Source organism: Populus euphratica, unplaced genomic scaffold (genome assembly GCF_000495115.2).
Source record: "Populus euphratica unplaced genomic scaffold, PopEup_1.0 scaffold299.1, whole genome shotgun sequence".
NCBI lineage: Eukaryota > Viridiplantae > Streptophyta > Magnoliopsida > Malpighiales > Salicaceae > Populus > Populus euphratica.
The window spans coordinates 846-71,598 of record NW_011500183.1 but is presented as its reverse complement, the minus strand read 5'-3'; the positions used below and the strand labels follow the sequence as shown (position 1 = coordinate 71,598).

At 34.0% G+C, this 70,753-nt stretch overlaps 7 protein-coding genes across 16 annotated transcripts in view; 5 read left to right on the top strand and 2 right to left on the bottom strand.

Moving 5' to 3' along the window:
* LOC105111551 (guanosine nucleotide diphosphate dissociation inhibitor 1-like) overlaps nt 1-2,786 on the top strand; it is a 4,928-nt gene extending 2,142 nt beyond the window's left edge. For both annotated transcript variants that reach the window (XM_011006943.1, XM_011006942.1), the window contains 7 exons: nt 1-46; nt 160-222; nt 367-468; nt 585-709; nt 1,554-1,764; nt 1,873-1,947; nt 2,501-2,786. The exon at nt 1-46 is cut by the window's left edge and continues 35 nt beyond it. In XM_011006943.1, coding sequence (XP_011005245.1) covers nt 1-46; nt 160-222; nt 367-468; nt 585-709; nt 1,554-1,764; nt 1,873-1,947; nt 2,501-2,551 — 673 coding nt within the window. In that variant the 3' untranslated portion in view covers nt 2,552-2,786. The remainder of the gene's footprint in view (nt 47-159; nt 223-366; nt 469-584; nt 710-1,553; nt 1,765-1,872; nt 1,948-2,500) is intronic.
* A 16,419-nt stretch (nt 2,787-19,205) lies between these two features.
* On the top strand, nt 19,206-21,555 carry LOC105111550 (Pentatricopeptide repeat (PPR) superfamily protein). The gene has a single exon (XM_011006941.1). The coding sequence runs from the start codon at nt 19,269-19,271 to the stop codon at nt 21,402-21,404; it is 2,136 nt and encodes a 711-aa protein (XP_011005243.1). The 5' UTR covers nt 19,206-19,268; the 3' UTR covers nt 21,405-21,555.
* A 3,139-nt stretch (nt 21,556-24,694) lies between these two features.
* On the bottom strand, nt 24,695-29,892 carry LOC105111549 (MLO-like protein 1). Its single transcript, XM_011006940.1, has 14 exons — nt 29,528-29,892; nt 29,288-29,345; nt 28,955-29,172; nt 27,872-27,988; nt 27,703-27,763; nt 27,389-27,483; nt 26,799-26,873; nt 26,600-26,688; nt 26,369-26,418; nt 25,935-25,975; nt 25,607-25,816; nt 25,455-25,522; nt 25,299-25,359; nt 24,695-25,185 (listed from the first exon to the last, which is right to left on the bottom strand). Exons 1-14 carry the CDS (start codon nt 29,642-29,644, stop codon nt 25,003-25,005), a joined length of 1,443 nt encoding a protein of 480 aa, XP_011005242.1. The 5' UTR covers nt 29,645-29,892; the 3' UTR covers nt 24,695-25,002.
* A 15,310-nt stretch (nt 29,893-45,202) lies between these two features.
* LOC105111548 (F-box/kelch-repeat protein SKIP20-like) lies at nt 45,203-47,294 on the top strand. The gene has a single exon (XM_011006939.1). It carries the CDS (start codon nt 45,627-45,629, stop codon nt 46,998-47,000), a length of 1,374 nt encoding a protein of 457 aa, XP_011005241.1. The 5' UTR covers nt 45,203-45,626; the 3' UTR covers nt 47,001-47,294.
* Nucleotides 47,295-47,396: 102 nt separating this feature from the next.
* Nucleotides 47,397-53,431, bottom strand: LOC105111547 (cysteine protease ATG4-like). The gene is made up of 9 exons (XM_011006938.1): nt 53,125-53,431; nt 51,768-52,326; nt 51,577-51,662; nt 51,379-51,429; nt 50,874-51,253; nt 49,867-50,005; nt 48,093-48,148; nt 47,931-48,001; nt 47,397-47,832 (listed from the first exon to the last, which is right to left on the bottom strand). The coding sequence occupies exons 2-9, from the start codon at nt 52,231-52,233 to the stop codon at nt 47,636-47,638; spliced, it is 1,446 nt and encodes a 481-aa protein (XP_011005240.1). The 5' UTR covers nt 52,234-52,326; nt 53,125-53,431; the 3' UTR covers nt 47,397-47,635.
* Nucleotides 53,432-53,756: 325 nt separating this feature from the next.
* LOC105111546 (histone-lysine N-methyltransferase ASHH3-like) lies at nt 53,757-59,568 on the top strand. Of its 5 annotated transcripts, XM_011006934.1 has the most exons (15): nt 53,757-53,870; nt 53,969-54,030; nt 54,464-54,532; nt 55,031-55,157; nt 55,398-55,509; nt 56,786-56,885; nt 57,265-57,343; nt 57,457-57,628; nt 57,728-57,808; nt 57,923-58,100; nt 58,255-58,282; nt 58,382-58,472; nt 59,044-59,092; nt 59,176-59,259; nt 59,350-59,568. In XM_011006934.1, the coding sequence occupies exons 3-14, from the start codon at nt 54,500-54,502 to the stop codon at nt 59,245-59,247; spliced, it is 1,122 nt and encodes a 373-aa protein (XP_011005236.1). In that variant the 5' UTR covers nt 53,757-53,870; nt 53,969-54,030; nt 54,464-54,499; the 3' UTR covers nt 59,248-59,259; nt 59,350-59,568. The 5 variants fall into 5 exon arrangements, with proteins under 5 accessions (XP_011005236.1, XP_011005237.1, XP_011005235.1 ...); XM_011006935.1 differs by lacking the exon at nt 53,757-53,870 and having other exon boundaries at nt 53,877-54,030; nt 57,926-58,100; XM_011006933.1 differs by lacking the exon at nt 53,757-53,870 and having other exon boundaries at nt 53,877-54,030.
* A 4,853-nt stretch (nt 59,569-64,421) lies between these two features.
* On the top strand, nt 64,422-70,144 carry LOC105111545 (methylenetetrahydrofolate reductase 2-like). Of its 5 annotated transcripts, XM_011006929.1 has the most exons (13): nt 64,422-64,531; nt 65,195-65,287; nt 65,599-66,206; nt 66,295-66,355; nt 66,519-66,601; nt 66,736-66,909; nt 66,998-67,171; nt 67,263-67,363; nt 67,479-67,590; nt 68,561-68,641; nt 68,781-68,958; nt 69,345-69,679; nt 69,798-70,144. In XM_011006929.1, exons 3-13 carry the CDS (start codon nt 65,763-65,765, stop codon nt 69,879-69,881), a joined length of 1,827 nt encoding a protein of 608 aa, XP_011005231.1. In that variant the 5' UTR covers nt 64,422-64,531; nt 65,195-65,287; nt 65,599-65,762; the 3' UTR covers nt 69,882-70,144. The 5 variants fall into 5 exon arrangements, with proteins under 5 accessions (XP_011005231.1, XP_011005234.1, XP_011005232.1 ...); XM_011006932.1 differs by lacking the exon at nt 65,195-65,287 and having other exon boundaries at nt 65,685-66,206; XM_011006930.1 differs by lacking the exon at nt 65,195-65,287.
* Nucleotides 70,145-70,753: the final 609 nt, after the last annotated feature.

Here is a 70,753-nt window from a genome sequence, read left to right as displayed (position 1 = left end):
ATCACCATATATTTACCCTCTGTATGGTTTGGGAGAGCTCCCACAGGTCTCTTTCTCCCCCTGCCTACCCCTCCTCAATTCTTTCACCGTCTGTCTCAACATACTAGGTTTGTTATAAACTGAAATGACAATGTTATTTGGATATGTTATTCTGTTCAGGCATTTGCACGGCTTAGTGCTGTTTATGGAGGCACATACATGTTAAATAAACCTGAGTGCAAGGTACTTATTTATGTTTCTGAGTTTTGATATGCTATTTTGTGTCCTTGCATCACCTTGTATACTCTTGAGAAAATTCTGTGTGCGTATAATCGTTGTGGTTGAGTGTAAATATAATATGAAAGTGGCATATCACTCTAATTCCAGGTAGAATTTGATGAGGAAGGCAAAGTTGCTGGTGTCACATCAGAAGGGGCAACTGCCAAGTGCAAGAAAGTTGTTTGTGATCCTTCCTACTTACTCAACAAGGTACAGAGGACAAAATAAATAGTCAATGAAGCCTGACTCTCTCTCTGCGCGCGCGCGCGTTGAAGATAAAAACTGAATGTTTCATTATTTACAGAAAGTTGAATGCATTTGAACAGGTTAGGAAGGTTGGTAGGGTTGCAAGGGCAATTGCCATTATGAGCCACCCAATACCAAGCACCGATGAATCTCATTCAGTGCAGGTTATCCTGCCACAGAAGCAGCTGGGTCGCAGATCAGACATGTGAGTTCTAGATATGTTCTTATGTCCAATCCCATATTATTTCTTAAAAAGTCGAAGGATTATAATTGTTAACATATCAACATTACCTGTTTTTACTGTTACCAAATATCAGCCAGCATGAGTTTTGTTTGTTTTATCATGTAAACACAGCACGGTAGTTGGCCATTAATTAAAGGTGGTTCATGTAGGGAGATAGAATTGTTTTAAGAGGACATTATAGTTAAGTCTCTTGTCTGCTGCATTGTTAGTGTTCTTATTTTTTGTAATTGATTGTTTCTGGTTTATGTATTTTTTTCCTTCAATAAATTGGTTATGATTTTTTTCATGGTAAAATTCTAAAAGGGACATGTTCTTTTATGATTTTTTGGCTGTCTTGGAAAGTTTAGTTTCTCTCTAATGGGCAAGGAGATCCATGGGGAGTAGTTGATTCCCTTTGTCAAAGAACCAATTCAATCCAAAAATTTAAGTTGTTAGGTGAAGCTTAAAAAATGATTTTATATTACTTTTTTAACACACCCTCTTAAGAGAAAGCTCTTAGGACTTGAAACTTGCACAAACTCATCATTACCTTATGCATAGTTTTATTAATTTAATTAGTTAGAATGAGGTTCTGAGAATTGAAATCGTGATAATTTGGTTATCAAGACACTGATACTATATCCAAGAACCAATTCAATTAAAAAACTTCCGTTGTTAGGTGAAGCCTCAAGAATGGTTTTATGTTATCCTCTAACACCCTTATCCCAAATTGAATAGTCTATTCAAGGAGGGAGATTTCATTACTGTGACTTTGCTAAAGAAACAATTAAGTGCTAAATTTTTGTGATGCGTCTGTGTTGAGCAGGTACCTTTTCTGTTGTTCTTATACTCACAATGTCGCTCCAAAGGGCAAATTCATTGCATTTGTATCAACGGAGGCAGAGACTGATCATCCTGAGGTTGAATTGAAGCCTGGGATTGACCTCCTAGGTCCTGTTGATGAGATATTCTTTGATATTTATGACAGATACGAACCAGTTAATGAACCTTCATTGGACAACTGCTTTATTTCAACAGTGAGTGTATTTTTTGTTTTCTTAATGCTGATGCTGCTAGTTATGATTTCTATTGCTTCACCATACCTTTGTGGATACTCCCTAATTGAGTTCCTTAATCTTCAACAGAGTTATGATGCCACAACACACTTTGAGTCAACTGTTACAGATGTTCTGAACATGTATACCATGATAACTGGAAAGGTAAGATTGCACTTTCCTGTGCTGGAGAATTTGTTGTAAAAAAACTCTTCTGAAGAAGCTCTACCGTCTATTTGGTATTGTGATACCATTAACAGTGATTCTGTTATTTAGACAACCATGATGTTTATCAGCTGAACCTCACAATGCTATACCACAAGTGAATTTTCAGAAAACAATGGTTGTTGAATACTATATTTTGTTGGTATTTATGTTTTTGCTAATGTGCATTCCATTGAGCTGTGGGAATTAATCTGTCTGGGTTGTGTTGAGGGAAAATATCTAATTAAAGTTTGTCCTTGAGCGTTGGATGAGGGACTAAACTAGCATTTTGAGTTTCTCAGGCCATGGCTCCAAATCTGGATAAGAGCAAAAACTCTATTCACACTTTAAAATTGAACTGCTAACAATATTTGAATCATCCCTAACCAAGCATCAAAGGCGATCATTTTGCTTAGCTGCATTTTAATATTAATTGTAGCATCTTTCTTGTTGTTTGTCTCTTTGTCTGCTCTAGAATCCACTTTGTGATTAGCTCTTGTCTTTCATGTCACAGGTTCTTGACCTGAGTGTGGATTTAAGTGCTGCCAGTGCCGCGGAGGAATGAAGAAGCTACATTTTCATGCACTGATAACGTGCATTGTTCGAAGTTTCTTTGAACACCTTGGATTTGGCACATGAGATCAGACTCGTCTAATTTGTCTTGTCATGGGTTTATGATTCCTTGTTATAAACTATATACCATGTGACCTGTGATAGGATGTTTATGCTTTAAAATGTTGTTATAATTCGAAATGTAAGATTTGCAGCTTTCATCTGATGGTTGTGTTATAGGGTTGGGTCCCGGGTTATAATTTAAAGACAGTGCCACCCAGTTAAACCATTTGCTTTGTCATATTATACACATGAATGAAATGATGCACAAGGAGCGTGCTGCTTTAGAGAGACAACTTGAAGCATGGATGGTGGCTGTTTTTATGTAGGGTTCACACTTGATTTGATTAAAAACAAGGACAAGGCAGCTGCATGGCTTAGGAACCTGCAAGGCTTTGTCTCAAGTTTATTAAGTGCAAAGAGTATCCTCTGAGGGCCACCTCTGAGCTTTGTGGGAGTTTATTAATTACGAGGAATTTGGTAATTGTCAAAGTTTAAGAAAGAAACTTTGAAAAAAGTTCCCTCCAAGGCTACCCTGTGTTTAGCCTTTGATAGCTGACGTCCGCTATATGCTGTCATGACTTTGATCAACCGATTAATATTTATTTGCTTCAGGGTTCAGCCACTGCTCTTAGCTAGTCGTCATTATTATTAATACTACGAAAAACACCCGCGGTAACCGAGGCAGCCCACGTCTGGGCTGAAAGTACATAAAAAAACTTACAGTAGGCAGCCCACGTCTGGGCTGAAAGTACATACCAAACCTCCTTTACTTTTTTTTTAAAAAAAACTTAAAAATTTACCGTCTTGTTTTGGCTTGCTTTCTTCGATTGTCCGCTTGATCACGGAGGAGACTCCTAACCAATCAATCAAATTTGTGTCATTATAAATCCTGTTGTGGAAAGACCTATGGTGTGGCCTGCCGAGAGGACAACAAGGTCCATCAGGTTTAGCTCGTAAGATTGAAGGAAAGCTATGTATCAATAACTCCTGCTTACAAGGAAAGAAAGAATGTGTATTTATGCTCGAAAGCTACAATTTCTACGCATGACACCTCATGCATTGCCATTACAAGCTTGGTTGACAGCTGATTTAATTTGGTCAGCCACTTCAAAGCTCCTGAGTGAATTCAAGCTGGGTAGGGCAGTTTTCTTACTAGTGAAGGTGGCTATGTTATCTAAGAGATTATTTGAGCCATCACAACCCTGCAGCCAATGCAGCAGTTAACATTTAAATCTACAGGTACTGCAAAAAACAATAAGAAAGGCTGAAGAGCATTCGTAGGTATTAAGCTTGAAAACTTGCAGTGAAATCGCAGCACAAGTGCACAACTAGCAGCAAGGTGCAGGTGCTTTTGTAAGCAACCACAAGAGGTTGCATTACCACTCTAATATTTTATTGAGTTTGTCCACACAAAGAGAATCTGCAGTGAATAGCAACTGGACTTGTATTATTGAATAATGTTGGGATCATGCTACTATTCCTGCAGAGAGTGAGTGTAAATTATTAAATCTTGAACTGGTTGAGATAAAATACGAATTTTAGCTACTAACAAAAGCTTAGGTTCTTTCCAGAACGCTTCCGATCAATGCTTGTTCCTGGATTGATTGAATAAACATTTCAGAATTTACAGACTGATCACAGATGGATGGCCACAACGATATTGGCCCGTTAATCTCTTGCAAGGGGCTACCAGTCTTTGAAAATCTACAGAAGTCCATAGTACCAAATTAAGGTCATGACCTTAATTTGGTTTTAGACCCGTGTTGCTTGTCTTGTCTTGCTTTTTTCCCAAGTAACAAAAAAATGTACTACCATTAACGTGGTGTTTGCTAAACATGTTGAACTTGGCCATTATATGGACGCTGAAATCTATTATTGCATGGATCAAAAAAATAACTTTGCAAAATAAGCTGGTGGTATGGATCGTGGAAAATATCTCAAGAATATTATTGTAACAATTACATTTTGATTTTGAGTTCGATATAAATATAAAATATCTCTTAAAAATCCATATTATTGTTGTTAATGCAACCTCATTTTCATTAAGAAAATAAATATATATTGTTTTCACAGCCTCACCCACAGCTCGATCTGCAAGATATAAAGGAAAAACTGGTGAAGAGTATTGGTCCAGTGATGGGCGGTGCTGATCTCATGGAAAACAACCGGCACCTGTGAGATTATTAAATTTAGCCTTATAATTAGAGAATAGATTCCAGCCCCACAATCTAGAAAGAAAGTGCATAAGATTATTTTCTTTTTCTTTTTTAATTTTTAATTTTGAATGTGAATGGAGCTAACATTCATTGCAGGATACACCATCTTCTTAAAACTAACTTGTGTTGGTTACATCCATAGAAGGGAAAGAGGTTTAATGATGTCCATTTATTATTGCTACTGCATAATAAGGCTGCCCAAGCCTTGATATTTTTAAAGTATACTAATAATCATACAAATAATTATGCTTAAATTAAAACAAAATAAAAATATTTATTTATTAAAATACTTTAAAGTAATATCTTTCAACAAGAAAAACTAATTTTTAGGTTTGAAAAAAAAATTAAAGCATTGAAAAAGAAGAAAACTAAAAATACAAGGTGTGAAAAACTAATTTTTAGGTTTGAGTTTCATTAAAATATGTAAACCATAGATTATTTAAGATAAATTTTTTATGCACTCATAATTTGTTTAAATCATTTTAATATTCTATGTTAAATAGCACATGTTGAAAATTAAATTTCAATAAAGTCTTAACTATAAAAGTGAGCGGACTCCGACCCCATTTTTTTTTTTTTTATTTACGTGGGGTGTCTGGGCCAGCTTACGCGCCCCACGACTAATCCCCACGGCCCACTGAACATCCTGCAAGCCCAGTGAGCAGGTAAGGCACCGCGGGGGTGACAGGCGTGCATGGTGAGGTTCGAACCCAGGTGCGGAGAAAGGAGACAAGCCCCTCCCACCGCTAGGCCGACCCCATTTTTAACTTGGCCTCAAACATGCCTATTAACTATGTTCTTTAAATAAATCTCCAACAATCTTTTATATCAATGAAAATTATCTTATCAATTTTAAAATGACTCAGAAATTTATTGAAAGATACTGAATTGATAGATCATTACATTAAGATAGATAAATTTTAGCTTTAAACTTTTTTTAATGAAATACTATCAGATTTACTAGGCTAAATAAGTAATGCCATTTCTTGAACTAATCAACCTTTTATGTAAATCAAGATAATAATACTCACATATTTCTCTTCCTAGATATTTTTTTTAGTTTTCACTGTCATGTTTATTTTGACTCTAAACAACTCTTGGATTCATGAGTGTTTTAGAAAATTCAATCTTTATCAAAATTCTAAAACAAATGATCACATTTCTCATTCATATATGTGATATTTTATTAAAAGTATTATGTTATACTCCACTTAGTAAATCAAAATATAAAAAACATTAAGAGTATAATTCATCATGCATTTATACTCCACTTAGTAAATCAAAATATAAAAAATATTAAGAGTATAATTCACCATGCATTTATCAGGCTGCACCTATCACTTATGCCATTATAGGAATAAACAAAAAATAATAATTTTTTAATACTATCAAGAATGTCATATGATTTAGTTTTCTATTTGAATCTAAATTTTAAGATCTTTAATAAACTAGGTATCATTACTATGATTACAATCTTCATCTTTAAACGATTTAAGCATATTCCTCTTAATAAATTATGTACAAGCTTCTCAATAAACCTTTGAGTACTAAATACATAATATTTTTTTTAGAATTTAATTATATAGTCAATGAAAATAATATCTTTGTTGAACACATAACATTTATAAAAAAATTACTGATAATTTGAATTTACATTGTATTTTTCAGGTTACTTAAAAATATATTTTTAATAACTTTAAATGGAACATTAAAAAAAAACAATAATTCTTGAGTTTACATCATATTTATTTTTTAGATGATGTTAAAAATATATTTTTAACAACTTCAAATATATATAACCTTAAAACAATAATTTTTTAGTGGTGCAAAACAAGAGTAGTACAAAGATCAATATGGGAATATATACTAAGTTGGAAGAAAATGATGAAATTTTTATTTTTTTAAAAAAATTAAAAGGTTCTGCCCTAAACCATTTGTGACCAACCAAATAATATGCTTCGATTTAAATATATTACCTCGGTGATTTAGGAGTTATATTTATTTGATTTTTTTAAATTTAAATTTTATGAAAGGTGAAATTTTATTATTAATGGAGTTCTTCATGTTTAATATTATGTTTTATATTTTATGATTTAAAAAAATAAGAGCTAATTACTTTTCTAAAATATAACAATCTTTCTAACTATTTAAGAAGATTTCTTTCTAAGTAGTTTATATGAATTATTGTTAGGGATTAAAACATCAAATCCATTAGTTATTTGTGACAAAAAAAGGTATTCTAGAAAACTTAATATTTTTTTTTTCAATTTAACACATTTTAATAAGTTTAAGAATTTAAAATCAAATAAAAAGAAACTTTTGAGTGGGATCGATGCTTCACTTGTTGATTTAATCTGAACTTGAATCGAATAATCAGTGGTATGATTTTCTGATTTTTTTAAAGCTCTATCTTATAATATGCTCCAATTAATGTGTTGCGTAAATCCTACTATGACACCTTATCTTTTGTCAAGAGGTGGTGGGCTGAACATGACATTAAATTCTTAAGGGATGCTTTGCATCTTAAACAAGGCACTGAAGAAACCACCACATTTTCATCTTCTTAAATTGTGAGGGGCACTGTCACTAGTGTGCAGCCTTCTCATAGCTTGTCACAACACTGCTCGTTTCTTGCATCCTCTCGATCCTCTTCCTCGCCCAGAACACTACTCCCCTCCCCATTAATTTCTAAATTAGCATATTAACGGCAATGGAACCACCAACTCCTGATGTCCTCGAATGGTTGCAGAACGTAGATGTCCCTACAATTGTTGCAGTGGTGGTGATTGGTCTCCTACTTCGTAGTTGCTGCGGATGTCTTACCAGGAAGAATGGTAAGACAATGAAAGCACCCGGGCGGAACTTCCGCATGCCAAGGAATGATTTTGAAGAAAATCCTTCTGCCTATTTTAGGAACCTGCGCAAGAAGTAGACTTAACATGTATCGATCCCAATCCCCCAATTCGGTTGTTTCACCGGCAGCAGACCCTGCTATGATTTCTTCTTTTCTAGTGGTTTTTCTAAAGCTTAATCTTGATCAACTTGTAAATTAATATTAAGATAAAAAAAAAAAGGCATTTAACCTAAGTAATAATGGATCGAGGAGGAAGTGTGAGGGACGTCTGTTTGTCAGGGGTCTGCCGATCTATAGTATTAAAGCAACGCAAAAACTAGCAGAGGTCTATATGGAGTTCTTTCCGTCCAGTCACAAACAATTTCATTCTTCCTAAAACAGATTTCAATGATTGTATATATAAGATCAACCTTGTATTAATAAAAGTGTGCGTGGAAAATATTCATTGAAATCATTGCAGTGATCATTTCCTGTATGGTATCAGAGCATTTAACCTCCATTAAGCCAACGATCCTAATCTCAATCATCTCCCTCCCCAGACCATTGAACCAGCTAGTGTGAGGCGGGCAGTATCTCATCCTCGTTGGCATGAGTCCATGTCCATTGAGCTCACTCCTCTCATGGAACATGGGACATACTTCCCTCTCTTTTAAATTGCAATTCAGGACGTTATAAGAGGATCTCCAAACGGGAGAGCCAGGTGAAGAGACAAATTTAAAAAATTATAATTATAATTATAATTTTTGTTTTTGTTTTTGTTTTTGTTTTATGTATAGCTAAAATAACTACTCATTCTTTAAAGAGTTATTTCTATATTTTTTTTGTAAAAATGAAAAAAAAATAATAATAGTTGGTGAACAACTTTTTTTATAACTGTTAGCCAATTTTTTTTTTTTTAAAGCAGAATGAAAGAAACTTGTAAGTTTTAAAATCTTGCATGATGCCTCATTTCTCTCTCAAATTTTAAATAAAAATTAATTATTTTCTGATTAATTAATAACATCAGTTGTGTTAATTAGTTAAAATTAAAAGATATACTTATTTAAAAACTTTTTCTATTTTCTCTTTTATATCTCTTAATTTTTTAGATCTTTTGTTATTAATTTGATATTTGTAATGATTTTTATTTCTTTGTTATCTTTTTTTTTTATATAGGTTAAAGAAGATAATTTTTATTTATGTTGTTATCTTTGACAAAATTAAGAGGAAGTAATAATGGTAGCTGATATTGATAAAAATATAAAGTGACACATTTAAAATTTATTTTTGATTGTTTGTTTTAATTTGAGGTAAATTATTTTTTATCTTGTTGAAAATGCAATTAAACCAGTATATCAATCCTCTTTTAGTTCCAAAAAATAGTTAAATTGTAATGTTAGAACAAGTAGGAGGCAATGCTTATTATTAATTCACACGTATGGAAACTATAAAATTACTAGATAATGTGAGCTTTTTTTACACTCTCTTATAAAGTTTTAACTTGATTTTTTTTTTTTAATGTAGATGGATTCAAATTTTCCAAGTTCTTTTACCAATTTTTCTATGAATGAGTCAAGAGATATTCTCTCTCAACCAAGTGATTATAATAAATTAATTGATGATTTAAAATACTTGAATTTAAATATTCATACAATAAAAAAATAACAAAAAAGTAACAACTTTTCACAAGAAAAAGAATGTTTATTTGTCTCTACATGACTAAATATAAGCAAGGACCAATTATAATAGAGAAAACTTGAATAATCATTTACAAATAAGCATCTCAAGTAGATGACAAAAATTAAAAAAAAAAGTTGGTAAATTTATTGAATTTATTACTCAAATTAAAAATCATCAGCAAAGTAGAATGACAGAAGAATAAAATGTAATTTTAATAAAATTAAAAATGAAAAATATTCATATAAATAAATTTTAAATTTAATTTTAAATTATATCTTTTAACTTTCATATTACTTCATTAATTTTATATTACTTTTATAAATTATTCATATTAATTATATAATTAATAACATCATAATTATATTATATGTAAAATATCTAAATTAGTTATATAATTATATTAAAATTAATTTAACATGAAATATATTAAAATATAATTGGATTTTCTAAATATTTTTTTATTATTAAAATGCAATTAATAAAAAAAATATATTTATATTACTTTGAAAGCTGTTTTATTGATTTTTTAATATAGTATTTTTTTTTTATTGGAGATTAAGTGGAAATTTAGGATGACGACAAAAGCTAATGGGTCAGTGGATAGATTCAATTCAATCAAAGACCATGACTTGATTACAAAGAAATATCTAGCCCTGTAGTCAAACCTGCCACCATTAGAGATGTTCTTACTATTGCTGTTATGAATTGATGGCGGTTGAGGAAAATTGATGCTCACAACGCTTTTTTAATTCATGAACTACTGAAGCAGTATACAAGTGGCAACCCCCAGGTTCTAAAGATGTGTCTAGGCCTAATCATGTTTGCAGATAGTGAAAAGTAATCGTCCCGGGTTTGGTATACAGCTCTCAAAACTGCAATTCTACAACTTGGTTTCTAAAATCCCAGGGCAAATCCATCACTATTCATCTCCGATCGAGACTCCATCACTTGTTTTTGACTGGTTTATATTGATGATCTTGTCATTACAAGCAATCTTTCAATATTTGTTTCCTCTATTATCAAGAAACTGGGTGAGAGTTTTTCTCTCAAGGACATGGGTCTTCTGTATTTTTTTATAGGTATTGAGGTTGTGCCCACTCAAGTAGGGTTATTTTTATCACAACATAAATATGCATATGATGTCCTATCCACCACTAACATGAGTGGAGCAAAAGATGTCTCTGCTCCAATTTCCACGAGTCATTTCTTCAATTAGTTGATGGCACTGCTTCTGTGGACAGCACAGAGTTTCGCAGAGTTATTGGCAGCCTTCAATATCCTGTTTGCAGTAAACAAACTCTCATTTTATACACAGTCCAACCCAAGGTCACTAGATAACAAGAAAAAGGCTTTTTCGATATTTAAAACTGACCATTTTCCATGGCATACAATTGTTAAAGATGGCATTCCTGCTTTATGAACCTTTTCTGATGCAGATTGGGCAGGCAATATTGATCATCACACTTCCAAATCTGCATATATAAGCTTCTTGGGTTCAACTCCTATATCTTGGAGCTCAAAGAAGCAAAGAGTTGTTGCAAGACCCTCAACTGAGGCAGAATATCGTGCACTTGCTAACGCAACATCAGAAAATATGTGGCTCCTTAGTCTCTTCCATGAACTTGGTTTCAAATTCACACCAACACCTCATCTCCTATGTGGCAGAAAATCATTCTTGCATGAAACACATTCAAATAGATCTTCATTTTATACATGACCTGGTTTAATTAGGTATTTTGCAAGTCAGACACGTTCATACTGAAGATCCTACTAGCTAACTTACTGACAGCCACTATCCAGGAACAAGATTGATCTAACTGATGGAAGCTCAATCTTGCAAGGGCATATAAAGGAATGTAGCAAGAATCTCGATTATGAAGCAACAAAGTTTATCTAGCCTTGAATTGTTCTGAATCTTCTATCATTGTCATGGAATTTACTCTCACGACAGTACAACGTAGCAGTAGCAAAGTTTAAGCCTAAACAGTTTCATTGTTCCAAAAACAGATTTCAATGACTATATATAAGATTAACTTCATATCAATAAAAATGTGTGTGGAAAATATTCGTTGAAATCATTGAAGTGATCATTTCCTAGAGTCGGTACATGGCAATTGACATCGATGCTAAGAAAGGCTTGCATCTAAAAGATCACTTTGCAATTTTAAAGCTTGCCCTCGAAATACCACATTTTAATTGCTCTTACTTCAATAACATTTGGTTATCTCTTCCTTCCTTCCTGGTTTAGAAAGACAAAAGTACACTTTAAAATCGTCGTAAGAACATACTTATTCTTAAATGTGCAAAGCTCTCATTGCAGTTTCATTTTCCAGGAAGAGGATAATGAGAGCGTAAATGAAAATGATGCTGATCTGAACAAGAGTCTAAACAAGCAGAGAAGACATGCTGTAGCAGCAGCTCCAGGGGAGCAGAGGAGGAGTATTGCATCCAGAAGCACTTACAAAGACAAGGGTGGCAAATCCTCTTAAAATTCCCGAATGCAGAGACAATTGTGCAGCTGGTGAAACAAGCAAAAGCTTTGTGCAATGATAGACAGAGGGTGTCAATTGAGTTGTTTGCGGCAATACTACAACGAAGAAAACATTTTCCCTAACTTAATTATGTGAAACAACTCGGAAAAAATGAAGCGGCATGAATGGAAAGAGCAGAAGGAAAGCTCTTGATTCTGTTTTCAGTGAGTCGGAGTTGAATATCACGGGCTTCTTCTTGTTTTTTATTTTTTCTACTATTCATAGATAGATGCTGTTAGAGGTTTTTGATATAGCTAGGAAGAGGAAGAGGTGTGGCCTGTTGCGCCATTGAATTTTTTCTACTGAATTCTGATGAGTTATTATTAAGAAATGCCCATGTAAATATTAATAATATCTCTACTTGCCCAAAATTAGCAGAGTTCATCACGGCTTCAAATCCATAATAATATTGTTTGATCTATAAAATACAACAAAAACCATTAGTTATTTATTTTTAATATGGTATCGGAGCAGTATCCAAGTATTTAATATTTTTTATATCTTAACAGCCTTCAATAGCCTTGTCCAATCAAATACCATCAGAAACCAAAAACAACAATTCTAAAAATCTCAATATGGATTCATCACATCCATACTTTGTTCATCAATCATATCACCCTGGTTTCATGCTCGTTCCAATAAAGTTGAACGGCACCAATTACCCATCTGGGAGTAAATCAATGATTCATACTTTCATAGCCAAGAACAAAGTTGGTTTTATAAATAGAACCATTCAACTTCCTTCAGAAACTGAATAACCAACAGAATATGCTTTCTGGAATCGATGCAAAGTATGTTTTTATCATGGCTTGCTCACTCGGTGGAACATGATCTGGCCAAAGCAGTCGTCCATGCCAAGACTGTTCATCAAGTGTGGCAAGATTTTAAAGATCAATTCTCACAAAAAAAAAAAAATACTTCAACCATATATCAGATATAAAAATCCATCGCTTCTCTCTCACAAGGCACCATGACAGTTTCAGACTATTACAAGAAACTCAAAGATCTCTCGGACAAATTAGAAACATATCAAACCCTTGTCACATGTAACGAGATGAACGCACACAATGCACAAAAGGAAGAAGATCGAATGATGCAATTCCTTATGGGTCTCAATGACAGTAATAATGGCATTCGTAACAACATCCTTATAATGTCTCTATTACCTAATGTTCGCTAAGCCTATTCACTAGTCATTCAAGATGAGACTCAACGATGGGTAACATCAGCATCAACAGGAACAACAGAGAATTTTTCTATTACAGCTGCAATTCATAGTAGATCTAACAATATGTCGATTAATTCCACAAACAACCACTATGAACATTGTGATAGAAACAGTCACACAATTGAAGAATGCTAGACCCTTAAATTTCATTGCAACTATTATAACAGGAGAGGACACACTGAGATAGATATAAATTTAAAAATGGGACATCTGTACCCAATGACACAGGAACTCAAGCCAGAAGACACAACCAATCTAAGAAACAGCGTCAAAGGGTCAAAAGGGAACACCCATCCGCGTGGGTTGTTTCCTGCTGCTCACGCAGTAGACATAGCTCTAGTGTATAGGGGCTAGTCATGTGGCTTCAGCACGCCAACCCAACTAGCCTCTCAATCCAATCTCTTACATGAGATCTCCGCCAAACAACTCCAACAACTAGTATAAGTTGTTTCTATGATAAGTACAACTCATTCCTCTGATAATAGCAATGCTTATGCTAATGCTGTAGGTTTGGCTCCTTTTTCATCCCTTTCATAAATTCTGTGTTCATCAAACCTTGAATTTTAGATAGTGGAGCTATTGATCACATCACTCATGACTCCATAATTTTCACTAAAACTGAATCATCACAAATTCCCATTGTTAATTTACCCACTAGTTCTCGTGTCCTAATCACTTCCACTGGCACCATACCATTTAATTCAAATATCACATTAGATAAAGTTTTATGTGTTCCATCTTTTCGCCTAAATCTCATATCTGTCAGCAAATTCACTTATTCTCTAAATTGTTATGTCATTTTATTCCCCACCTTCTGTATCTTGCAGGACTTGGCTACGGGGAAGATGATTGGCTCAGGTAAACAACGTGGTGGTCTCTATTACATGTCTCCATTATAACGGACACCTACCTCATATCAAGTTTCCCTCTCCTCTCATTTACGGCACATGCGAATTGGGCACCCATCTCTTTCACATCTTAGACTAGCTTCTCTATTAGTGTCTTCCAATACTATTCCTTTTGATAATAATTGTAGTGTTTGTTCCACGGCCAAACAAATGAGACTACCATTCCCTCTCAGCTTAATCTCCACTAAAGATGATTTGTTACATTGTGATATTTAGGGTCCACATAAAATTCCCTCACATTTAGAAACACGTTTCTTTTTTACCATTGTAGATGAATTCACTAGGTTCATATGGATATTTTTTATGCATCATAAATTTGAAACCCAAAACCTCCTTAAATCTTTTTTTTTTTTTGCTCAAACTCAATTTCATACCAATATTAAAATCATTCAAGTAAACAATGGATCAGAGTTTTTCTCCATGAGGGAATTTTTTCAGAATCATGGTATTGCATATCAACGTACTTATGTTTGCACTCCTCAACAAAATGGAGTCGTAGAATGCAAGCATTGTCACATTTTAACCATCGCACGTGCATTACTTTTTCAGTCTCACGTGCCCCTTATTTTATGGGGTGATTGTGTCTTGACTGTTGTCTATTTCATTAACCAATTACCCTCTCCATTACTCTTTAATAAATCACCTTTTAAATTCTTGTACAACCGTCCCCCTTATTCGATCACTTGAAAGTCTTTTGTTGCCTCTGTTATGCAATTATTGTCTATCTTATTTAAAAATTTGACCTCCGCGCCACATATTGTGTCTTTGTTAGATATCCTACTGGCTATAAGGGTTATAAACTCTACAATTAAGAGACAAACAAATTCTTTGTCAGCTGTGATGTTTAATTTTGTGAACATTGCTTCCTTTCTCTTAATTTCCTACCTAATCTATTTCTCAAACTCCTCCGTTTTCATCTTCTTTCTTAGATAACTGATGTTGCGATGTCGCGGTTGCATAAATTAATCACCTTAGATTCAAACACAACACATAAGATAATATAGAGCAAGTAAGGGGTCAATCCCACGAGGAAAGTTCAAGGCAGATTTTTATGCTATATGATATGCAATTTGAGGGGTTTGGACGTTATCTAGGCTAAAGCAAAAGAAATTAGAAAACTATCAAGCAAAATTAAATAAAATCAGAAAATTATCAAGATAACAAACCTTGATCGCAAGCACACATTCACCTACAGAAATTAGAACTGATCATAGAAACAAAACATATTTTATATTTTGAATATTGATCTCTTTTTAATACTGGTTAGTTAACGGATTCGTCGTATAACTAATCCTAATAATCAAATAACCAAAGTGTCCGCACTAGTAATTTAATTCAATAACAGTCTTTAGAACTAGATAAGTTGATTAATTAAGAAAACATAATTGTTCGCAATTTATGTTTGATTTGATTAAATGTTCTCTCTATGATTAATAACGTAGATCCGCCACAATTATTAAACTCAGTTGATTCACAAGTTCATACCACAACTCCGGTTTTGATATCAAACTTAGCAATAGATTGTCTACAATAATAACTTAGAGTCCACTCTAGCAATTAAAATAAACAATTATAGAAAAAATAAGCATAAGAAAATAAATATATTCATTATATAAACTGAAAAGAAAAGGCAAAACAAATCTCACAGTTCTTAAAATCTGAAAGTTTCTGTGTCTTTGCAACCAAGAAAAAGTGTTTAACCTTACATGCTTGTTGAATAACTAATCAAAAAGAAGAAAAAATGTATAATTTTAATTTTCTTAGAGGGGGTCATTTTTCTATTCTTGGTTGGTTGCCCCATGTATTTCTCTTATTCTTTTTATATCCTAGGAAACCCTAGTCTCTATTTTAAAAATAGGTCCTCCTTTAAGTAGACTGTTTACATTTAAGTACTTTAATAACTATTTTTCTAAAAAGAGATAAATAACCTTGGATGAAATCTTCATGCTTTGACTTAGAGGAGCTAAATTACTGAAATAATAACTTAGATATCGATTTAGATGCTTTGGAACATAATTTGAACTCATTTCTTCACGAAACTTGTTTGTTGGCAGAATTCAGATGTTATTTTTTAAAAATCATATCTCCCTCGTATGACATCATTTTTTGTTGAAATTTGGAGCATTTATAGGCCTTTGTGTCAGGAATCCAAAAAAAAATTGAGTTTTTATAAATTAGACTTTTGTAGCTCCAAATATTTAAGTTGAAATGGTTGAACATTAGCAAATTGCAAGATTTGACTTGAAGGCTACTATTTCCATGCTCTTCCTTATTTTATTTCTTGCCTCAGATTTCTAGAAAGGTATAGATGTTAGCTTTTTAATGGCACTGGAAGAATATTAAGGCATTATATATATATATATATAATATAGGCAAAACACTAGTTAAATATGAGTGAAATTATTGAATAATATGGTTGCATCAACTGGACATCCACACTTAATATACCTAACCCACCAGTCCATCCACCTAACCCAAATGACGACCCACCACATGTACCTGATATACCCCCCCTCTTCTATCCCATATTCATCCCTTACACACATCCCCTCACATGTGCTGTCACTACCCATTTCATCCGCCCTTACTCATCCAGATTGGCCCATCATTCCCCTTACCCCTTCGACATGGCATGCAAACTACCACATATCCAACCACGTCATTCACTCAACCTTAATGCCTTTTTCTGCATCAGGTACTCAATATCCTCTTTCTCATTCCCTTACCTACTCACGTTTATCTTCTGCCCATTATGCTTGTCTTGCTAATATTATAGGTCACACAGAACCTACATCATATGCCCAGGCCATTCTTGACCTAAATTGACATCATGTTTTGACTACAAAATTAGAAGCTCTTTAACACAATAACACCTAGAGTTTGGTTCCACTGCCCGCTGGTCATAAACTAATTGGCTATAAATAGGTCTACAAAATCAAACACATGTCTGATAGAATTATTAAACGTTATAAGGATTGGCTTGTTATTAAAAGCTACACTTAAGTTGATGGGATTGATTATCAAGAGACTTTCTCCCCTACCACTAAACTCACTACACTACGTTGTCTTCTTGCTATTGTTGCTGCTTGTTATTGGTTCATCTACTAATTGGACGTGCATAATGCTTTTTTGCATGGCAATTTACATGAGGTGGTGTACATGAAGCCCCTTAATCTTTGTCGATAAGGGGAGAATGTTGTGTATTGGCTTAACAAGTCACTCTATGGCCTCAAACAAGCTTCTAGAAATTGGTTTTCCACCTTCTCAAATATCATTCAATAGATCGATTACCAATAATTTAAAGCTGATTATTCTCTTTTTATTAAGGCTTAAGACACTTCATTTACTGTAGTTTTGATTTATGTAGATGACATACTTCTCATGGGAAATAATCTTCAAGAAATGGAACGTCTCAAAAGGTACCTTCTCAAATGCTTTCACATAAAAAATCTCAGAGATTTGAAATATTTTTTAGGCATCGAATTCTCTCGTTCTAAGAAAGGTATTTTCATGTCTCAAAGAAAGTATGCACTCAATATTTTACAAGATTAAGGACTTCTAACTGCACGTCCAAACAAGTTCTTAATGGAACAGAATTTGAAACTCACTCTCACAGATGAAAAATTACTGGATGATCCATCAAAATACAGGAGACTAGTTAATCAATTAATCTACCTTACTGTCACAAGGCTTGATATAGTCTATCATATTCGAATGTTAAGTAAATTCATGCATCAGCCCCACCAATCTCATTGGGATGCCACCATATGGGTCCTTAAATACATAAGAGGGACTCTAGGTCAGGGTTTGTTATTTACTACCACTAACAATCTTACATTAAAGGCTTCTTTTTTTTATTCAGATTGAGGAGGTTATTGTGCAACAAAGCAGATCAGTTATAGGATATTGTATTTTCCTTGAAAATTTACTCATCTCATGGAAATCTAAGAAACAAGCCAATGTTTCAAGGTTATTAACAGAAGTTGAATATCAAGCCATGGCCAACACATGTTTGGAGCTGAGTTGGTTACTCTTTATACTACAAGATTTAAAAGTTCCACCATTATTCTGTTATACTACAAGATTTAAAAGTTTCATAAACAGCTCCTACACCATTATTCTGTAATAATCACGCAGCTTTACATATTACAACTAATTTTGTTTTTCATGAACATAAAGGCATATCAAAATCGATTGTCACATGGTTAAAGAAAAACTACAAGCTAGAATGATTAGTCCTTCGTATGTATCTACACGCTTCTAACTGGCATATATTCTTACAAAGTCATTAAAAAAGGATTAATTTGTGACATTGCGTAACAAGTTGGGACTTCATGATATTCACTCTCCAACTCGAGGGAGAGTACTAAGAAATACCTATGTAAATATTAATAATATCTTTACTTGCCCACAATTAACAGAGGTTATATCCCACTAATTTTGGATCACGGCTTCAAGCCATAATAGTAGGATTGATAGCAAGTTATGGTTGTCTATATACTGCACTGCACTGTTTGATCCATGAAATACAACAACATCATTTATTTTTAAGAGATGTGTCTGCGAGCATTTTCCTTACCAATATCAGTGTTGGGATCTCAGCTGAAGTGGATTTTCAGAGATGGTTTTGGATTGTTGCTCGTCGAACTTATAATATTATCATGTTTAAGATTGATAACTCGGAAATAATTTGCCTGTGATGACTTGCTTCTCTGTATCATCCTACTGCCCTTATGATGAAGCATACGAACCACCAACAATTGACATATTACATCCATATGCCAGAAACCCCTTGGCAGAATGAGAGGCTACAGCAAATGCATCCATCCATCACATACAATTGGGAGATAGGTGTGAGGGCAATGCATCCATTCTTCAGGACGAAAATGAATAGTAAAACGCAGGAAAAGCAAAGGGGTTCATCTGACAACTGCTTGAAAACTGATGGTTGTGGGAAGGCATAACACCTTAGAGTCACAGAAGCGATTTGAGTGAGATCCAGCGCTTTTCTCAATATTGAAAAATGGAATGGATGAAACAATCAAAGCTTCATTTTATGGCTGGTACTTGCGGAGAGATGCTAGACTGCGTTTCTGCTTGATCAAGTTTCACTAATACGGGCCGGCTTCGCCAATTCACGGACCAAGTTGGCAAATTTACAATTATTGGGCCGAGGCCCATGTAATGGTTCTAAAACAACAACTAACCCACGAGACCTTCGGCATCTCGGCATCATCAGTCAAGCTCGTCATTGTAACAGAGAGAGGATGAATGAGGCCGTTGAATTCAGTTGTTGAGAGCTCAAGACATGCTTTGTACAACGTTTTCTTAACCCATTGCCAGGCCTTCAAATCAGGTATTATTTCCCATATTTACGTTGCCAACAACATCCTCTTTCGCTATTCAAAATGTTACTCTGGAGACTTAAATCTTGCATGCAAGCTGTTCGACGAAATGCCCCACAAAGACACCGTTACCTGGAACACCATGATCACTGGCTATGTAGAGTCTGGGAACTTGGGTGCTGCTTGGGAGTTTCTAAAATCCATGAAAAGACGTGGCTTTCAAGCTGATGGTTATACCTTTGGAAGTATACTTAAAGGGGTAGCTCACGCCTGTCGACATGATCTTGGGCAACAAGTGCATTCCTTGATCGTTAAGATTGGTTATGAGCAGAGTGTTTATGCGGGTAGCGCTTTATTGGACATGTATGCCAAGTGTGAGAGAGTTGAAGATGCGTATGATGTGTTTCGAGGCATGCCAGTGCGTAATTTTGTCTCGTGGAATGCACTCATCGATGGCTTTGTACAAGTCGGAGACCGCGACACTGCATTTTGGCTATTAAATTGTATGCAGAAGGAAGGTGTTAGGGTTGAAGATGGCACATTTGCTCCGCTTTTGACATTGCTTGATGGTGACAAGTTCTATAAGTTGACGATGCAGCTTCACTGTAAGATTATTAAACATGGCCTTGAGTTCTACAATGCTTTATGTAATGCTACACTCACTGCATATTCAGAATGTGGTTTGTTAGAAGATGCTAAAAGGGTGTTTGATGGTGCTTTTGGTACCCGAGATTTGGTTACCTGGAATTCCATGCTAGTAGCTTACCTGGTTCATGATAAAGATGAGGATGCATTTAATCTTTTCTTGGAGATGCAAGGGTTTGGCTTCGTGCCCGACATCTATACCTATACTTGTGTCATAAGTGCTTGTTTTGCAGCAGCGCATAAAAACTATGGGAAATCCTTCCACGCATTGGTGATAAAGAGGGGACTGGAAGAATCAGTGACTATCTGCAATGCATTAATAACTATGTATCTCAAATTGAATAATAAATCCATGGAAGCTGCGTTAAACTTGTTCCATTCCATGAAGTCTAGGGACCGAGTCTCTTGGAATTCCATGTTAACCGGGTTTTCACAAATGGGGTTTAGTGAAGATGCTTTGAAACTCTTTGGGCATATGAGATCTTCACTGGAGGAAATTGATGACTATGCCTATTCGGCTGTCCTTAGATCTTGCTCAGATTTAGCAATCCTCCAATTAGGCCAACAGATTCATCTCCTGACTGTTAAGACAGGTTTTGACTCAAATGATTTTGTAGCCAGTTCATTGATTTTTATGTACTCCAAGTGTGGAATTATTGAAGATGCTTGGAAATGTTTTGAAGATACCACAAAAGAAAGCTCAATTACTTGGAATTCAATTATGTTTGCATATGCACAACATGGGCAGGGTGATGTTGCACTGGACCTCTTCTCCATAATGAGAGAGAGAGAGGTGAAGCTGGATCATGTAACCTTTGTTGCAGTTCTGACCGCATGTAGCCACATTGGACTTGTTGAACAAGGTCGCTGTTTTCTAAAATCCATGGAATCTGACTACGGGATTCCTCCTCGGATGGAGCATTATGCTTGTGCGGTTGATTTATTTGGTCGTGCTGGATATCTGGAGGAGGCAAAAGCCTTGATTGATTCAATGTCATTTCAACCCAATGCAATGGTTTTGAAAACTCTATTGGGTGCTTGTAGGGCTTGTGGTAACATTGAGTTAGCTGCTCAGGTAGCAAGCCAGCTGCTAGAGGTAGAGCCTGAAGAGCACTGCACATACGTTATCCTCTCAAACATGTATGGGCGTCTTAAGAGGTGGGATGACAAAGCCTCTGTGACAAGACTGATGAGGGAGAGGAAGGTGAAGAAGGTCCCTGGTTGGAGTTGGATAGAGGTGAAGAACGAGGTACATGCATTCAAGGCTGAAGATCGATCCCACCCCTATTCCGAAGATGTGTATCAGATATTGGGAGAATTAATGGAAGAAATGAAGAGGCTTCATTCTCTTGCTAGCTCTGATCCTTTGATGCATGATGTCAATCATATGTACCCGCGGAGTGATTTAAGTTACTGAGCCTTGAGTTGTTCATCGATTCCGGAAAATTTTGCAATTACCTAGGCTGAAACAAATATAAAATTTTACATCACTCAAGTGTATATTTGCTAGTGCATTGTAAGTGTTTTCATAAAAATTAAATACTTTTGGATTGAAAAGACTTCAATTTGATCTATATATATATCAAATTGAATATTTTGATATCTTATCAAAACCATTCAAAAAAGCGTAAAACTGATGTGTTGGGTCATGGGTGTCAAGATTGTCTTCACATTTTTTAAGAGTCCCTGCGGTCATTACATTTCTATCAGAAATTAACTAGGCAAGTACATGCCATATAAAAAAAAAAAAAACCTAAGCAAGCACATGCGGCAGACAAGCAAGATGTACTCAAATCGCCCCCCAACCATCCTGTCCTCAAAACCCCACGACCTGCTCAGATAACAGAGTACCTTACATTGTAAGAAACTGCATTGCCCTTTTCCACATTTGTGCCTCTTCTAAGTTCAAATTGAAGCAAATCCTTGCCTTTTCTATGAGGCATGGCATCCCACTAACCAACTTAGAAATGGGCAGGCACCTTATATACATCGCTGTTTCCCTTTCAGTCCCTATGACCTATGCACACTATTTTTGTCCAAATCGAAAGCCAAGATGTTTTCAGATGGAATACCATGATTATGCAGAGAGTGAAAATCCAAAACCAGCCATTGAATTGTACCACCACATGCAACTGAAACCTGACACACACGTCATACATATCCTTTTCTTTGATTGTTGGATTGGCTGTTAATGGATTCGGTAAAGAAACGTTTGAGCATTTGCAGGGGATGGACAGAGAGGAATTGGTGCCTAGTGGGATCACTTTTGTTGGGATCTTATATGCTTGTAGTCATAACGGTATGGTTAATGAGGGGTTTGAATACTTCAAAAGGATCGATGGAGGAATATGATATTGTGCCTAGAATAGAGCACTATGTTTGCATGGTTGATTTGCTAGGTAGAGCAGGCTTGGTGAAAGAAGCATATGATCAATCTATCTAGGATATGCCTTAGCAGACTAATGCTGTTATTTGGAGGACCGTGTTAGGGGCTTGCACAATACATGGGCATTTAGGTTTAGGAGCCTTTGCAAGAGCCCAAGTACTCTAACAGTTGGAGCCTAAAGATAGTGGAGATTATGTGCTAATCTCCAATCTGTATGCAGACGAGAAGCGTAGATGTGCATGAGGTAAGAAGGATAATGCTTTATGAAGGATTGAGAAAAACTCCAGGGAAAAGCCTTGTAGAGTTGGGAAATCATGTCCATGAATTTGTTATGGGTGATTGGACTCATCCTCAAAGTAAGACAATAAATGAAATTGTAGTGGAGATAGCGAAGAAGTTGAAATTGGCAGGTTACGTGCCAATTTCAACTTGACCAATATAAGCGTAAGGAGAAGAAAAAACACTCACTGTGCATGCCATGTTTCTCCCTTACTTGCCGTGATTATACCGCTTGTTGCTGTCTTTTATTTTTCAAGATTGTGAGGGTGGATATGAAATTAGCTGCATGCCTTAGAAACCACGACTAGCATTTGGTCTTCTTCACGTGATTTGACTATACATGCAACTGGTGACTGATGTGGCAGTGACAACGACATGAAAGCTGGTGCTTTTCTGGTGGCTTCTTGTATGCATCAGGGAAGACTGGAGACTGGAGAGGACTGCTGGAGTGGAACCCGTGAGTGTACTTGTTGCATGTGAGCGTGGAGTGCGTAGCAACATGCATGGGAGATGACAGGAGAGGGTGCAGCTCGGTCCATGTGTGCAGGGTGGATGTATGCGTTATTTGGTATATATACCAATGCACTTCCTTCTGCACAGCAACCTCTGCAACATATACTTGCCTCGAGAACGTTTCCTGCATTTCACCATAATTTAGCTTGGAAGAGGAGGAGGAGACAGAGATAGACAAGGACACAGAGGAAGAGTCTTCTGACTACAAGATGGAACGAAGATATTTGAGGTCTACAGTTGCTAGACTAGCTATACGCAGGAGTAACAGGCGTGCATCTGGAACTCCATGCATGTTCCCCCATGATTTCTTCTTCGTCAGTGACTATTATGGTTGACTCTCTTCCGCAAGCTCTTCGTCCAGTAAAGGTAAAGGTTGAGTCTAATTCGTGTTCTTGCCAGGATTTTCAAGTGATGGGCTATGCAAACCCTCTCGATCGACATCACATGGTCAAGGGAAGAAGGTGACGCCATGAGGGTGTTACTAGGGATACACACGTTTTCACGGAGAAGATAGCGTGGCTACTGCAGGTACCAAATCCCATTTCCCACGTGCTTTGACTTTAATGTTGAATGTCTCTAATGGAAACTCAGGGAGAGAAAGATAGTTCGGAACAGTTTCTGAAAGTGTTTGATATTTTTCTTATTGCTTCCTCAATGTGCATTACACCTTGTCTCCAGTTTTTGTTTCTGCTTTCCAATTGTACTATGTAATTGGGAAATCCTTGGTTCTCATCCGTCTCTTTAAGCTTTTTAGGAAGACGTAAGTCAGTGCGTGTCAATCAAGTTGCTTGCCGCAATACCATACTGAAGAGATCATTTTCCCTAACTTGGCTGCGTGAAAACAACGCGGTAAAAAGAAATGAAACAGAGCCCTAAGCAGAATCTTAATGGAGCAGCATAAATGAGAAGCATAGGAAAAGTTGAGAATGCAATCATGATTTTTAGTCTATGCTTTCAGTATCTTGGGAGTTGAATATTACACGTTTTTTTAGTTTATCTTGAAATTGATGGTGGGAGAAGTTTCTATTATGGGAAGAGGAAGTAATGTAGCCAGTTGCAGATTATGTTATACAGAGCAATGATATTTTTCTTGTCAGTATTAATGCTCCTGTCTAGCTCATGTAATATCAATATGACTTGAGATGAAATTTCCGTTTGGAATTGCTTTCACGTTTCGACAATTTCAGATGTTATATGCTTCTTCCTCCTTTTGTCTATTCATTCTGATCGACTTGAGACTAGGTAGCAGAAGCCAAGGTAAGAGAAGATATGCTTTAACATCTCTCCGTCTTAAAACATTTTTGTTTTGAAAAAACAGAAAAGAGTGTATGTTAAGTATGACAATCAGTCTATTTGTCAGGTGACATGCTAGCTGTTGAATTATTATTTCTGTCTGTGTTCGACAGGAAGGTTCATTCCTTTGATACTTGAAGTTGGCAGTGAAAGTTGATAGCAGTGGCAGTTGCCAATTTCCATCGACAAATGCATACCTGTTGCCCCTTTTCCTATCTTTCAACGGATACAGATAGTTGTTTTTTGAAAATGGAATTCTTGAATATACCAACACAAGCAAAATATTACAAAATTGTTTGTGAATCTGGAACTTGGAATATAGATTTAGTTGGTAAAACCAAGTTCCAGGTGAGAAATCTATTGCAACCCTTCTTTTCTAGCTGTCTAATGTCAAAAACATCAACTCTCTCAGCTTATATACTACTATATATTACAGAGTTGGCAGGTAAATCGGTTTCTGAGTGCCTCCCAAGGTAGTTCATTTAGTTCCATAGTATGCAGTTCCATGTACAATCTCTCCTGATTTGTTCTCTTCTATTGCGGTCTACTTTGATCCAGCCTTTGCCATCTGAATCAGAGGAGACTCCTCTCTGTGAACTACTTGGTTATGGGTAGATTCATTTGCAGCCTTTCTCAACACTGTCTTCTTTTTTGCTTGCTTAGCCCAACCCACAAGCCCTTCTTGAACATGTTCATCAAATATTGCTTTCTTAAATGAACTTCCCATCTGCATTATAAAAAGAAAATAGAATCACCCCTTCTTAGTCATACATCCTGGATTATTTTTTAACAAGACAACTCGGTACTGCAACATCTTTCGGTGAGAAAATTCTAACTTACCTGTGTCACAATTGCATAGAGTGGTAGGGTACTGTAACTGCAGAGCAACTGAATGAATGCCCTATAAGATGGGATTCACATTAAAACAAAGCGTGTAATTAGAAGTTATGCCTTTATATATGGTAGAAAACACAATAGACATGAAAGTGAATTTACCCTATAACGAGTCTTGGAATAATATAACTAACTTGTCCCATTATGCAGGAGTCGAAACCATATTGTAGCTGTAAGAGATTGTGAAAAATGTCACATATATTTCAGTAGTCATTTGCTAAATGCTGTTAGGAAATGTAGATTTGTGACTTTACCCATATCCAGAAGAAAAATGCCATTTCGAAAGAGTTTTGGAATAAAATGATGTGGATCAAAATAAGAACGATTTTAGGCTTGTTGAACCAGAAGTGATCATCTGAAGGATGAACAACCAAATCCCCTTGGACTGCTACATGTTTCTCGGCGACCTCATGGGCCAACTGAGAGATTACATGCTCCAACTTAGTTCCCACGGCCAGTAGAAGCTGCCAAAAGAGCACCACCATAAAGATTTTCAAATAAATTCTTAAACAACCTCTTTCATGGATAATAAGAGCAAAAGTATAAAATAATAGCAGTATAGGAAACGGTTGGACAGCTTACAATGAAGGGTATGAATGCAATCCAGAAATATGCATGCCAGCCTGCATAACAAAATCAGGTATAACCTTTCTTGCTCAGTAATGACTTTCATAACGCAGGGCAGGATGGAAAACAGAGAGCATGGCATCAGCTTAATTATTACTTATCAGCAAATTGACAAGGCATTTTTTAGGAGTGAGAAAAAGAAAAGGTTTTTGCTTGTCATTCACACATTCTCAGTTTTGGAAATCATAACTTCTTTGCAATCGGTTTTCTCTATTCTTGAATAGTTTTTGGTTCTAAATTGCACGAGTCATTGAAACTACACTAATTGCCAAATTCTGCACTATGAAGCTGCCTAAAAATGGTGTGCTGAGTTACTATAAGAATGCGTTTTAGTAAAAGAGGTGCAAAATGATCCTCTAGTAATTGAAAGGCAATATTAATTAGCTTACCAGCAACATTCAGCAACAAGAAAAGAACCACAAATAACCAAAGATACCAACTGCAGCCGATGAAACCAGAAATTAGTACATTCACTTTGCACAGAAGAAACACTCGTGGAATTAATGATATGCACTTTGAAAAGGATGGAACATGTTAGATTCCATGGAATTAAAGCTCCATGAAGGAACGAACTAATAGTTTGCATTGCATATGATTAGTGGCATATAAAAATCACTAACCTTATTCCAACAACTTTCTTAAAGTCAGCTTCAAGGGCTCGCATCATGTATTTGTGAAAATTAAACTTTAGGTTTCCCCTGCAATGAGTCTGTAGAACAAACCTTTTAAAAATGTGAAGAGTTTCTTTTCTACAAATCTGAGTTTTTTTTTAAGAAACGGATATATAGAGTTTGAGTGTGAATAGAGTCATAAACCCACCATAATGAAGCCAAGTCGCAATGTGATATAATCAGATCTTGTTACCGATGCATAGAACTGCTTGAAAAACGATTGCTGAAAGTAAAAGTTAAAGAGCGAAGCCATTAGAAATATAATGAATCGTTTCTGAGATTTAATCTCATGATATGAAGAATGTCATATAAGAAGTTCATAAAACATGATCATTTAATTTTATCACCCCAGATTAACTGGTGTTTGCTACCTAAGACTGACATTAATTTTGCATAGAGAGGATGGTTTTCCAGCTAAGAGTTATTTCGCTTTGATAAAGTTTCTCATTGGCTTGTTCTGAAACTTGTGAAACAAATTTTTCACACTTAATGGAAAGGCATAATTAATACGGGAATGTTTTCTTGGAGCAATACCAACTAATAAAAAAATTTAATCTATAGAAACTCATCTTTAGACAGGAAATATTTTATGTGAAGCATTTTTTCATATCAAAATCATAATTCAATAATTGGACGAGAAGATTTTTGGTACTGGGCAATGTAGAACAAGTTCAAGTGGTTGTCGTCTCTATAAGTTTTGGTATTCAGTTTATCAAAGTTAGTTATGGAAGGACTTACCAACCAGCCCAGAAAGCAAGAATTCTTTCCAAAACCCAGATAGCGTGTCCGGATAAAATCATGGTCTTGAACATTCGTAAGCTTTGGATCTTGAGCTGAAAAAACATACGCATGTGTAAAAAGAAAATCATCAGGAGCTTGGAGAAAATATAGAAGTGCATCATTTGAGTCTGAAGTTAAGCCAGTATAATCAAGATAAAATTCTCAGGAGAACAAGCATGTAAGATCTTCCAGGTTGAACACACTGGACGTAATGGCTAACCTATTTCAAGGAAAAAATTAATAAGAGAAAGTGAGCTACTAACAAGCAATACCTTGTTCTGGATCTTGTTCCTTGTTCGAGATAGAATCCTCCCAACGTTTCCACTGCCTTATCTGCACCGAAAAAGATATTTAACAAACACTATTCAATATGAGGGATCAGAGAATAATGCTGTAGTTAGGAAAAAAAGAAGAAGAAGCAAGTGAATACGAGGAAATCACCTTAGCACTTCCGAAAAGAATGGTTAGAGCACAGAAAACCACATGCACACAAGCAAGCACGAAGATAAATATATGAAGATGATGCAGTGCTGTTGTAGATAACATAGGAACCTTTCCCTGGAATGTGATCAAAGAGGATAAATGTGAGCCATTTACTTGTAAATATCCATTTACCATCAAAGCACATGGCTACGAAAAGGTTACCAATTCTTTCTTACAGCAGACATGAATTCACACAATCCTGTCAAATCTGTCATTTCATACTTTGTTTATTGAAGCTATTAAACAAAAAAATGCCGCTTGCTTTAATCCGTACTTTAAAGGACTGTTCTCAAGTTTATATTTTAAGTTATACTTAATGAAAACAGCTAGAATTGCATAGGATTTCAGCTTTCAAACACCATTAAGGGACCGTGAGTGGTATCCTGAATACTGGAGAGCATGGATTTGAAGATTAACTGATAAACTATGTCTTCTCACAGAATATATGTGTGTGTGAGATGTCACGAGTAATGAAATTCCGCTGCACGGATACGAGCAATTGAAACTTTAAGAAGAAGCAAATGTAGGACTGATTCCTCCAAAATTAAAAAGGGTGTTCTTGAATGTAGAGGTGTGGATAGAGAGTCAAGGCAGCAACTAAAGTGTCTATAGAAAGAGAGGTTACAAGTTAAAAGTTACAAACAAGGGTACCACACGGGTCATTCAGTCTTTTACGAAAACTCTCTTTTGTTTCATCGACTAGGAAAAGCAAGCCAAATATTATAATCCATATTAAGCATCAAGCATGTTCGGTTGAGGCCCGAACGTCTCCCTAGCTGCTACAAGACTAATATATTCATCACCAAATTCAGTTTTCAATACTGCTAGAATCAATATTCAACCTGATCTTCTAATATTATATAGCTATTCCATCCAAATTCCTGTCCGTTCCCTTTAACATGAGCATGTAAGTAGAGGTCTTTTCTTTTTTTATTCAAAGAAAAAAAAAACAGAGAGTAAATGTAGTTGGCGAGGCAGTATAAGATCCATGTTGCCTTGAAAACCACTCCATCGAAATTAAATTTATTAATTACTGATTACCTCGGGACAAGAATTAGCGGGGGAGTCCTCGGCTAAAAGGCGACGGGAAGTCCCACCAGGAAAGAAGGAAAAGAAAGCCTGGAAGTGGGCGGTAGTTCCTTTAGTTTCTTTCTTGCAGGGCAGCATTTTCTTAGACAAATCCTCAGAAATGCAGATAGTGTTAATTCTGCCTTGGAACACTGTCAGTAGCAGTGATATAAACCCCAAAAGCATCAACTCTGCACCAGCGAAAATCACATTAATCGACTTCTAGATTATAGAACATCAATCTGCAGGATGCCAAACGAATTTCTATGTATGGATATAATGATCGTGAATTAATGTATGATTTACCTTCTTTGATTTTCTGTAAGGCTTCAAAGGGCGGTTTCTGGTGTTTTCTCTTCAATAACTGCAGATTAAGGGATAAAAAGTGAAGATGATCACTTCTACTGCATAGATATAGCAAAAGAGATCGATGATAGAGATCAAAACTGGAACAAAGCATGGTAATTGAATTCAATATATATAAAAAGAAGAGAAGAAAAAACAAGATGAAGAAGAAAAGAAAAGGAAATAAGAGTGATGGATGACCTTGCCAAGGAGGTGAAGGAATCTTTCAACAATAAGAGAAATGAGAACAATAACAGTGCAAACCGCTGCCACAACCCATGTGGGCGTGTACTCTAAGGTTGTCCCTCCTTCTGCCATAATGCTGTTATGTCAATGTATTACTCCTGCTGCTGCTGCTGGTATTCTTCAAATCTTCTTTCTTGTATTGGCTTTGCTTGGATGCATACAACAATGAGATGGGATCGGAGGAAGATCTGCAGGCGGGATGGATTTAAGGAAACAAATGTTTTATTTTATTTTTTTCCAATTCAAACCCGACTGAAATGACCACTTTATACACAGGCCTTCATGGCCCCATTGGATTTCTGATTTCTGAATACGGAGTGGCGCCAAGGTCAGTGCCTTGATTGGTGGCTTGGACCTAAGTAACCTGCCTTTAAGCCTTCCTAATTTCATTAATATTGATCACTCCATTTTTTTTTTTATAATTTTTTTAATCTTTTCAAAGCAGGGTTTGTTTAAGAACTTCATTCCACTTTATTTCCCAAGCTAAGAGTACTAGAAGCCATGCAAGCGACACATCACCATTCTATATAGTTTTTTTTACTCCGCGATAGGAATAGAACTATAATTAAATAAAATAATCATCAAGGGATGAAAAAGAAGGTTGTCTTATATAAGAAAAAGATCTCCTTGTTTTTATATGAATACTATAGAGCTTAACCAATATATATTGCCTGTCTGTTTTATTAATCATTGTAAATCCTAAAACTCTTAATAATTAATAATAGTAAACCGCGTTATATATGTGGTCATGTCGAGAGATGAAGTGGCAACAGCATCCCATGAGCTGCTATTACTACAGATCAATTTTCCCTTTCTAATTAATCGTGATGGCCCCAGAGTACTTACAAGATGTGATTGCAAGGAAGGATAGTCTCAGGAGAGCATTAATAATTAAAATAAACTCAAACCTTGCAAAACACTTCTTGATGATTAGAATAGAATGTTGTTTTCTAAATGATTTTCTATATTAAAATATATATTAATAATTTTTTAATTTTTAAAAATTATTTTAATATTAACACATTAAAATAATTTGAAAGCTCTATAAATATATTAATTTAAAAAAATAAAATATTTTTAAATTTTTATAAAAATATTTTTATAATACAAAAACAAATACGGTTGGTTATTTGTTTGATTGTTTGTTTCAATGAAAAACAAAACAAAACGCGTTTTATTATCCAGATTGGATTGGATTCTCCTGTTAGCATCAAATAATGGATGATTTTATTTTTTTTTCTTAAATCGTTATATATATGTGTGGAGAGGTTCGATTCTTTCGATACATAGAAATATATACTATAATAATATTAGTAGTAACTGGTGGGCAGCGATTGAGATTACAACGTGTTACTATTCGAATTTGGGCCCCCACGATATTAAGAAATCGATCGTATAATTAAACAGGGGTTTATTTTATGTTGTAGAGATGGGATAATTTACGTACTTCGTGCGTTCCATATACTACGATATAGAGGAAGGCTATTTCCAATGTTTTAAATTAAATTAATGTCTATCGGCATTAATTTAGAGATCGATCTTTCTTTCTTGAAGCCCTCCCCTCACTATCTGAACTTGTAATTATCTCCGTTTTCCTGGCCATTCATACTCCTCCATTTTAATCGTATAATTAAGGTGGCTTAATTAATCTTTATGGTGAACATTATTACGTGTTTCATAATTATACATTTTTGAAAGAATGTAACTTTATTGTACGTATTTGTATCAAAGCCAAAATCCCGAGTTTTTTTTTTTTTTTTTTGTATTCTTAACAGCACTTAAATTAATATGGAACGAGCAATGATGATGTAACCATACGAGAAGGCTTTAAATAGTCAGGTTCGCTCAAATTGCATTATTAATTAGCTTCAGCAGCAATTAATTAAATTGTTTTTAGGGTTTAGGGCCTTCGCCTTCCCCACACATTATTGGCAAATTGCTCCCCTGATTGACGGAACAACGCGTGAAGGAAGGATGGACGGACTAAAACTGCCTTTGTCCTAAAACTGTCCCCCGACCGACCACAGTTATGGTCGTCCATTGATGGAAAAACACATGTTATCTCCACCAATTGGAAACCAGAAAACTAGTCTTGCTCCTCACAGTCAGCCACACACACGATGAATTTCCACTTAGTGTTCACGCACTCATCTTCATCTTCAGTTCCTGCTTGCCAGTTGGAAAGACTTTTTACAACTTGTTGTGTGTTCTTACGGATACAACGGGCCGGCGCATTTGTACGAAATAAATAAAGAATTTGATGTTTGTTTGAAATCCCTCACCCTCACTTCTTCCTCATCTAATTTTTGTATGAAATGGGAACAACTTCATCTTCCAACATTTCTTAAAGAATTTGTTTTTACTATTTCTTTATAAATAAAAATGTTCTTATTTCACCTCCATCTAAATGTGTGAGTGGTCATATTTCAAAATTAAATATACTAAAAAAATAAGGGTATTTAATGTTAATATAGTAGTTAATCACAAATTATTATGCTCTTGTATAAAAATTAAAAAGTGTATATTTGGTGATATAAAGCTCAATACATACAAAATAGTCACTTTTAGTGAGGTTTAAGTACTCTTATATAATAAAATTAGTGATTTTTTAAGTAAGACTAGCATTAAATGAGAGGATGAACTTTAATTTTTTTTATAAAAAAATAATATTTATTCTTATTTTTGTATGATAAATATTCTGATAATTAAAGTAAGAATATTTAGATGAAAGAAATTATTAGCCTTTTACTTGAATGGTTTAGATGATATTTATAATCCTTCAATCCTGTTATTTTGATGAAGTGAAGGGGCTAAAGAGTTATTTTCTCCTCACCACATTAATAAAAGATAAATATTTTTTACATAATAATAATGAGAGACAAATATTATTTACACATTATTAATGAAATGTAAATATGGTAGATTCTTAGAAGAGTTTTTGTACATATATAGATATAGAAAAATGAATATTTCATGTTAAAAGTCTTAAAAATAAATAAACAAAATCTTATGACCTTAACATGAGTCTATAACGACCTTTAGACCAATCAGGTTTAGTGCGCAACCAAGTCCAGGGACAGTGGGTTTGGCAGCTCACCTGACTCATGTCCTCTTGAACTCAACACCTAATAAACACAGGGATGTTAGGTTTGACAGCTCCTCAGATCCATATTTGCTTGAGTTCAACACATAAATGACCCAATGATGTTGGGTTTGATAGCTCGTTAAACTTATGATTGCTTGGACTCGACACATATCTAAACTCAAGGGCGTTGGTTTTGCAGCTCGGCAGGCCTATGATTGCTTGAACTCAGCACGCAGTTGATCCAAGATGGTTTCGGCAACTTGGCGGGCCTATGATTGCTTGGACTCAGCACGTGGTTGATCCAAGACTGTTGAGTTCGACAGCTCATAAGACCTATAATTGTTTGGACTTGGCATGTGGCTGAACTCAAGAACCTATAATTGTTTAGACTTGGCAAGTGGCTGAACTCAGAGGTATTGAGTTTGACGGTCAAACTTACATTCATTTGGACTCAACACGTGAATGATCTAAGGACGTGTGGTTTAGAAGCTCGTCAGAGCCACAATTATTTAGACTCGACACATGGTTGAACTCTCGAGTGTTGAATCTAACAACTCACTAAACTCACATTCGCTTAGACTCGATACATGGCTGAACCCAAATATATTGGGTTTGGAAGCTCGCCAGACCCATGCTCGCTTGGACTCCGCATATGGTTGAACTTAAGGGCATTGAGTTTGTCAAATTGTCAAACATATATCCACTTGAACTAGGTATGTGGCTAATCCAAGAATATTGGATCTGACAGCTTATCAGACTCATGTATAGTTAGACTCAACACATAGTTAACTTAAGAATGCTGAGTGTGACAGCTGGCTAAATTCATATTTTCTTTGATCTAGTCCATGGCTGACCCATGAACGTTTGGTTGGACAGCTCACTAATTTCATGTTTATTTGGGTTTAATATGTAATTGAATCTAAATATATTGAGTTTAGAAGCGAGTAAACCTATGTTATTTAGACTTGGCATTCCATTAAACCTAGATGTGTTGGGTATGAATGTGGGGTGTGAATGCAAACCTCCCTCGTTTATCAATCAATCACCAACTTAGGGAAATATTGAATAAAATGGATTGCAATTAAACTCACTAGCTGCTCATCTCGTCATTAACAAGAAAAAAAGTGGTGGATTTTTAAGTGAATGAAAATCCTACGTGCAGAGTTTGTTGAAAGAAGGACGAAAGGGAATTCAAAGCATAAAATGGATTGCAGAAATAGTTTGGACGGGGGCTAGACTTATTATAATGGGTGGTGGACCTGACTTATGGCCGAACTTCATTTGATAATGGGCACTAAGAGTTGGGCCTTACTTTACTCATGACTTCGACCTCCCCAGGGCAGCCGCACCGCACAAATAACATCATGTGTGTGGGCTCAAGCCTTTGAGGCTCAGGATCCACACCGTAATGGTGCTATCAAGTTTCAATGCCTTGAGGTATCTCATAGGTCATTATTTGCTATCATTTTTTACTATTATTAAATAAAAACAGGTTTTTTCTTCATTTTTTGTTTGTTTTAGAAAGAAAAAAAAAACCACAACTGATTGTTAAGAACTCTTTAAATTCAAACAGATTTATCTATCAGATTGGATTCAGATATAATAATAATAATTCAAACAGGGTCGTCGGGGGCGGCTGCGCGGCGATCATGCTGCATGAATCATGCAATTAGATGCTCTGGGGTTATTATCATTAGTATATGTGGATAAAATTTGAAGGAGGAGCTCCTAGTGACAGCTAGCATGCCATGATAAGAGCTAATAATTAAGCTGCAGTACTCACTCTCCCCGGAGGCATATTCTCCACAAGCATGTTAATTTCCGGTCTTTCCACTTCTCCGGAAGTTACGGTTTAATGTTGCTCCTTAATTCCTTTTAATTTATTACATTTCAATCTCATACTTTATTCTTATTGCATTATAATCCCTATTAGTTGAGAGAGAAAAGAGAGGGGGGAGAGAATAGTGAATCAACTGTAGCGAACCAACTAGATTAAAACATATACCATTTTCATAATTTTAAGGGATGCATGGGTTAAGGACTGCATGTACCTCTCCCTTTCTAGTTTTTTTTTTTTTTTAAATCTAATTATTAAGACTTGCATCCAAGAATATTATTTTTTTAATAAAAAATATACAAGATCCTTGTAGGGAATGTGTCTTTAAAGTTGATTAAAAAAAAGGGATCTAGCCTTTGTTGATGTACAATCTGTCTTGATGATATTTTAACCATTGATCGATCCAATCATAAAGAGATGGAGTGATTCTGCATGCTTCTTCTTGTTTTGCATTTCTTAATTAGCTCCTGCACTGTCATGATCAGATGCCTCTTAATTTACAAATAAATGGGTACATTAATTAATTATTGATTGCGTGTCTTTCATGCGCAATAGATAATTAAGAACGTCAGTTGAAATGGATTTGACAGGTTAGGATATGACAAAAACTATATCCATGTATAATCACGATGTCTTCAATGAAAAAGAAGTTGTCGATTCATAATTGTCATCTCTTTTTTGAGAAGATGCAATTCACGCAAACAATTGATCACATGCTACACGCAAACCATTGACTTTCAAGGGTTCAAATGAAATACATCTCGAATACACAACCGAAATTAGCGATCGACTCTATTATTTCTCTTTTAAGTTGCCGCCGGGCAAGGATGGATATTAACTAAGAAAGTTGCCGCCGGGCAAGCGCTCTCTCTCTCTCTCTCTATATATAGATATATATATATATATATATATACTGTAGAAATGAATCGTAAAAAATGAAATACATCTCGAATACACAACCGAAATTAGCGATCGACTCTATTATTTCTCTTTGCTAGAACATCAATATGATTAAGGTTCTGGTGTCACCAAGAGACAAATAAAAGGGAACAAGTGCGCGCCTCTCTCTCTCTCTCACATGCTACACGCAAACCAATGACTTTCAAGGGTTCAAATGAAATACATCTCGAATACACAACCGAAATTAGCGATCGACTCTATTATTTCTCTTTTAAGTTGCCGCCGGGCAAGGATGGATATTAACTAAGAAAGTTGCCGCCGGGCAAGGCTAGCTCTTTGGATCTAAAAAGCCCCAAAAATTATTTAAGAATTAACGTCTCCTAGCTAAGGTCACTTTCGATTTGTTAACAACCTTGAAGTTCACGAGGTAAGATATAAAAAAAACACCAATATAGCTTATTATGTGTTGTATACTTGGTTAAACTCTTTATTCTAATAATTTGGATTATTTTTTCTAGACTTTCATCTTGTACTTGATAGATCAAAGTGATTAGTGTTTAATACATATAAAAGATTTTTTTTATATAGATTTTAAGACTCTCGGATGTTTAAGTAGTTTTTAAAAAAGAAAATACAATAATATTTTAAAAAAATAAATTTAAAAAAATATATTTATTAAAAATATTAAGAATGAATAGATTGTAAACTTGAAATTTAAAAAATTCATGAAGTATTTATAGCTATAAGTCTTGTTTTTTATAGAAAAAAAGGACTAGAATGTTATTTTGTCTTGATAGTATTGGTGAGAGATAATTATATCTTACATATATATTAATAAATGATAAGTATTTTTACATGTGTATTAATGATAGAGAAATATCTCTCTTAAAAAAATATTAATGCGATGGAAATGGTAGCCTACATATAGACACACACACACACTCTAGGGTGTAGAGGGAATGAAATCTAAAATGTTTTATGCTAAGTTCAGGGATTATTAGGTGCAGGCATTAGGGATGATCATTTTCAATTCGGTTCAGTTTTTAAACTAAAAAAACTGATCAATTGAGATTTATATTTTTTAAACTTATAAATTAAACCGAACTGACTAACCAGTTCAAACTGACCATTTCAGTTCATTTCAATTTGGTTTTTTCTTTAAAAACTGGTTGGACCTGTTTCCATTTAATTGGGTCTTTTTTTAGTGAGCTTAGGCTTTTCTTAACATGTTTTGGGTTCAAATTGACTACTTTGTAATTGTTGTTGTTGCTACTACATTTGTCATTCACTCAATTGAAGAAGTTGAACCAGATTATAAAAGAAAGCTGATGGAGGATTTCAGTAAGTTAGGGGAAAAAATCAAGACTACTAAACAAGATTATGTTATTGGTTCTATTAGAAAAACAAGACATTTTTCTAATAGAAAAGTGATCGTCACATGTAATTGTCAATAGCCGAGTGAGAACTTCAAATAGCAATTCACATCAAAACAAATAAATAATTTCCAAGTGAAACTTCAGCTAAAAAACTCATAAAAAAAGACAAAAGGTAATAAGAAAATTCCTACCCTGCTCAAAACCAAGTTGTTCCTTTTTTATGAGTTTAATGAACCAATAACTTTCATACACATACTAATGAGAAATTCAATATTAAATTAAGTTGTGGAAACCAAATTAGATTATTGAAAAAAAGTAATTTTTTATCTATTTATAAACAATTCAAGAAACCCATTTTTTAAAAAAAAATTAAAACCCAAATCAATTTTTTTAGTGAATACCAGCAAGCAAGTGATGAAAAAATACCTAGGTTTTTTCAAGTCCATTCACACAAAACTAAAAGAGAGGAGAGGGGGGGGGGGGGGCGACTAAAAAAAGGGGTTTGATTGCAAAAGAAAAGGAAATTAAGAGATTAAAGTTTCAGATAAAAAACTAAAGCTTTTATACCTAAGTTAGAATTGGGGTTGAAACTTGAATTGAAACGATGCGATTTGATTTGATTTAATTGGTTTTAGGTTTTTTAAAGTGAAATCGAACCAAATTAGATTTTTTTATTTTCTAATTGGTTAATTTAGTTTTTTTTGTTTGGTTTTTTGGGTTAATTGTTTTTTAATTATTTTTTTATTTTTTTAATCATCACTGACAGACATGTTACTGAGACTATGAGTTTAAGAGGTTTGAGAGATTTTTTAGGTCTGGGTTTATTAAGTCACAAGTATACTTGGCCAAACAAGGTAAGGTACCTTCCCACCTTTATTCCTTCCTTGATTTCCTCCGCAAGAAACTATTTGTCCCCTTTGAGAGTTGTATTTTAGAATTGCATTGTAGCTGTCTATATATATATATTCCCAATTATTAATTAATTAAGCGATCGATAAAACCAAGCCAGATACACATAAGATGTACTAATAATTTATTATATATTTATATGGACCCAACCTAGTAAAAGGTCGTTTGTTTGCGTGGTTATTTTTACATTTAAAACAATCACAATAAATGTTATATTTAATTATATCAAAAAATATAATTTAATTTTAGTAGGTCCATATGAATTCATATTTTACATGTAAATTTGAGAAAGCAGCTCCTTACTGCTTTTTAAAATTTAGCGTTTATGTGCACAATGCAATTCATTTGCATTGTGCATGCAAACAATGCAAGTGAATTACACTATTGTACTGTTCATGTAAATAAATTTTTAGTGTGTTTGTTTTTGTATATTAAAAAATAATTAGTTTAGAGTAAATTAAATTTACTCTAATTGTCATGTAAACAATATTTTTTTCATGAAAAAACTAGTGTAGTGAAAAAAATAGTGTAGAGTGAATTAAATTCACTCGCAATGTAATATCAAATCAATTTTATTCTTGATAATATTTTATCTAATTTTATTACACGCTCAAAAAATTATAGAAACTGTAGTTCTTATCGAATGAATTTTGTACGTAATGAAATTGTAGATGGTTTAATAGAATAATAAAAAATAATTTATATAAAGTATTATTTATTTCATAAAGTAATAGCAATAGTTAAATCTACAACGTTTAAATTAAAAATCATCAATATTAATATATATATTAAAATTATTTTATAATTTAATTTCAAAACCATTCTTAACCAAATACATTAAACTATTTTTTATTTAACTTCAATTTCAATCACAGTTTTAATCAAACATATATTTTCCAACTCAACCTCGTGTGGCTAGCTTAGCTAATTAATTATGTCCCACGGGCCATCGATACCATCCATTACCAGGTTCATGAGCATTCCAGGGTTCATGCTTCATCTAGTAGCGGAAGAGACTTGTTTCCTTCCACTGCACCTGAATTCGAACCCTGGCGTGCATGCCTGTCACCCCTACAATACTTTACATGTCTACTGAATTTGCAGGATATTCAATGAGCCATGGAGATTAGTCATGGTGCACGCAAGCTGGTCCAGACACCCCACGTAAATCAAAAATAAAAAAAACAGGGGATTGATTAGTAGAGCGTTTGCGTTTGGATGTTGCCGGCGTGATTGCTAGCTGGTGAGTCAGTGTTGACAGGACGCCATTCTTCAAGCAATAATGCATGCCCCGTTTTCTTTTTCACGTGAAGGGAAGCCGCTTTCGATTCCCCTTCTAGAACCCCTTGCTTTGCGTATCTTGGATCTACTGAAAAAACACAATTCGCAACGTCCATATAATTTAATTACAAGCTTGCAAGTATCGTTACCATATAATTAAGCTTGTACATATTATATATTCTTCACAACAACTACTTATAAACAGATATTACTTTATTCAATACGTGTAACTGGGATTTATTTATTTATTTATTTAATTTCTTAAGAGAGGTTATAAAACTTAACTAAAAAGGATTAATATTTCCCTATAGTGCATGCTATTATTCACTATAAATAAATTTATTGTGGATGCATTATAAGTGTTTTCATCATGGACTATGAGAACTTTTATCGTAAATTGTAAGAATTTTCATTATAACACGAGTACTGTGCACTGTAAGTGCTTGCACTATAAACTACATTGTTTGTGGAGACATTTGAGGAAGCTACAACTTGTAGGCTCCCAGCACTAAACTGCAAGTGCGTCCCCTAAGACTGTGCACGTGTGAAGCTTGGGCTACGTATTTGAGGCTAAGCAAACACAGCTCCACTTTAACACTTGGTTTACTTTTTTTTTTTGGTGCAGCCCAATCACCACATGGTACTTGAACTGCACCCAAGAGCAAGCAAACCACACATCAAGTGACCTACACTGTGATGCGGGCTTAGAATGGTACTGTCCATGCTCCACATGGTACTTGAGTTACTTATACTTTTATGGTGCTTAGTCCACTTGCTCTTGGGTGGAGCCTAAATGTTATATGATATTTGGGTTGTTAATATTTTTAGTGTAATTATAAGTATTGATATTAAAAAATATTATTCTTAGTTTTTTTTATTATTTTTTTAATATAATTAATTTTTAGAAAATCAACAGTAAAGATATTATTTTTTTATAATTAATATTAAAAGAATTATTATATTTTTTCTTAATATATTTTTTTCCATATGATTGATAGTATTGGTGTTAAAAATATTATTATTTTTCTCTTAATATTATTTTTTTGGTATAATTAATAATAAAATTATTATTATATCTTTTCTTAATATATTTTTTTAGTATAATTAATATTATTAGTATATTGATGGATATAAGTTTCTAGTCCAATGAAAAAAATATTTAACCACATTCACGCTACGATGTTAACTTTGTTTTTCTCTTTTTTTCCAGTGCTACGAAGGTAAGTTGCAGCCTCAACCCTCCCATAGCAAGAAAACAACATAATATTAATAAAATATTAATATTAAATTAAAAAATAAATATATAAAATTTAACAATCAAAATATATTATTCATGAAAAGACTTTATTACTTGATATTGAATCCGTTGAGCATGTTGCTCATGCTATATATATATCTAGGTGAAGAAATTTGCTCGAGATCCAGAGTAATGCTCCATCTTGTCATAATTGCTTAACTAGTCATAATTTCTTTTTTATCCTTACACGTAATGTCATGCAAAACATCACTCGTATTGATATCGACTGGAATGTGATATTTGTAGCCGAACTGTTGCATTACCCGATCCAGACAATATAGCCTGATCATCTCAAAACATATTAGCAGAACCATTGTTATACATATATCTACCCCGTTGGTGCAGACAGTTGGAGCAACAACTAAACTTTTTTTCAAGCAAGGTATCTAAATGACCTTCAAATTATAAATTAAATAAATATTAAATAACAATGATTTGGTGCAGTTAATTATTTTATTTAACGTTCAAAAAATATTTAGATAGCATGTTGTCTATCAAGCTCGTTTCGATAAAATGTTATCACATGTGATGGATTATTTTAAAAAGCTCGTCCAGCACACCACCTAGAATTATAAACATGTCAGTTTAATTGTTTTTTTCAAAATTTCAAGAACACAATATATATATAATTACAAGAATAACATCACAAATTCATAGTAAAATAATTCGAAGGCAAATTCATAGCAAAATAATTTAATTCCAATAAAATATTAGATTTATTAACTTACCAACAATTCAATGAAACATATAATTTGTCATAATCTAACTATATTTATATTTCATTGCATGAACATATATATATATATATATATATATTTAACTATATTTAACTATATATATTTAACTATATTATTAGCCCGATTCTAACAGTATGCAAAAAATCCTTAATTTAAACTTAATATAAATTAAACGTAACACATAATTAATTAAAATAATTAATTTTTCATTGATTTAATTTATTTTTATATTTAATTATATCAAATAAATTTTAATTTAAATTAATTTATCATTAATTCAATATATTTTAAATTATTTAAACTAACCATAAACTATAAATTTAATTAAAATAATTATTTAATTTTAACCGAATCAAATATAAATTAATAGCAATATAACATAAGAAGCCACGAAAGCCGGCATAAAAAATATTCCTGTTGGGAGTGAAGGTACTGTCTTAGAAAAAGACACGGTCAAAGTGCACTGCTGCTGCCTTGGACACAGTGCACGAAATCTACGGGTTTTGTCGTTAGGGAAATACCAGCAAATCACATGAAACCTGTTCTGTGTCCTTCTTCTTTAAGGAGGATGGGATTGGGGCATGCCGGCCGCTTGTTTTTTCCCTCCCTCATAATTTGTGTATAGTATTATAGTTATGGTTAATTTTAAAATAAGTTTTTATATTAAAATATATGTTAATAATATATTTTTTATTTTTTAAAAATTATTTTTAATATTAATACATCAAAATAATTCAAAACATATAAATATATTAAATTTTAACAAAAATATTTTAAATTTTTTAGAATACAATTTACACTATGTCCTAAACATGTGTCTAATTCGTGTAGCCTTGCTCCATGAACAAACAAAATTAATACGGTCCTGCTCCTGCTCCCCATTGTCAATATACATTCCATCTTCTCTAGCAATTATAAGTTCTAGATTCTTTCTCATATCCTAAAAATGAATGGCTAGTATTTAATTCTCAAGGCATTTAAGCCTTTCTCATTTATAAAACTTAATTAATTAATTGTTTTGTATAGATAGATTTAGGTCCCTTCTTTTCCCTTCTTCTCTTAAGATCAAGCCGATACACATACACATTAATTAATGCACGGTCAATTAGATGTTAATCTTAAGTTAAGGCAATAATTGATGCATGTTGACATGTTTACCAGTGGGGCCCTATATATATATATATATATAGCTTTGGTTACCTAATTAACCTCGGAAAATCACACAGGTTCTTTCGTGCTCTTTTTAAAAGACAAGAATTATGAACCATCATCCTAGATCATTTTCCCGTGTTATGCCGTGTTATATTATGCTGCATATCAACTTTTTTTAAATGCAATAAAAAACATTAAGAGTGTTGGGATTATTTTATAATGCTATTAAATCTGGAAAAAAAATATATTAAAATATGTTAACATGGGTCTTCGACTTGCATGAGTATACAATAAAATTATATAAAAACTAACTTGATATGAATTAATTTATTTAATAAATTTAAATAAAATCTAAATGATTTATTTTTATTTAAAAAAATTGCTATTGAACTATAAAATTACAAAAAATTAATAAAAAAATAAATAAATAAAAATTCAAACTACATAAACTTTTTAAACTCATAACTTGGGTTACCAGACTAGAGTTATTATACATGAAAAAACAGTGAAACTCAATCCCTAATAAATTTAATATTATTCTCTACTATTATTATCATCATTATTGTTAATACCATTAATATAATTATTGTTGTTGTCGTCGTCGTCGTCACAACTTATATTATTATCATTTTTATTCTTGTCACTATTATAATTATTATTTTATTGTTATAACAAGCTATTATTACTATCATTATTATTACCATTAATAATAATATTATTAGTGCCATTATTATTAGTACTATTATTAGCACCACCACCAATACTATCATCACTATTACTATTACTACTATTATAATTATTATTATTAGCATTATTATTGTTGTTGTTACCATTATCACTAATTTCAACATTATTATTTTGATTATTATTAATATTATTATCATAATTATTGCTGTTATCATCATGATTATTGATATTTTAACCCCCACAACCATCATAATAAACTATTACTATTATTATCATTAATATCACCATTTTTATTGTTGTTATTATTATCATAGTATTATTAGTATTATTGTTGGTTTCATATTACAATTATTGCTGTTATTATTATTATTATTGCTATCACAATTTATTACTATTATTAATATAATTATCACCATCATCACCACTATTACTATCATAATAAACTATTATTAACAATATTATATTAGTAGTATTGTTAGTAATATTGTTAGCTAGCATCATCATCATCATCATCATCATTATTCAAATAAAAAAATCATAAACTTGATATGAAAGATAAAATTAAAAACCATAAAAACTTTAAGGTAAAGAAAAAAATAAGAAATAAAAAGGTACCAAATTGAAATTATTATTATTATTATTATTGAAAAAATCATAAATTTAATTTGAAGGATAAAATTAAAAACTATAAAAAACTTTAACAGAAGAGCCAATAAAAATTAGAATTGAAGGATTAAATTGAAAATACATAAAATTTAACAAAAGAGAAAATGACCAAACTAAAAAAATACAAACTAAAAGAATAGATTATGAAACACCAACAACAAATATATCAATAAAATATAAAATTAAATCATAAGAATAAAGACCAAATATAATAACCAAAAAAACTAAAAAAGGATGTAATTGAAACAAAAAAAATTTAAGAAATGAATTAAAACAAAACAAATAAATATAAAAAAATTAGGTAAAAAAAAAAGAGTTTGAATGGCTGATATGGAAATTTAGAGAGCCGAGGAAAGAGAGAAAAAAAAAAGCGTGTTGGCAACTAATCGGAGGTTTGACAAGCACATGCATCGTACAAGAAGACAAAAGAAACTAAGATGAATTTAGTGACATGGTAAAATCAATTTTTTAACTATTGAATTCAACACACATATCAACAACTTTTAATATTTTTTTTTTAACTGTCTTACCCTCATAACCCAAGCATAATTATAGAAAAAAAAAACCATTATCCAATTATGAATTAGCCCTTAAGTCAAGCCTTTAAAAATTAAATGTAAGAATAATAAAATAATTATACTATAGCTAAAAATGTAAAATGCCTAAAAAAACCCTAGACCATAGTTAACCAATTATTTACTTTTAAAAACAACAAAATCATTGTATTGTGCAAAGGATTAAAGAAAATACCAAAACACCCTTTAGCAATTCACAAATGACAAATGAACCAAAGAAGAAGATTATTTTACCCATGAAAGGCAATTAAATGAAAGTTTTTTGAAAGGACAAAACCATCCATTCACCATTATGATCCATCATAGATAAAAATATATATACAGTGAACAACCCATATATTTTAGTTTTTCTTTTAATTATTATATATAAAAAAAGTATTTGAAGTAAATGTGTTAGCGATATAAAGAAGGAAAACAATAATCGCTAATTGCTTCATGATCGAACATCATCATCATAGACGTCCATCTCTTTATTTTTGTAATTTTCTAATAGTAAGATAATAATAGAGAGTGATTGAGATTGTGGTTATAGTTATTTTTGAAAATAATTTTTAATTTAAAATATATTAAAATAATATATTGTTTATTTTTTAAAATTATTTTTTACCATCAATATATTAAAATAAATCAAAAATATAAAAATAATTTTTCATAAAACATCACTTAAAATACAATTCCAACCAGCTCCATAGTTACCTGTAGTTATGAGTTTAAAGTTAAACAACAGAAACTATTTAGGTGGTGGCCAAGTGGTAAGAACTTGGGATCAAGGGGTTTGCTTCCTCTGTGGTCTCAGGTTCGAATCCTTGGTTGCTCGTATGTTGGCCACTGGAGGCTTACATGGTCGTTAACTTCAGGGCCCGTGGGATTAGTCGTGGTGTGCGCAAGCTGACCCGGACACCCACGTTAATTAAAAAAAAAAAAAAAGTTAAACAACAGAAGATGCATGACATGGAGACATGACAATGAACGATGGAGATAGAATGGCTATGAACATGGGCTTCTAGAAGATATAGATTTTATGAATTAAATGGGATTGCTAATGTGGATCTGCACTCAAGTATGAGCAGGTACAAGTGGGTAGGGCAGCTGATTAATAAAATCTTTGCGAGGTTTGGCGTCCACCACCACCACCACCGAGCAGCTGAATATCATTCATTCACAAATAACAATTCAACTCTCCTCTCCTCTATATATAACCACAGCAGCCTTCATTCATTGCTAGTATTTGCTAACCCAACCCTCAAACTAAAGACCATAGCTCTCTCCCTGTATATATATATATATTCGCGTGCGCGCGCGCGCGCGCATGCCTGTCAGTTTTTCCCTACATATTTTACTAGGTAAATTACCCTTCATTTTTCAAATCTTTTCTTTCTTTCACGGAACCCCATTGAGAGCATTACTCTACAACCGTCCTTGTGTCTCTTAAATACAAGCCGGACTTATCTCCACTAATGTCCAGCTAGCTAGCAATCTCTTCTGCTTCTTAAAGTATTTTACTCAATACAGAAAAGAAATTGTTCAACAAGAAGGGATAAAAAACTTAAAAATGGAAGAAACAAAGACTAGTATTATCAAAATACAAAAAGCAGTGGAAGACGATCAAAAGCAGCTGCAGCAGCTGATTCCAGGCCTGCCAGATGAGATTTCTATGGAGTGCCTGGTGAGAGTCCCTTACCAATTCCATTCCAATATGAAATCAGTTTGCCACACTTGGCAACACTTGATTTCCCATCCTTCCTTTTATCAACAAAGGCTTAAATCTGGCACTTCTGAACATCTTGTTTGCCTTGTCCAACCTCTTCCCCCGATAAATGACTCCACCACCACCACTACTACTGAATATGATGATAATCCCCTTGATAGCAACAGCAGCAACAACAATAAAACAACCAAAAACGAAGACAAGCAAAAGCAGCAGCAGCCCATTCATAGCCCACCTCAGTATGCACTGAGCATCTATAATGCCACGCATAACATCTGGCAGAGGACAAGTCCTACAGAGGGATCGGGAATTCCTATGTTCTGCCAATGTTTGGCCCTTCCATCCTCTGGAAAACTTCTCCTCTTAGGGGGTTGGGATCCCATTACTCTGGAACCAGTCCCTCATGTATTCATCCTGGATTTCATTGGAACTACTGGAGCTACCTGCAACTGGAGACGCGGAGCTCCAATGTCAGTTCCACGCTCTTTCTTCGCCTGTGCTGTCATTGGATCCTCAAAAGTGTGCGTAGCAGGAGGCCATGATAGTCAGAAGAATGCATTGCGATCTGCAGAAATCTACGACGTTGAGACAGATCAATGGAAAATGTTGCCTCATATGATTGAAGAGAGGGACGAGTGTCACGGACTGACTTGGGAGGGGGATTCCAAGTTCTGGGTTGTGAGTGGATACGGCACAGAAAGCCAAGGGCAATTCAGGTCTGATGCTGAGTTTTATGATCTCTATACTGGGTATTGGTCTAAGGTTGATGGGGTTTGGCCTTTCTCGAGTGCTAGCCCTAGAGGAACCCCGACTGCAGTTTGTGTCAACAGGGACAAACACCAAAGTTTGTGGCTCTTGCGAGGTAACCAACAGCAACAGCAGCAAAGTAGAGAAGTAGTCAAGGTCAGTGACACCATTAGACTGGAAATAGTCGGTTCAATTCCACTTCCAAATTGCATTACCGGAACAACCCCGTGTGTGACTACTTTCGATTGTGTTGGCCAAGAAGGGGGGAATCACAAGAACAAGCATCGGTTGTTTGTAATGAGCGGCGGTGGTGGCAGGGGATCATCGACACTAGCTTGTGGCGAATGTGATGGGGAAGGGGCATTCATCTCCGATGGATATAGCAATGATGGCACCATCAAGTGGAACCACATCCACACTCCTGGTGAATTTTCTGGTTTTCCATACTCAGCTTCTTCTCTCATAATCTGAGAATAGACGGCAAACCAAGTCTTTTTTCCATATGCACTGTGGAGCCAGTTAACTAGACATCACCTTTGAACGGGGCAAATGGCAGGGAACTAAGAGTACTATGTGCTGAACATTTCCTTTTCTTTGTTAAGCCAAAAATCTATGATCCGAGTTAAGTACGCGAGCATGCATGCGATGACAGATGTTAGAACAGGAATGCTGCTGGTTACTTTCATGTTACTATCATTACTACTGTGGTTTACATCCCCAATGCTAATCCATTCTTCAAGATCAAACACCACCATTGTCAAACAACACACCTCCCGTGAATGGAGGGAGGGTCTTGGGTAAGTTCTCCATCTTCTGGGCCAAACCCACAAGAAGCCGAGGAAATTGTTTCATCAGCCGAACGAGATCTAATTCAATCATCAACCTTACAACATTTGCAATTTTGTTAAATGGTTTTTACACCGTAAGAAAAGATTGAAAAGAATCATAAATATTCAGTGTACTTTCCACAAATGTTGAATCCAACATCTAAGAAGGAGTCGTGGACTCCTAAATGCACTGCAATAGGAGGTGCCGAAAAAAGGATATACAATCCCAATACAAATCAAAGGATGTTACTAGTTTCCAATCCCTCGAGTCATTTCCATTTAAAGGAGTTGCCAGCCATCCTCGTTTAAGCAGCCCTCTGCATCATTCATAGTCATTACACCAAGGGGATCATCATCTCGGACCTCACTACTATCATGCTTTGACGATTTATAGGAATTAGCCACTGTAAACAATGGGGCACCATTTGATTCGTCTGCCAGCTTGGATGCCAGTGAACAGAAATCATCAAAATCATCTGTCCACCAAAACCAAAAAGAACAAAGGCTAGTTATCAGGTTGCATTTGAAAAGCTAAAATGACAGAATCGTAAACCAATATAATTTAACCAGCAACCTTTGTCTCGACAATAGAATCCAATTGCCAAGGATGGATCAATCAAGTCCAGAGGAATGTGCCGCACAACACTGCATGAATTATCAAAAACAGTTAGCAAAGTCAAATAAATATGCTGACATAGATAGTTAAACAAGAAAATGCGTTCTTGGATAAGCTCACTCGCAGTGGTAAGATGAAGTATTGGCCTCTACATCATCTCTGCTAAAATTGACCACCTGAAGACCCAAGCACCAACAAGAATATCTTCAAAATATTAACTTGAGCACAATAAATTCAATTGATGGGAAGTAAGCACCAATATCCCTATGCAGCCTTATACAATTAGAATGAAATATAAAAAAGAATAGGGCACAACGATGTCAAGAGACACCAGTTTAAGATGGAAAGAAATGCTTGTCTCAATAATCTTAGCAAACCACTTTTGAAGGTTAAGAAAACTCTAAATAACAGATATTGTAGGATTGGAAGAGGAAAATTTTGTGGCTTATGCCCAAGCCAACTGGAAAGAGCATAATATGACACTATGTAAGCCAGGAATACGAGAGAGGAGGGAAGGAGAGGGAGGGGAAAAGGGGCAGAGGAGTAGAGGGGGAGATAAAGAGAAAGATGAACAGACATAAGAAGAAAAATGGAAAACTCAATTACCAATAGCCATTCCAGCTTTTATATAGGCACCTAAACCTAATGAAACCCTAATATAAAATATAACATATCATAAAGTCCCAATTCCAAAAAAATAATAATAAAAAAAATCTCTACTGAATATCTTAATAACAAAAAATAACTAGATTCGCTAAATAGCATAGAATAACGTCTCCCAACTTTCCTACAATAAATATCACAAAGATCCTCCATCAGACTAGCATGTTAGCTCAACATTGTAAAGCAGTGAAGTTATCTACATTACAATCCCATATGCTGCAGAAATCAACTGAATTGCTAAAAAAAGAAAATGCAGATAAATGCAATAAATTAAGTGTAAAAATCAAATCAAAACTGGTTTGACTTGAATGCTGCAATGAACTTCAATGGACCACACACACTGAGATCTTTTAGAGCCACTAGCCAGATGCATTGATCACTAATTAGCTCCTAATATTCATCAAAAGGGCTAAAGCAAGATTTGTTAGAGTCATGCTCCTTTCCCTAAGGCTTAACCTCATCCTCCAAACAGACTAATTAAGTTGATCGACTAATATTAATGTGACATGAGAAAATATTTTTCGTCTTGATTTTATGTAAATGGGTTCAGTAAATCACAGAAAATATGCAGATGATGGTTGAAGATTAAGAGGTGTCAGCTCCTTAGACCATGTAACATGATCACCATGGAGAGACTAGTGTTTAAGTCTACAAAGTTTCTGAAGTGTTTTATCATGCAAGTATGAAATGCATTTGGCCCACAGTCTAGGACACTATATACTTATGGTAACATGTTAACCACAAACTGGGGCACCAGACTTTTGGCACTTTTCTAACTTCAACTACCTTTCAGATTCATATCAACCCTGTCCTTTCCATTCAGGATCAAATGCATGCTCCTCTGATGTATTGCTTCTCTCTCTTGGTTTAGGTACCCTATATTAGTTTGTTTAAATGCTTGTTCTGAATTGAAGTCATGATTCCTGGTTTATTTGTCATATTTGGAGGGATAACACCAGCAAGCAGTCAAAATCCATCGCAATGGAAGGGAAGCAATTGTTTTAGGTAGTAACATTTCATTTTGAAACTAAAGGAAGCATCTCTATAATTTCATTAAACAGATTGGAAATTCAAGTGAGGTATATGGATTCAATTTCTGGTATATAATCACTATGCGAAGAAGTAAGAAATAGAAAATTATTGCCATAAAATTATGGAATGACATAGAAATGAGTAATTTAGTCATCTATAATATGTGATGATAGATAGGTCAGAAAGAATTATGATTTACCGGCTGAACTTCATGTGGATCAAGATAAAAAGCATTCTTGTCCTGCACACCAACAATATATGTTGAAGCACCGGGTTTCCCACCCAAAATTCCAAGGCTTTGGGGAAAGGTGAATGTTGCCTGCAGGGATGGAATATACCTGAAGCAGTTTAAATTCCAACTGGTTAACAAATATGACAGTACACTTAATATGAGTCTAAAATATGAGTCTAAAATTAGGTTAGATTAGAGAATCGGGGCAGTGAAATAATAAGTAATTTGGTTCTTTATTTTTAACATTGAATCATATGATGCATTTTCCCATTCCCTGCATGAATGTTGTGAAAACTCGTGCAAAACTGCCTTACACAAGAAAAAAACAGGATCATCCTATTGAACCTTTCCACTATATCCCTAAACTAAACTAAAATCCATTTTGTCAATGCAGCATCACACCTTTTCCAATAAAAGAAGCACCCCACAAATATAAAAAATAAAACAAATAGAAATCATAGAATACATTTTTCAGCCTATCACTAGATAAAAGGTTTGATTGCGATCTTCTTATAGCATATAAATGCTCAATGACATCCCTAGGTTCGAAGTATTGATATTTATTAGAGAAAGATAGTTAAGATAGTGATTATTTAATTCGACGACTGACATTAATTGGACCATCACACTTCTATCTAAGGCTCCTCAGAAACACTCACATCCAGCCTATCAGGTCTAATAGAATCAGTATGTTTTCATGGAAATTTAACATGGCTCAGGTAATGAATAAATTATTCAACTATTCTTAGCCCTTAAATGGTCATCACAGGTCATGATTCATGAATACAATGGATGTCCCTTAGTTTAATCACTATAAAAGCAGTAAATTAACCAAACCAAAGAAACAGGGCAATAGAGCAAGATGAAGTTCTGCATATCAAATATAATTTGCATCAAAACAAAGCAAATCAAATTCCCAGCTCAAGCAATGATGACTTCAAAATGAAATATAGATGTAGAACATGATCACAGACCTTGGATTTATTTTGTCAAGCCCAAGAACCAAAGGAACCAGTAGAAGAATTGGTGTCCAATCTTCTCGACCTTTAGAAAACTCTGAACAATGTCTAGCAGCATCTTCAATGCTGAGAACTGGAGCTCCCCCTCGCTCCCCATCTTCACAACCAGAAACAACATAAACAGCCATTGGAAGTGTCTGGAATTCAAGATTGGTTTCCTCTCTCTTAGAGCGGGCTAGAGATTCCCAAGAGCGGCACATGGCATAAGGGCCTACCCATGATCCAGCTGCAAGTCCATAAGCCTTTCCAGCTTGAAGAAGATTGCGAATAGAGAAAGCCGATGCCTCCGAATCACCAAAAAGATGTAAGATCTCAACATAATCTTGATCCAATGGCTGCATAATTAAACGTGAAGGATGAAACATGATCCATGATATTGTAAGAAGATCAGATTCATCTTTGATTCATAGTTGAGTGATGGGAAATTTTTTTCTTAGGAATTAAAATTTCATAGGTTCACCTTGTCCAATGGTTTTCTCCAAGATCTCCCTAATCGATGAAAAAGCAATGCCTGCAGAGTTAGAAATGAGAATTCACCATTAACTGGAAGGCAGACATCATAACAAAATATACAATGACCCAGGGCTGGAAAGTTAACTAAAATAATTGAACTATCATAGAAGAAAGTATTGATGTGAGAAATGCAGCAGCAATATACCTGAGCAACAAGCATCTGACTACTCCGAAGCATACAACCCCAGTTTACATCACTTGTAAATTTTGAATCTTCAATCATATCAAAACCTACAAATGAGCAATTTAAGACGGTTCCCCATAATTATAAATACCATGCCTGCTAAAGCTTTACTTAAAGATAGGATGAAATGGATAAATAGTCATAACACAAACCTTTTCTATACGTGATTAGAATTCGTGATGAAAAATCACGATGAAATGCAGCTAAAGCATCAGTAGCATCTGCATTTCCAGAAGAGTCACCTTGTGAAATCTTGTAGCACGCTCCTAGAAACCATATGTCACTAGTCGTGTTAGATATCCCTGTCTTGCTAGTCCCTAATACACGCTCTTGGATTCTCCTCATTGTGCCACCTGCCAATATTTTCTTCACGGATGATGTCCAACCATTTCTATGTCTAATATGTAGTCCTTCGCTGTGACTAGTTGAAGATGAGTCGCGATAAATGTCAAAGACCGAGAAAGCAGATGCCAAGAAGCTTGACCACAAAGAAGGCTTGGAAAACTTAGTGTCAGTGGACCCTGGTTCTGAAGAATCAGATATAAAAGAACTCTTTGGGGTGTCAGTTGTAGTAGTTTTAGATGGCGAAACAGCGCCCCTCTCACGAAAAACCTTCATTACCTAGTCATGGAGCAGCATGGAGCAGCAAAACGTCTCATAGATGCAACCAGAGTGTTGTCAAGAATCCAAAGAGAAACAGAAACCGTGTAGCTGAACCATACAAACATGCACATAGCAAAGTTAAGCACATCCAAGTGTGTTAAGTAAATAAATAGATAAATCAGAGGGGATTGTTATCACATCATACAATTGAAGAGAAGGTAGATGCAATCAACGGCCATATAATGTGCAAACGTTTGAACAACTCAATCAATGACACAATTTTGGCTGTGTTTGGAAATGCATTTGAAAAGCCTTTTGAAAGTGCGTTTGGGCAGAAGAAGTATCAAATCAATGCCTTTTTCAGTGCTTTCGGATAATTTTGATATGAAAAGTCAAAACCAAAAAAAAAAGCACCTGAAAATCGTAAACTCCTGAGTCTAATCTAAACCTTGTAGATAGGACAGGCTAAAAGGAAAAGGGCAATTATATGAAAAGAAATGAGCATCTCCTCAGTTTGAGATTTCATGCAATGCATTGGTTGCCAAATTATCTGATTGATTGTTGTTTATAATTCATTTTTTTTTAATTAGTAAAACTACGATTGATTGATTAAAAAACAAAGCTAGCTAACTCCATCATCCAAATAATACCGACTCTGACTGAGTTGGCACACACAATCAATCTTATAATAGAGTATTCAAGAAAAAAATGCAAGAAAAAGCACTAAACTCAGAGTAATTCTTCATATATAAGATAAAGATAAATCAAAACCAGAGCAAATCAAGAAAAAAGAAAAGCAAACCGTAATAATTCATTCTTTTCCGAATTAATTAATTAATTAATCAATCGATTATGAGTATCTATCAACAAATATATATATATACAGAGAGAGCGAGAGTTGAATACCTGAGAGAGTATATTTGAGGAAATTTTTAATTTCGGGAGAGGGAGGTCTCCTTGCTTGGCTTGGTTTATGTTTCAGAGTTGGTTCCTTCTACTGCTACGCTACCGCTGCTTGTTTTTGTATTTTTTTTTTTTAATTTTGAGGAATTCCTTCCTTTTCCTTCTTTTTATCAACTGACTGCCTTTCTGTAAATAATGTAAAATTCAAGGACGAAACAACACCCTCCCTCCGTTCTTTGTTTCCATTCCATCTGGCTGGCTGGAAGGAATTATACATTAAAATAATACCTTTTCTCAATTTTCTCTTTTCTTTTTAATAATAAAAGAAAAGAAATGATGATGATAGATGGAGGAGGTCTATTATCAATTTGTTTTCGTGTTTCAATTTCCTCCGCGTAACTAGCTCCGCTCTACGGCGTCGTTTCTAAATTTCGGTCGAGTTTGGGCCGGTGCTTCTCCTCGTTTGTTTCCCAATCCTGTGTTTGTATGGGCCTCAACAGCATTCAGCCCATGCCCATGGTCCATTGGATACGCTTTCTCACATCACCGGAAAACCTAACCTTCAATTGCTATAATACTGGCGGATGCACGCTATACCACTATACACAACAACAAGTAAATAAAAATAATAAATACTACATAATTTATAGTAATAGTAATAATAATAATTATAACAATTACAATATCATATACTTACCGTTTGCAGTTGAAAGTGCTGTCATTGTGCGTCCTATGGAATCATAAGTCAGGTAATATTATTATTATTATTATTATTTGGTCACAGAGAGAAACAAGTAACTTCCCTCCCTAACTCCCTCTCCAATCTCTCCCTCTCCCTCTCATGTAGAAGAAGAGCAAGAGGAAGGAGAACAGCAACAAGAACAAGATCTGCTTTCTTGACTTCTCCCGGTAAGCCACACGCACCCTCTCATATTCCTCCCCTTCTTCTCTTTATCCATAAAATAGCCGTTGATATTAATCTTCTCTTGTTGGCTTGCCAAGACAAGATGAGATTTTTATATTTACAGTATTCCTTTTGGGTTTTCCCTTTTTTTATTAAACATTCGCTCTGTTTTTTTGTTTTTTTTGTTTTGGTCATTGATTTATCAATAACTGGATCAATGAATTAACTGTTTTAACTGCCTTCCATTGCCTTGTTGTAATGATATATATTTTTTTTGTGAGTGATAAGGATTTCACTTGGTTTGATTTCTAGGTTTTATTTTTCCAACTACGACTCATTTGAGCTTGCCTTCAATACTCTGAAACCTTACACCCTATTATTATTTCAATTAAAAAATTCTGACTCATTCTTATACTTTTGGATGCTCTATGTATGTAGGTATAGCGTTCTTTATATTCTGTATTCTGAGCAGTTATGCTGCTTGAAGCCATGCCTGCTGCGAAGAAGGTTAATTTTTTCGTCATTCTATTTTCTTGTCTCTTTTCGCTTGGCTTCAAAATTTGAGTTGGTTTTACTTTTTTATCTTTTAGAAAAAAAGAACTTCTATAATTAATCAGTGAAAAACTACACACTTGACTTGGTAAAATGTGCACACAAGGCTGGGAGACCAAACATGGGATTCATATAGCCGACTCACTTAAGCCTTCCACCCTTTTAACAAACTGTTCTTCCATGGTTTTAGTTTTAGCAGCCCCAATACTATTTGATGTACCTCTACGGCGATTTTTTTTTTTTATCCTTTTAGCTATCTCTAATGATCAACAACAATACATAATGTGTATTCAATTAAATTCTCAACTTGTTGGAACTTTCTCATGGCTGGCGGTGCTTCTTGAGCTGATCTTTTTTCTCGTGTACGATTTTCAGAGATGTGCTGCATTGGATTCATCTTATTATGATTTAGTCATTGATGTTTTTCTTATTGCCATATCTTTTGTTTATTAGGACCTTGATGAACGAATCACCCTTGCATTCAACAAGTTGCTGAAGGACATAGGAAATCAGGTTGAGTTTGAGCTTCCAGATTCATTTAATAAATCAAAGTCTACAGCCTACACCCTTATAAAGCGCAGTATCCACTCAAAATATGTAGAATTTTTAAAGCCATTTTATGGAGGTTTTAGTTTTAGCATTCATTTTTCAGCTTAGAGAAAAGCTGTTATGATGTCTTGTTTTTCCTTCCATTATTAAATGTTCCTTTTCATTTCGCATGTCCACATGCTTTTAAAGTATTATGTTCTCTCTTTCTATCTGTATCCTCGGGTATGAATATATATATGCATGTATGCTTTTCTTGATCAACACTTTCAAGATATATATCTCACTAAGAAGATTAAAAGGCGCCTTGAGGATGATGGCATATTCTGCTCCTGCAGTGCATCACTGGGTTCCTCTCGTGTGTGTGATAGAGATTGCCATTGCGGGTAAGAGCAGCCTTCAATATCTTGGTTACTCCAAGTTGTATTTGATAAATTTTCATTCTATAAACAGCTTGTAATCATGTTTCATCTAGTAGTATGTTAGTTTGATCTAATTTTACTGTATTCAAATTTATTTTCAGTCTGTACATATTTATTTCCAAGCCTTATTGGATAGTACATGATTGAAATTTGGAGATGCCACTTTTAGGCCAGATTGCCTATGTAACTTGTTCATAATTCATTGTCTGTCTTCTAGCACATCATCTCTATTTATGATAAATTTCTGGGTTGTCTGTCTTCTAGCACATCATCCCTATTTATGATAAATTTCTGGGGTCCACCACTTAAACCTCTGGTAGCAATCCCTCATGAATTACTGCTCGGAACATTGACATGCAGGGAGATCTAGAGTGCCAAAGGGGGCGTAGGGCTCCCCATCCCAAAGGTGAAAAAACATACTAATTCTAACAGTCAAAGATGATATAATGTATTTATTTCTGCATAACGATCCCCTCAAACTAAGAATTTATCCTTTGGCTCCCCTCCAGTAATTAAAAATCAGGTCTTGCCCCGTGCACATTGATGAGTCAGAGCCCTTGGGCATTGATTAGTGCCTGAATTGAACCCAAGCTCCAGCAATACATTATATTCATCTTGATATCCTTGCTGAGTGCATATTCACGGTTTAGTTCTGTTACTAATGAAGAGGTCAAAATAGGTTCATAGTTAAGTTTGATGATTGTTAATTGTCAAAGCAGGATGATATGATTGGTTGAAATAGTTTTATACTTGAGTTTGATTTTCTAGGAAACATGTGTTTGATCCTGCCTAAATCTAGAGTTGATACAAGAGTGGTTGTCATGCAATTCAATATAAATGAATTATTACCATGACAAGGTCATTGAATTTGACAGAAGATGTCAGGAGTTCATGGTGAGTAACTATCACAAGAAACATTCCCATGATCATGGTCGCTGTCATCCTATTTATAGTGAGCTGACTGGTTCAGACTTAAGAGGATGTCATGCAGCCTTTATGTAATTGCTACCATTGGTTGTTTTTAATTCTCTGGGAGTTTCTTTAATAGCAATTATTGTTTAATAATTTAATCGTGCCTCTTCTTTTTTTCCATTCATTGTCTTCATTGGAGGTGTGTGGTTATGAAGGTTTCTTGTGGATTTATATGTGTTTGATGTTAGTATTATTATTGTTAAGTTTCTCATTTATATGGGAGCTTCTGTAATAGTTTAAAAACTCTATAATTACTTTTATCTCCAAGGATGCTGCTGTCTAGCTGCTCTTCAGGCTGCAAATGTGGGAGTTCATGCAGCAATAAACCATTCCAGCACCGGCAGGTGAAGAAGATGAAATTAGTGCAGGTAGATGTGCATGGCTTCTCCTGGTCTATCTTAATTAATATGTAGAGTAGGACTTTATTAATGAAGGGTGAAAGGCAGTAAGAATGATGCTCTGCATGAGGGAAAAAAGAACCATAAGGATCCCACTGGTATATGTATATGACTTGTCCCCTTCTCTGTTCCTCTTTATCTTGGATATGGTTATTTAGTCTGAGGGTTGTGGACCTGGAAAATAATTCATCTCATCTTTCTAAGCATCTTTATCCACAGGAATTATTTGGATGTTGTTCAAATGTCATAGTGTCCTGATTTCTGTTCGCATATCATTTCCTTTGTGCAAGTATCTGTTTTTACCTATTCATGCACTCAAAATATGAGGTTAATAAGGTATTGTTTGTAGACCGAGAAATGTGGATCTGGGATTGTGGCAGACGAAGATATTAGACAAGGAGAGTTTGTAATAGAGTATGTTGGAGAAGGTGATGTCCCTCTGTCGCTGCTTGCTATTCAATTGAAATTGCATATTTAACAAGTTGATGTTTAATCACTTAGGCAATCTATTAATTAATACTTGATCCATTACTCAATGCAGTTATTGATGATAAGACCTGTGAGGAAAGGCTTTGGAAAATGAAACACCGTGGGGAAACAAACTTTTACTTGTGTGAAATCAATCGCGATATGGTTATTGATGCCACATACAAGGGAAACAAGTCAAGATATATAAACCACAGCTGTTCTCCCAACACTGAGATGCAGAAATGGTGCTCCACTGATCCTTATTCCTCACTTTAATCATGCTAGTGTTTAAACATGCCGATTTACTGTTTTAGACTAAATCGATTTACCTTTTTTCTTAAAAGGATAATTGATGGTGAGACTAGAATTGGCATATTTGCAACCCGTGACATAAGAAAGGGCGAGCATCTGACATATGATTATCAGTATGAGTGCTTGCATCCACTCTTATTTCATTCTTTAATTATGGTTGAGTCTTTTATTGCTTACACAGTAAGCATTCTACAAAATCTATACTCAGTCCAGTCTAATAAATTTAGCAGGTTTGTTCAATTTGGCGCAGATCAAGATTGCCATTGTGGTTCCTCAGGTTGCAGGAAAAAGCTAGGGGTTAAACCGAGCAAGCCTAAGATGTCTTCAGATGCTGCATTAAAACTAGTAGCATGCCAGGTGGCAGTATCCTCTCCCAAACTGAAAGCAATGATGTCAGGAAAAGATGTATGTATGTGTAGTTGTTTTATGTATGCTTTTGCACATATGATTTCATTCAGCTTCTACCCTTATACTTCCTTTCCTTTGCATTTTTTTTCCCTGTGTATGATATGCATATATTTCTGCGAAAAGACTGATACTGGTATTGTTATTTGTGAAGGTTTATCAGAATGGAGATTTGCACAGAGGTGAGCAAGTTTTGTTCGGCATGTTACCTTGTTTTGTTAATTTCTGAAATATGGTTATCTGAACATTATTCCTTTTTGTTCATTTTAATTTCATCTCAGGGAGTTCGCAACGTGCTTTAAGTAGTCTACCAACATACTCCTGTAATTGCATTGGCGAAGTGGTTAGACTATCTCGCCACACTGATAAGATGTATGTTTAGAATACTACTAATTATCATTCAGGCTTTCATCCATTTTGCTAAGTAATAATTTGAAAGTGTTTGATTGATGATGAGAGAAAAAAGATTTGGAATTAAGTGACTACTTCCCAAAGGGGAGCTATATTTTGGCCTGTGATTTCTACGTTCTCCCTGGTGAATGTGTATTGGTAATAGCCAGAAGAATGCCATGGAATTTGTGTTTAGGAATTATAAAATAAAGGTGTCACTTATTATCCCTCAGCTCCTGCAGATAGGCAATGCAATTAAAAGCGTGTCATCAATGGTCCCATGACTTGGCAGTTCAGGATCAACAAATGTCAAATTATCGTCTTCTTATTTAACCCCAGTTAGTTATTGTAGTACCATTGGTGTTTTAGAAGGTTGGTTTGGTGCACACCTTAATTTTATCTAACTGTTGAATCTAACAGCTTCTGAATTTGGCTGAATTCCCTTGTGGTTCTTGGATTCCCATTCAAAGGTTTCGATTAAAAACTGGATTCTGATATTTTGCATATGTGGCGGTTCTATTAATTAAGTTTTTCCATGTATTGATTGTTCCAGATATTTTGGGATTATTAAACGGTATGATAAGTATTCAAGAAAACACTCGGTAAGAAGAGCTGTTTCTCTGATTACTGTTATGTGAATAAGTGTCGTGATCATATCTGATTTCATTTATTTAATTTTTGGCAGATCATGTTTGAAGATGGCACTGTTAAGTTTCTTGACATGTCAAAAGAAGATTGGGACTTTGTAACTTGGTGATTTAATTCCAGGGTAAGTGATCATGGTTTTTGTCGAATCAAAGGATTACAGACAATGAACTGCTATGTCATGATGCGTTTTTATCTTTTTGTTGCATCTCAGGTAATAATCTTGGACAAATGTAGTGTGCTTGACTTAACCTGACAAATTTGCATAAATGTTTGGGCCGGTTCTGTTCTCCAATAAAACTAGATTTGATTGCACAGGTTTACACTTAGCAGAATGTTGTATCAAATGCATTTTTTGTTATTTTTCTTTGATAAAGAAGGAACTCTGTAGTATTATTATCTGTTAAAAACATTTGCTCGTTATTTGTAATTTGCTTTGCTTGTGTTGAGAGTTGCCACTAGATTCAGACGGACTGAATTCAGCCGAGAAACAAAAATAAAAACGCTGCGGTGTGCACTATTTTTCCAGTAAATCATTTAGGTGCTGCAAACACCTCGTAAAAAGAAAAAAAACAGGTTTTATTTTAATTAAATGATAAAAAAATTAATCATTTTTTATTTCTTAAAAGTGGAAAAAATGATGTTTAATTTTCAACAAATTAAACATGGAATAACAAAATTGAGTAAAAGAAAGTATTAAAAAAATCATTGTGGGTTAACTCAAATTAATATGATAAATATGTAATTTGGATAATAAAAGGTGAGTTAATAAGGATCAATCTATTAAATCTATATTTTAGGTCATTAGGTTGGAATAACCTAATTAAAAAATAAAATAAAAGAAAGGCATAACTAATTTTTTTAAAAGAAAATAATGTTGAACAATGAAATTTTTTAAAAGTAATTTAAACGTTAAAAAATAGAATTAAGAAAAAAAATTAATTACATAAAAAGATTAAAATAAAAAAAACAATTAAAATAATGAGGATGAAAATCAAAATAAAAAATAAATTAGATAGCAACTACAAATTATTAACTAGAGGATTAAATCAAAAAGAAAAATAACTTTAATAAATGAATGAAAAAATCAAAAGAATAAGAAGCAAATTAAAAAAAAATATGAGAAAAAATAAATATTAAATTGAGATTCGAGAATGAAATTGAAAACAAATATAACTTTTACAAAAAAGCTAAGAATAAAAATTATAAAGTAAAAGAATAAGGGCTAAAGTTGAAATATTTAAAGAAAGACCAACCTATAATTTTTAGGGGAGGAGAGAGAAAAAACAAAAAAAGATCACAAGTTTGATGATTTAAACCTTGAACTTTGGTCGATTTAATATATTGTCATCTCACTTTTTTTAAAAAAGATATCATCTTGAATTTTTTTTAAAGTATTTGATTTATTTGGAATTAGCTTTCATAATATATTTCAATTTGGTTTCAATAAGATTAATTTATTTTGATTTTTTTATAGGGTAATCATATCTTATAACTTGAATTGTGGGTTTGATAAATTAACCCAAATCGTTCTAATATATTACTGTTTCAATATTTTTTTAAAAAAATAAAATTTTTATTTTTTTAAAAAAACTCAAACCACATTATTTTGGGTGTCCATGTTGCTTTTTGGATCTAAGTGCCTAGGGTTTTTTTTCATCTATGTTTTTTTTATTCTTTGGTGTTCTTTTCTTGTGTTAAAAACAAATATGGTTTGATCCACAATGTAGTGAGATGAAATAACATATTTATAAGAAAATTTAAAAAATATTAATATTTTATTATAACAATCCACAATAAAAATATACGATTCGCACTTATAAAACAATGCCACAAAACTAGATATTAGGGGAAATTCATTAAATTCATGAATAATTTCACCTTTATCACATAGTAAAATGATTATTAAGTATCAGCATATAAGTACGGGTAATAATTTCATGAGGCGCATATGACGTCGCCCAATAGCCAAACAAAAGCCTTAAGATTGATGCTTGAATCATTTTGGCGACCTCTTCATTTCTAGGTGGTACATGTTGTTAACAGAGCTTTGGTTGAATGTAGATAAGCTTTTTTTATATTTTCTCTCCTCCTAAATTCTTATGCTTAAAGAGTGTAAATTCTTAAAGTAATCTTTCAATTTCTTTTTCCTTTATATTTGATGTATGTTCTTTTAATTACTATTTATTTAATTTGAGGTTGTTTATAAAATTGAATTTTTTTTAAATTTTATCCTCCATTAATTTTTTTGTATGTAATATTTAGTCCCTAATATTTTGATTGCTATTTGTTTTGTTTGAATTAATTTTTATGATTTCATCCTCTATTTTTTTATATCAAACTTGAACTTCATTCTTTTTATTTTTTAAATTGTTTTTACATTAGGGAATTTTTAAAATTGATATCTTTTTTTTGGAAGTTAGCTTCATGATTGAGCCCATATTTAGAATTTCATGGGTTATAGATTTGAAAGATTAACTTGGGTTTATAAATTTTTTCTGGTTTTTTTTTTTTTAAACTCATATTTTTTCATTTTTATTCTTCAACATTTATTTAATTATAGATTGGGCTCCATTGATTTTTTATATGATTTTTCACTAATTTTGAACATGATCGTGATTATCTTGAGTATTTTTATTTATTCTTCTTTCTTTAAACTTAGCTTTTCTAAAATATATTTTATTTTTAATTTAATTTAATTGATTGGTTAAATATAAGCATGAGATGCTCACTTTATGATATTTTTTTTAATTATTGGGTAGACATCATTTTATTGGCATGGATAATCATTTGATTAAATAAAAAATTTATTCAAAGCAACAAAGTTATTAAATATAATAGAGTGCATTTTTTTATTGATAATTTCTTTATGCAAAAAACATGTTGAAAAAAATTATATATTTATTTTTTCTTACTGAAAAATAAAATTATTGAATGCGGATGCCTAAACTTACAAACCTAGGCTTGATTATTTAGGCTCCATTTGTTTCATAAAAATCATTTTCCAAACTTTTATATGTTTGTTTACTATCAAAAAATTTGGTTAACATAAAACATTTCCTAATTAAAGAAAAATTCAGTTAGGTTTTTAAGGAAAATATTTTCATTTTATTTTTGAAGCAAAACACTTTCTAGAAGTTACAAAAAATGTAAAAATATCTTTATCAGCTACAAGAATTTAAAAAATAACAAACAAATAAAATAAATAATGATAAGAGGGATTGTTTTGCAAGTTTAAAAACGAGATTTGGACTATGTTAATTCAGATAATGGTATTAAATACTAAAGGAAGTTTAAGGAAAAACCCAAAATAACAATTTAAAGGAATTGTGGGGTGCGATTGCAATTAACCAAAAATTTCACTCTTCTTTAGACCCTTTAAAGGTTGACTAGACAACAATAAAGGAGAAGGGGAGAAAAGTTTAAATTCCTTCCAATTTTCTCGTGTTAAATGTTTAAGAAAGAGTGAAATTGAGTAATAAAATAGGTTTAAAAAAGAGTTAAACAAATAAAAAAACCACTAGAATTAAAGAAATTTTAAAGAAAGGGGATTAATTAAAAGGGAAAGTGAAGAAAGGAGAGGAGGAAGAAGGAGACTTGTGAAAACTTAAGCTAGTTAATGTTCAAAATTTTTATTATGAGTCATAGGATGTTTAGAGCTTGCATATGTCAATTTAAATGAAACTTTGTTTGATTTTCATTAAAACTCTAGCAAATTGATTTAGGTTTTCTAATTTGAAATTGAAAAAAAAAGTAAAGTTCTTTGAAATTGATTCTCTAGGAACATTATAGGTTATGTAATGAATGAATTTATGATGAAGAAATTGAGAGGGGGGGATAATGATGTATTTTTGATAGTTTGCATAAATTGTATTTTTATTGTGTTATTAATGATGCAAATAATGATTTTAAATGATTGATGTCCTTTTACATAATGTTGATGGATTTTTAATAAATTAAGAATTCAGTTCAATTGAAGAAATTGTTGGCTAGAAGGTAAAAATTGATTATATTAAGTGTATGATGTGCTTTGTATGGTTAAGTTTGTTAATGAAAAATTTTGATAGTTTAATGGTGTAAAGGAAATAAAGAAATTGAAAAGGATTTCTATGGTCTTCTTGAGATAAAGTGTGGCCAAGTACCATAAAAAAAGGGAAATGATTGATTTGAATGGTTTGAGAAATAATGTTAAATGCAAGAATAAAAAAAAAAAATACTAAATAAGAAATTATAAAAGTTAATAAATTTATGTTTTTCTTTTATTAGAGCCAACCAATAATGGTGAAGAGAGGGTTGAGTTAGCCATGGTTTAAATTAGTAAGAAAATAAAATAAAAAAATAACTATAAAAAATAATAATAATTTTTTTGAGTTATTAAGGATAATATTGATACATGAATGAATTAATTTGCAAGGAAAGTATCTTGACAACTAAATAAATTAGTTGTCAAGTTCGAGGAAGAACTTTAAACACAACATGCAGATTCTAACACTTATAAAATTGAAGTTATGTTAGTGTTAATATTTTTGAATTTTATTTTCTCTTTTTTGATATTATTATGAAAAACAACTAAATAAATGAATAATGGAAGGAAGGGAAATATATGAATAAAAAATTTGATTAGTTACTCCTAATTAGATGTTAATGGACTTTTAACATCGATATTAAAAAAAAATTAAAATATTTAAAAGAAGTTAATTAAATATTCTAGGTTTGGATAATATCAATGAATTATAATGACATCAATATTTATATTGAACTTGATTAATTACTTCTAATTAGAGGTTAATAATGTCAAGATTTGTTTTTAAATGACAAATTAAAGGCTAATAATGACCAGGATAAAACTTTTTAAAAATAAAAAAATGTTAATCATTAACTATTAATAGGAAAGCCAATGTTTTCAATATTCAGTTGAAATTAAAGGAATAGTTATCACAATATCATTTTAATGTATTTACTATTGATTATGGTTGCTTTATTTATTGTAATGTTATGTTACCACATCTTATTCTACGTAGATTAGAAGTAATATGTATCATTTTGGGATCATTTGTAATGTTAATTATGGAATAACTATATTAAACCTTTATTTTTGATGCACAAATATAAACGAATTCTAGTGTTATAGAAAAACAAGAATTTGTCGAAATTTCAGAATATTATAAAACAAGAATTTCCCACGTTTTGATAAGCATAATTGTGGTTTCATAGAAATACACGTATACTCCACCCCATTTGTTTGCTGAAATGTATTTTATCTCGGAAAGTGATTTTTCATGGAAAGTAGATTTCGTGAAACTTATTTAGCATCATGATTGTTTTACAAAACAGTGCTATATCCAACCTCTCTCACCAGGAATCTCCAACAAGAGTGACACGCGTTTCTTATTAAGGCTTGTTTTTCTTGGATCTCAATCACTTAGACATAATTTGTCTTTTTGTTTAGATCTCTTCTGTTTTTATTCACATCTTGTAGCATGTTTTTCTGTTTGGTGGGTTTATCTGTTTTGTGTTCCAGTTGCCTAATATGGGAATAAACATGTGATCTTGGAGATGTTTTTTCTTGGTTTTGATTGAAGAGGACAGCTTCAGTGATTAAGAGTTTTGTTGTTGTATTTTAAAAGTGTTTTTTTGAAAGAAATTATTTATTATTTATTATTATTTTATTTTAAATTATTAGTTTTTAATATTTACAAATATCAAGAATAAATTTTAAGAATTAAAAAAATATTATTTTTAGCTCTAATAGTTAATGGACAGCGTTGAATTGGGATTTTAGTCCATGGGTGTATGAAGATTAGCATAGCGCTGATGCGTTTCTTTTTATCTTTACATGTTCTGTGTGAATTATAAATAATCTCAGTGTTGAATCTACTGGGCATCACTTTGTCTAATTTAGATTTGTTGTTCAATAAAATAGCCCAGGCAAATCTGAAAGTCTATAGCACCAAAGCTGGCAATAAAGTGGGTATCATGAATTATAGCGGTTTCGTTACAATAATTTTTGCTGCCATAGCAGTCAGCTTGCCAGAGATTTGATCTACTTCTTCTGAAAGAGAAACATTGCCGAGAGACCGCTTGGGTTGCGGCAGCGGTGCAAAGCCTGCTGCAGCCATCTCCCTAAAATGCGGAGGATGCAATTTAATTAGGTAAACTCTATAAATAAATAAAAATGGAAAATGTTTTATTTCCCATGGCCGGATCGATCTTGACACGAATAGGAAAATCTCAGGATAGGGAACGGTCTTCTATTTTTAGAAACCAAGGTTGGATAAACTTATTAATAATATAATTCGAAATGTGGCGAAGGAGGGCATGCAATTCCTCAAAAGAGTCGTGGTTTTGCGTTTGGAGCACCCGTAGCTACTTGCTCGGTTGCATTTGCTTATCTCTCTGTTTGAAAATACAAAATATTACTCTTTAAAAAAAATCGTTCAACTTACTTACTCACCACTCGCAGGTATTATTAGTACTATTATTATTTTTTAGCTATCGCAAACCGGACCCCTCCTCTTTCGCTGCAATCGGTGTGTTTCCACCTTTCAGTTTTACTCGTTTCATACCCCTCTCCCTCCCCGCATTTGTCGGAGTGAGATCGAGAGAGAACAGACAGAGAAACAGAAAATGAAGGTGATTGATAAGATTAGGGAAGCAGCAGGAGGAGGTGGAGATGCAAATGGCAATGGAGGAGATAGTAGCAGCAGCAGTAAGGTTGTTTTCTCCTTCGAGTTCTTTCCTCCAAAGACAGAAGATGGAGTGGACAACCTTTTTGAGAGAATGGACAGAATGGTGGCTCACAATCCTTCCTTTTGTGACATCACTTGGGGAGCTGGTGGTTCCACCGCAGATCTCACCTTAGACATCGCCAACAAGATGCAGAACATTATTTGTGTCGAGACCATGATGCATCTCACCTGCACAAACATGCCTGTTGAGAAGATCGATCACGCTCTCGAAACCATCAAATCCAATGGAATCCAGAATGTTCTTGCTCTTCGTGGTGATCCTCCTCATGGTCAGGATAAATTTGTCCAGACCCAAGGCGGCTTCGCTTGCGCTCTCGACCTCGTCAGTAACACATTTACATACTCTACTCTACTATTTGTTTCACTTCTTGTCAATCCAATGTTTCCCCACCCCCACCTTTCCAATGCAGGTCAAACATATCAGATCCAAATACGGTGATTACTTCGGCATTACTGTTGCTGGTTATCCAGGTTCTTATCATTTCCTCTGCTTTCCCTTTCCTTATTACTTAATTCATTACATAAATTAAAGTACCGATATGAAATCAAAATATTAAAAAGCAAATACAGCTCTTTATTTCATCATTGCTTGTTTTTATTTTTTATTTTTATTTTTTTTATGAATCAAATTCAGAGGCACATCCTGATGCCATTGGAAGTGATGGATTTGCTACGCCTGAGGATTACCAGAAAGATCTTGCTTATTTGAAGCAGAAGGTGCTTATTTTTTTATTTTTGCGAAAGCAAATGCGTTTCTCTAGTCTTTAATTAATACGTATATATGGATCTAGTCTATTTATTTATTTGCTTGTTGAGTATTATTAGTGCTTTCTTTCTTTTTTTGTTTCTAGGTGGATGCTGGAGCTGATCTAATTGTCACACAACTTTTCTATGATACTGATATCTTCCTGAAATTTGTGAATGACTGCCGCCAAATTGGAATCACTTGTCCCATCGTTCCTGGTATTATGCCTATTAATAACTACAAGGGCTTCTTACGTATGACTGGCTTTTGCAAAACCAAGGTATATTTTATATTATATGATCATAAAAATGATAATTAATTCAGAGGCAATGCTGCATTTCATGTATTCATTTAACTTCGTATTGTAGATACCAGCAGAGGTCACTGCTGCATTGAACCCTATCAAGGACAACGAGGAAGCTGTCAGAGCCTATGGAATTCACCTTGGAACTGAAATGTGCAAGAAGATTTTAGCTCATGGAATCAAGACATTGCATCTATATACCCTGAACATGGAGAAATCTGTTTTAGCCATATTAATGGTTTTCTTCTGTTGTTCAATTTATTATTCTTCCTAGAAATGCATTTAGTATTTACTTATAGCTGGATCTCATAACACACTTATGGCGGCAGAATCTTGGTTTGATTGAAGAGTCCAAGATTACAAGGGCATTGCCATGGCGCCCCCCTACAAATGTTTTCCGTGCAAAAGAAGATGTCCGTCCAATATTCTGGTATGCAGTTTATCTCAAACCCCATACTTATCCAGTAATTGATCATCTGTTTCCTTATTATTATTATTATTATTTCATTTCCAATACATTTGACGTATCTAGCCAATGATTGCAGGGCTAATCGCCCAAAGAGCTATCTATCAAGGACAATAGGCTGGGACCAGTACCCTCATGGCCGATGGGGTGATTCTCATAACCCATCCTATGGTGCTTTATCTGATTACCAGGTTCATATTTGCTGAACTCAACTCTTTAGTTCTTCCCTTCTAGGATATTTTGAATTTGGTCCCTTCCTAGGACCAATTAGTGCAATTCACATCACTTGCAATCTAGTTTGCTGAACAAGTAATTAACAAGGTTTTGTGGTTATCTTTTCATGTCTAATGATGTATTTATGCAGCTTTTGCACATGTTCTATCATACACAGTGTAGAAGCCTGTTGCAGACAGTATTTCCAATCCTTCATCCCTTTTCTTTATACCATACATTCTCATGTCACTGTTCTAATTGATATAATGGGTTTATTTGAAGGGTTTTGTCGACCTTGAAGAGAAAATAGGTAGATGGGAAGTTATATTTATCAATGAAGGTAAAAGAGAGAGTTATTAGCAAATTAGGCAGCATGCGAGTTTTTGGAAAGTTTTGATAGTGCTGCTTAAAAAAGGAGTTGAATCCCATTCCTTCCTTGAGTTCATGCAGACTAATTGTGTGAAGAAAATCGATGGAAAATTTATGTAGCAACAACTTTAAGATTTTTTTAGGCTGGCTTGCTGGTTCTTCTTCTTGTTCTTTTTATTCATAAAAAAAGAAGATTTTACTAGGAGGAGAACATTAAGTTACAATAGCGAGAATAAGTTAATGTTTCAACAGCCCAAAGTGCCTATCCACACCTCTGAAACAAATCTTGTGAACAGGACGCATGCTCAAATCTCAATTATCTGTTTAACGGAGAGAGGTAAGGGTGAGAATGGATTGAGCAGAAATAAAGAGATTTTTTTTGTTTGACTTTTCTCTTTCTCTTACATAACTCCTGAATGAGGACCAAAGGTTAAATTACTTGTGTTTGTAACTGTCCTCTATTCGCCTTGCTTTAAGAAAATTTAGTCTGCAGAAATTTAGATTTTATTTAGATTTTTTTATTAGTATGATGCAAGTTGTCGTTTTTTTGATACAGTTCATGCCATTTTTTTGATACAGTTCATGCGACCCCGAGCACGTGGCAAGAAACTCTTTGAAGAGTGGGCTATCCCCTTGAAAAGCGTCGAGGATATATATGAGGTAGGGTTTTCCATCCACAGTTACTTTTAGTGTTTTCTTCTTTCATTTGTAGTTTACTTTTTGTGTTTTCTCCTTTTAACCCAATCGATTGCAATAATAACACGTTTGAATGTGGCTCATTTGGAGTTTTGATTATCAGAAATTCAAGGTATACTGCCTTGGGAAGTTGAAAAGTAGTCCTTGGTCAGAACTGGAAGGCCTTCAACCTGAGACAAAAATCATTAATGAACAGCTGGGTAGGATCAACTTGAAGGGATTCCTGACTATCAATAGTCAACCAGCAGTCAACGCTGAAAAATCTGATTCTCCATCTGTTGGTGAGTGGTGCTCGTGTTTCTTGTTTGTCATCTAATATGTCATAGCAATATGTCTGTTAGAAGCTAACAATATTCCTGCAAAGTTCCTGGACAATTGTAGAACATAGTGCTGCCATTCACTTTGATGCTTGCAAAACTCCAAAGTGTTGCGGTTCATGTTTTCTTTAGCTTTCAATAACTCTGATTCGTAAAGTATAAGAGGTTTTTGAAGTAAATGTTCAAGGATAACCTTGGGGATTGTACTATATGAAGGGACTCGTAAAAGATTTGAGCTCTTCTCTTTATGTCGTAGTCTTTTGATTTTGGTTCTGTAAAGAATCTAAGGTGAAAATGGTCCTCATATGACATCTCTGACTTGATAAAACCATGCTTCGTATGCCCTGCAGGTTGGGGAGGGCCGGGAGGGTATGTATATCAGAAGGCTTATCTAGAGTTTTTCTGCTCCAGGGAAAAGTTGAATGCTCTTGTTGAGACGTGCAAGGCTTTCCCTTTAGTAACATACATGGCAGTGAACAGAGGAGGGAGTTGGATATCTAATGTTTCTCTGACTGACGTGAATGCTGTAACCTGGGGAGTCTTCCCAGCAAAAGAGATTACCCAACCAACCGTTGCGGATCCTACCAGCTTCAGTGTGTGGAAGGACGAGGCATTTGAAATCTGGTCAAGAGGATGGGCCTCCTTGTACCCAGAGGGGGACCCATCCAGAACACTGCTTGAAGAGGTAAATGTCTTCATAAATACGAGTCTCGTATGCATATATTCTATGCATTCATGCACGCACATTTCATTTGTTAATGAAGGCTTCAGGTTCAGTAATGATCCAATGTTAATATTTGCAGGTGCAGAACAGCTACTTTTTGGTCAGCTTGGTAGATAACGATTACATCCATGGGGATATTTTTGCTGTCTTCGCAGATTTATGAGACTAGGTGCTCTTTGCAGCTCCTCCATTTGCTTAGGGTCCATCGAAGTCGCACAAACAGGTGCTTTATCCCAAGTTGAATTCTAGCTTTATTCTTCTTATTGGCACACGATGTTTTTGAAATTATTTCTTTATTGACATGTAATAATAATTGATTGGGATTTTTCTACTCTTCATTATGGTGCAAATTGTATATGGAGTGGCAACTAATTTACTAAAGCCTAAAGCAAATATGATTACTTTATTTATTCATTTTTTTTCGCTCTTCAATTGAGCTGCGTGCTGTCTTTTTTTTTTTTAGTTGTCGTAATCTTCAGGTCGTTGGCCTTCACGTTGCAATTGAACTCCAGAGGCTGACGTCATTTTCAAATTGTCACCGGAGAAACTAATGAACTTTAATTGAAAAATTACTGCCAAAGTTTAAGGGTTGGTTAGCTGCAAACAGAAAAATCTTCAGCTCCCGATCACCATCACCAACAGCCTGCTTACTATCATCCCAACTCCCTCACAGAGGACAATTTCAATACCATTCAATACGTTTATTAAATTTTCTTTTGCATTGTAGATGAGCACACGCTTGGGCTTAAAGGGCTTATATTTGAAAGCCTGTCACCAAAGGCTTGAAGTTTAGCTATGCTTGTCAGGCATGTTAAAAAAAAACTCACAAGGTTTAGGGTTTATTATTTAAAAAAAAACAAATTTAAGAGAAATATTATATTCAAAAACAATAAAACTCACTCAGTTGGGTTTGGTTTTGATTTCAAAAAGCTAAAACTATTCAATCAATTAAAGAAATAGGGTAAATAAACAAATAGGGTTTAGGGTTTTAAAGGTGTTTTGGGTTTTAGATTTTTGGTTTTTAGAATTGAAGGT

What these genes read in the sequence shown, in the direction of transcription:
- LOC105111550 (XM_011006941.1), top strand. Translation starts at nt 19,269, where the DNA reads ATGAGGCCGTTGAATTCAGTTGTTGAGAGCTCAAGACATGCTTTGTAC.
- LOC105111549 (XM_011006940.1), bottom strand. Translation starts at nt 29,644, where the DNA reads ATGGCAGAAGGAGGGACAACCTTAGAGTACACGCCCACATGGGTTGTG. An exon ending in CATTTTTCTTCTGGATATGG is followed by an intron (nt 25,523 to 25,606) that starts GTAAAGTCACAA and finishes AATCTCTTACAG; the next exon opens with CTACAATATGGTTTCGACTC. An exon ending in TCTATGCAATTGTGACACAG is followed by an intron (nt 25,186 to 25,298) that starts GTAAGTTAGAAT and finishes TTTATAATGCAG; the next exon opens with ATGGGAAGTTCATTTAAGAA.
- LOC105111548 (XM_011006939.1), top strand. Translation starts at nt 45,627, where the DNA reads ATGGAAGAAACAAAGACTAGTATTATCAAAATACAAAAAGCAGTGGAA.
- LOC105111547 (XM_011006938.1), bottom strand. Translation starts at nt 52,233, where the DNA reads ATGAAGGTTTTTCGTGAGAGGGGCGCTGTTTCGCCATCTAAAACTACT. An exon ending in GTCAGATGCTTGTTGCTCAG is followed by an intron (nt 51,430 to 51,576) that starts GTATATTGCTGC and finishes CTAACTCTGCAG; the next exon opens with GCATTGCTTTTTCATCGATT. An exon ending in ATTCTATTGTCGAGACAAAG is followed by an intron (nt 47,833 to 47,930) that starts GTTGCTGGTTAA and finishes TTTGGTGGACAG; the next exon opens with ATGATTTTGATGATTTCTGT.
- LOC105111546 (XM_011006934.1), top strand. Translation starts at nt 54,500, where the DNA reads ATGCTGCTTGAAGCCATGCCTGCTGCGAAGAAG. An exon ending in CCATGCCTGCTGCGAAGAAG is followed by an intron (nt 54,533 to 55,030) that starts GTTAATTTTTTC and finishes TTTGTTTATTAG; the next exon opens with GACCTTGATGAACGAATCAC. An exon ending in TCTCGCCACACTGATAAGAT is followed by an intron (nt 58,473 to 59,043) that starts GTATGTTTAGAA and finishes TGATTGTTCCAG; the next exon opens with ATATTTTGGGATTATTAAAC.
- LOC105111545 (XM_011006932.1), top strand. Translation starts at nt 65,763, where the DNA reads ATGAAGGTGATTGATAAGATTAGGGAAGCAGCAGGAGGAGGTGGAGAT. An exon ending in GTGCTTTATCTGATTACCAG is followed by an intron (nt 67,591 to 68,560) that starts GTTCATATTTGC and finishes TTTTTGATACAG; the next exon opens with TTCATGCGACCCCGAGCACG. An exon ending in ATCTGATTCTCCATCTGTTG is followed by an intron (nt 68,959 to 69,344) that starts GTGAGTGGTGCT and finishes TATGCCCTGCAG; the next exon opens with GTTGGGGAGGGCCGGGAGGG.